The sequence below is a fragment of the Phyllobates terribilis genome, unplaced genomic scaffold (genome assembly GCF_046119375.1).
Source record: "Phyllobates terribilis strain yellow unplaced genomic scaffold, ASM4611937v1 Scaffold_3__8_contigs__length_932513732, whole genome shotgun sequence".
In the NCBI taxonomy this organism is placed as follows: Eukaryota; Metazoa; Chordata; class Amphibia; order Anura; family Dendrobatidae; genus Phyllobates; species Phyllobates terribilis.
In genome coordinates this window covers 479,389,532-479,461,620 of record NW_027362763.1, presented here as the reverse complement: position 1 = coordinate 479,461,620, position 72,089 = coordinate 479,389,532, and positions in this window count along the sequence as shown.

Sequence of the window (72,089 nt, the reverse complement as noted above, 5' to 3'; positions counted from 1 at the left end):
TTTCAATATCAAAGCCTGTTTGATGGCCTCATAAGCTCCATTCTTGTCTCAGATGAGAGCTGCAAGCACTCATCACCCTGGTGTTAAAGGGAATCTGTCAGCAGGTTTTTGCTATGAAATCTAAAGACCACATGTGGTAGGAGCTAAAACACAGATTTCAGTGATGCCTCTGTTATCATGCTCCAAAGTTTGCTGTTTGCTTACAATGATTGTTTTAGCATCATTTATCATTGCTGTGACTAGCTGGTCCTTTGAGCCCTGGTCCCACACGCCTCCTCCTGTGATAGGCAGCTCACTGTCTATGGACTTTGTACATGGAGAGCCTGGTGTGGGCAGGGTTAATTTTCTCAGCTCTGCTGCATTGCCAAATTTAAAAACTCTGATTGTGTCAGAATGGCTGCACCCAGCAATCTAATTGATACATCTGCTGACAGATTCCCTTTAAGTACCTAGCCCATTATTTACAGTGCAGCTGGTTGTGTCTGCTCGTCTTTTCAAATCCTTTTAGCAAAGTGTCCAGATCAACATCTTTTCCATAACAAGAAAGTTCTACAATTGAGGTTTAAAAGTCTTGGGTTCACTAGACTTGCTGCACTGTAGGAAAGAGTGCTGCATTTGGAGTAAAGCTAATTCCAGCTGGTAATCTCCACTCGGTTGGTATATCGTATTGCATCCTCTCGCTAAGCCTATCAATCTGCTCACACAGCCTAGGTCTGTCACTCTGCAAACAAGCTGCATTGATTGTGGATCAGGTAATTGTGGAACCAGATACATGGCTCCGGTTCCACATTCCATTGTTGCTTGGCATTATCCTTGACTTGAACCAACAAAGCTTTGTCTTGCCTCTTATACAAAGCTGCCATCTTAGCAGTTACTGGCCGAATAAGAAGAAAGGAAAACACGAATGAGGGGACAATTTTGCCGGTATATCTTAATAAATAAACTTAAGCACTGAGTTTGGCATTGTTGACTGGAGTACTCCTGGAAGGATTCTACTGGACACCAAGTGCAGGGGTTAATAAAATAATGCAGGCACCAAGCCTATTTTTACTATCCTAGCCACACCAAAAATGGTTCCAATGTATGCATAATTTGGATTATATTGCATTTCTGTGGTTTGCCACCATCAAAAAATATTGTGATTGCAGTCAAAGACGGAATTACTTTCCATGAACACAGATATATCGATGAGTAGTTTTGACACTGCATATAAAAAATATGGCATGGAAAATATTACATTTTCATTTATACTATATAAGGTCTGAATGAAAGAGATATTATCTGTCTTAGATGCAATTATCTCCCCTTGCATTTATTAGTACCTCTTTGCTAACAAGGATTTTACCACATTGTCCTTCTAGAAACTTTCAGCTTATCTCTAATTTAGTTTACTTACACAGAGCCAATGAACAAAAGTGGTGCTGTTTCTGTAGAAAAAAAGACCTTAATTGGGATCAGGGATTTATACCCTGCTGACAGCCATTTTATATACATTAAAAGGCCATCAAAAGGTTAAAATATAATAGAAAATACTTACCCTACTGCTCACTTCTCTGGCCCCGCTGCTCCTCACCATCACCCATTAGGTCTTTGTCGCATCGTCTGATCGTCACAATGAGCACTGAAATCCATGGACCTCTCACATTATGCCAGGTCTTCTAGCTCTGATGAGGTCCAAAATAATACGGCACCTGCGCGCACAAGATCACGGCACGTGTAGTGACATGATGATGTTGTGACATTTCACGTGCTTGTGCAGCAGCTGTGGCGTCCCTGAGGGTTCGACCGCCACAGGGATGCTGCACTTCTCTAATGGAGTGTGGTGTTCCTCCTCTGAGGTAAGACCAGTGTGATAGTCGTGACTAGTGTTGAGCGATACCTTCCGATATCAGGAAATATCGGATCTGATTGGATCGGGCCGATACCCAAAAAGTATCGGATATTGCCGATTCCGATACCGGAAACCAATGCAAGTCAATGGGACACAAATATCGGAATGAAAATAAACCATTTCTTTCCTTGTAGGTTAATTCTACATGAAGGAAAACAGCTAACAATAATGTAGAATGTATTGGGGGAGGTGGTTGCCAAAATCGATGGGAACAGTGCTCACAGTGAAACATGAAAAGCCGGCAATTCAGCAGCGGCATACACCAGTACCCGACAATTTAGAACAGAAAGAATAGAGCTTCACACATAGATTAGATAGATAGAAACATGTCAGTCACATATATAAGAAGTACAGTGATAGTGTTGCTTACTGTACTTGTCATTTAGTGTAAAGGATTTATTTAAAAAATAACAGTGTTTTCATGCACCGTCTCTTTAAAAAAGCCGGCCGGCAATTCAGCATCGGTACCCGACAATTTAGAACAGAAAGATAGAGCATCACACATAGATTAGATACATAGAAACATGTCAGTCACATATATAATAAGTACAGTGATAGTGTTGATTACTGTACTTGTCATTTAGTGTTAAAATAAAGGATTTATTAAAAAAAAAAATTGGCGTGAGGTTCCCCGTAATTTTAGTCTCTAGTGGAGGTTAAGCAGACGGCTGGGGCAGATGTTTGAAGCCTGGGAAGGGGGTAATACCCACGGAGCTTCCCAGGCTACTAATATCAGCTCCCAGCTGAATACCTAGCCTTTACTAGCTATTAAAATGGGGGACCCCCCAAAAAAATGACGTGGGGTCCCCCCTATTTTAATAGCTAGCAAAGCCCCACATCAATTTTTTTTAAATTATTTCATGAATTTCCTGAAATAATTTAAAAAAAATTGACGTGGGGCTTCGCACTATATTTGTGTCCAGCCAGGTACAACAGGCAGGAACGGGCTGCCCCCAACCACCAGCTGCTTATTTGTACCTGGTTGGACACAACAATATAGGGAAGCCCTTTTTTTCTTAATTATTTCATGAATTTCATGAAATAATTTAAAAAAAAAAATACGTGGGGCTTCGCCCTATTTTTGTGTCCAGCCAGGTACAACTAGGCAGCTGAGGGCTGGAATCTGCAGCGCAGGGAGTCCCAAGCTTTCTGCCCCCCCTGCTGCAAATTGCAGTCCGCAGCCACACCGGAAAATGGCGCGTTCATAGAAGCGCCATCTTCTGGCGCTGTACCCAACTCATCCAGGGCCCTGGTGCGGTGGCTCACTGGGTAATAAAGGGGTTAGGGCCAGCTTGGTATTATCAGCTGGCCCTAAGCCCGAAATTCATGGGGTCACGCCAATATTAGACATGACCGCCATGAATTTCTAGTAAAGTATTTAAAAAAAACACAACACCAAGAATAAAGTCCTTTAATTGAAATAAACACACAATTCTTTATTGTTCTAAATTAAACCATACTTACCATCACGCCCATTCCAGCTGAAGCCAACGATCTCCTGCAATAAAAGAAAAATAATAAACCAACATCATCCTTACCTTTCGATGGTTCCCAGGACAACTCCAGCTCTGCTACACCGAGATGACAGGCTGGATCGCAGCAGAAAGCTGCCATCCAGTCTGTCATGCCGCAGGCAGACACTGAGAAGCGCAGGCATGCTTGCGCTCCTCAGTGTCAGTCTGTGACGGCATCCAGATGAGCCGAGTCTCTCACGCTCACCGCATGCGCAGGAGAATTCTCCCACGCTGTCAGTGAAGTGCATGAGGTGAGCTGAGTTCATTGTCGGCTCATCTGGATGCCGTCACAGCCTGACACTGAGGAGCTCAAGCAAGCCTGTGCTTCTCAGTGTCTGCCTGCGGCATGACAGGCTGGATGGCAGCTTTCTGGCATGCCATCCAGCATGCCATTCTTCATAGACACTGCAGAGCACAGGCATTATGTGAACTTCCGATTCCGGTATTCGATATTGTAAAAGTATCGGAACTCAGTATCGGAACTCTGATACAGCGAATATCGGTCGATACCCGATATTTCAGTATCGGAATGCTCAACACTAGTCGTGACCCAACCTTTTGCATCCAACACAACATTTCTCCACCAGAGGGAGCTAGTATGCACTAGGTGCTGCTCCCCTGGTTACAGGGAGACTGGGGAACCAAGAGTTAGGGGAACCAGTTAGTGGGTGAGGGTGGAGGACCTACAAGTTAGTTACACTTTAAATTTGATATTTAATTTAGAGCCATCTTTGATCTTGGTTCTTCTTGACTGTACCCTGACTGGTGTCAGAACGTGATCTCCTACCCGGAAGGTGGATCCTGTGTGGGCCTGCAGGGGACAGAGACACGGCCCTAGTCCCAAGGCCTTGGGATGATGGGCAGGCGGGAGATAAGGAATATCTCAGCCCAGTCGAGGACCACAAGCAAGAAGTCCCGGAGCTCAAGAGTGTGGCTCCACAGCAAATGGATCCCAGGCAGGATGCAGACGGAGCGGAGTACACCACCTGTCCTCGCCAACCTGATATATTCAGAGGGACTCCGGCTGCAAATGGGGTACCGGCCCCCGACACCCGACCTTGGCACTCCATGTCCTGGTCGGGAAAGCCCGGTAGGCCCAGAGGATCCCACCGGGTATCGGACGGAGCAGAGCTACCACCCGTACCCTTGTCCTGAGAGGAGCTCAGAGGGAGTCCCGGCCTATTCTCACACACACGGACAGGAAAGGATTCGGTCTGTAGTTCAGGAACACTCTGCTGTAGGGTCCCGACTGAATGCTGGACTTACTCGGAGGTTGTCGGACCCCTGTCCCTGGTGAGTGCAGGACCCCGCGAGGAGCAGGGAATCGCCTTCCTTTGTCAACTAAGTGAGTAAAGCATTGGAAGTTCACCCCTATGGCCTCCGGACACTTATTTCTATGCCACACCGCGGGACGCTGTGTCCCTTCTCATCCACTACTACCCCCAACTTCCTGTCCCTCTGCCCTGAGGCCTTGCTCCGCCTGTGGGGAGTAGTAGGAACTCTGGCCGCACTAACACCATGCCTCAGCGGACTGCAGCGGCGCTGGTGACCCTTCACCAGGCACCACAGGTGGCGTAGTCGTTCATTAGCCACTCAACCCCGGATAAGCCCTCACCATCTCTTTTAACTGTGACGGCCCTGAGCACGGGTCGGGTCCCGCGCGACAGCTACATCCTACCTCTCCATCACAGGACCCGACACCGAGTCCCCCAACACCCAGGTTAAAACACGGGCTTTTTCGAGTAAGAGGCGTCACAGACCCTCCCGGCTTCATCAGAGCAGGGCCTTCCAGCCTATATTTATAAGGGATTTCCGTGCTCTGGACGGTGATAGTAGGATGCTCTGAGGACCGGACAGGCTGTTATGAGTATCAGAGGGGCCAAAGAGGTGAACGATAAGGTGAATATAAGGATTTTTTTCATTTTTTTACATCTTGTGTTTATTATGCTCTTGGGTATACAAAGACCCTAGAGCACAATATGGGATATCACATTCACAGAGAATAACTTCTCTGTTAATCAAATTTTCGGGAAAATCCTTGCTAACAGACAAATTAGAATTTTTCCTGATCCGTTTATACCTAATGTATTTCGCTAAAACAGCAAAAAAGGATTTCTACAAGCAAGGCGAGGATTTATTCAGCATTGGAGCATCTTTACATACCATTGATGTCATTAGTTTGGGGTATAAAATCCTGGTGACAGGTTCTCTCTAAATATCTTCACTACAGTCATGGCCAAAAGTATTGAGAATGAGACAAATAGTAATTTTTCCAAAGTTTACTGCTTCATTTTTTGTAATGGCAATTTGCATATACTCCTGAATGTCAAAGAGTGATCAGCTTAACAGCAATTACTGTACTTGCAAAGTCAATATTTGCCCAGAAAATGAACTTTAACCCCCAAAACACATTTCAACATCATTGCAGTCCTGCCTTAAAAGGAGCAGCTAACATCGTTTTAGTGATTGATCCATTAACACAGGTGTGGGTGTTGATGAGGACAGGGCTGGCAATCAATCAGTCATGATTAAGTAAGAATGACATCACTGGACACTTTAAAAGGAGGCTGGTTCTTGGTATCATTGTTTCTCTTCAGTTAACCATGGTTATCTCTAAAGAAACACGTGCAGCCATCATTGCACTGCACAAAAATGGCCTAACAGGGAAGAGTATCGCAGCTACAAAGATTGCACCTCAGTCAACAATCTTTCGCATCATCAAGAACTTCAAGGAGAGAGCTTCTATTGTTGTCAAAAAGGCTCCAGGGCGCCCAAGAAAGACCAGCAAGCGCCAGGACCGCATCTTAAACCTGTTTCAGCTGCGGGATCGGACTACCAGCAGTGCCGAGCTTGCTCAGGAATGGCAGCAGGCTGGTGTGAGTGCTTCTGCACGCACTGTGAGGTGGAGACTATTTGAGCAAGGGCTGGTTTCAAGGAGGGCAGCAAAGAAGCCACTTCTCTCCAGAAAAAACATCAGGGACCGACTGATATTCTGCAAAAGGTACAGGGAGTGGACTGCTGAGGACTGGGGCAAAGTTATTTTCTCTGATGAATCCCCTTTTCGATTGTTTGGGACATCTGGAAAACAGCTTATTCGGAGAAGAAGAGGTGAGCACTACCACCAGTCTTGTCTCATGCCAACTGTAAAGCATTCTGAAACCATTCATGTGTGGGGTTGCTTCTCAGCCAAGGGAATCGGCTCACTCACAGTCTTGCCTAAAAACACAGCCATGAATAAAGAATGGTACCAGAATGTCCTCCAAGAGCAATTTCTCCCAACCGTCCAAGAGCAGTTTGGCGCCCAACAATGCCTTTTCCAGCATGATGGAGCACCTTGCCATAAAGCAAAGGTAATAACTAAATGGCTCATGGAACAAAACATAGAGATTTTGGGCCCAGGGCCTGGAAACTCCCCAGATCTTAATCCCATTGAGAACTTGTGGTCAATCATCAAGAGACGGGTGGACAAACAAAAACCAACAAATTCTGGCAAAATGCAAGCATTGATTATGCAAGAATGGACTGCTATCAGTCAGGATTTGGTCCAAAAGTTGATTGAGAGCATGCCAGGGAGAATTACAGAGGTCTTGAAGAAGAAGGGGCAACACTGCAAATATTGACTTGCTGCATTAACTCATTCTAACTGTCAATATAACCTATTGGTACTCATAATATGATTGCAATTATATTTCTGTATGTGATATAAACATCAGACAAACACTAATAAAAACCAGAGACCAGCAGATCATGTGAAAATATAATTTTGGTGTCATTCTCAAAACTTTTGGCCATGACTGTACAGTGTCTACTGCTAAAATTCACAATGAAATATAATTATGTGACTTGCCCTGTCAATAATATATTTAGCTGTTTCTGTATAGCAACCAATATAACCTCCATTATATCTCCTACAGTGATTGTAATCCAGTTTTTTTATATCTCTGGAAAAGTCTGCTTTAAGGCAATGTAAAAAAAATTTTTTTCTTAATGACTTACTGAATACTTCTTTAGTGATATTTATAAACATTTAGCTTAGTTTGTCTCATTTATGTAGTGAAACAGCTTTAATCTGTCTTTAAACTAAAGAAAGAAAGTTTAACCCACTTCTCAGAAATGGTATCGCTAGTTTTTATGTGACATTGGCACAGCTTCCAATGAACTTCCTTTTGATCTGATTACAGCAGCTGTTAGTTTATAGCCATAGGTTTCATGCTGTGCCAAAAAGTGAGACATCAATGGCTCACCTTTACTGAATTATTACCTGTGGAGTACTGCAAATATTTGAAATGTCATTCCATTTGATAATGTCAGTGGGTTGCAAATTCCACTGTGGGAAACATGTTCTGCGCACGTAGTAGCATACATAACATCATCCGCTTATAGAAGGCTATGACAAAATTACAGATAAGAAGTTGTCACATTTTTTTGCATGAGGCTTGAACTTTCACTTGCAATCAAAATTATTGAACCCCAGTAGTAAATTAGGTTTAGTAGCAAAATTTATAAACTTTCTGCAGTTTGCAATCAACCAATCAAACAAGAACTGTCACGATTCTATCACTCAGTGTTCTAAGGACGCTGTGAGTGACAGCTCAACTGCCTGTTAGGATCAGGGCATGCTGGGCTATCAGTACTGTGAGTCACATCCCAGATACCCAATCATAGGCACGGGTATGCTGAGCTGTCAATATTGTGAGTGACAGCTCAGCCACCCAATCTGGCTGGGCCTGAGGGGTTTCCTTCAGATGTCATCCATTCAGGGTGACTACCTGGCCATTTAAATGGCTGGCAATGGTCAAATCATTGCCAGTAAAAGCCTTTCTTGGTGGTTTGCTCTGTGCTCTGTGTTCTGATTTTCTGATCTTTGTTGCCAGGCCTAGGATTTGCCTTTTTGACTACTCATTTGTTTTACCCCTTTAGCCTTTGACGTACTCTGACCTTAGTTGCCTGACCCTAGACTTTGTCTTATCCCTTTTGTCTTTGATGTACTTTCTTGGCATTTGACCTCAGACTCCTTGACTTCCCCAACTCAAGGCTTGTCCATGAGAAGTTACTCAACATCACAATAACATTTTAAATACTTCATTCTATTTAATATAACAAGTGGTTTCACAAAATTCCAAACAAAATGCCACTTTTATTGACTACTGTAGTCTTAGAGTAATTTAACTCCCTAATGCCAAGTGGTTTTAGTACTTAGCAGAGCACCCTTTGGTTGATATGACCTGCTGCAAATGTAATGCATGACCAAACACCAGCTTCTGGCAGCATTCCTAAGGAATCTTAGCCCTTTTCTCATGGTCAATGGCCTCCAGCTCACAAATATTTTTGGGTTATCAAGAGTGCTACAAAAAAACTAAAGGGGTTTAACACTACTCAGACAACCCCTTCTCAAACACTATATTCCCACATATCAAATAACAGCTATATTCACCTCTGGTGCGGGGTCCGTTCCTGCAATGTTGGTCGGTCCCTGCTATCCCAGGGCTTACAGGGGTACATTGTCTTAATCTCCTATTGATACCCCGATGGTCTGCTGAAGACTGCTGTGCCTGGCAGGATGGTACTTCCATGAAAGCATATTAGTAGAAAACAAGCCAGTTGCATGTTGGGCTAGTGTGAGTGAATTTATTCAAAATCCGAACTTACAACTTAAATTCAACATGAATATGGCACATTCTGATTTGTGATCGGAAAGGCGAGCATTTTTTCTTAAATTCGGGAACATCGGCAATGTTCGGCGAATAAATGCGGGAACGTTATTGCTGGGCAACTACAGCGTTTTGAACAGTTTGGCTAGCATAGTGCCTGTTTCTAATGAGCGGGGGACGTGTTAGATGAGTGGAGGGGCTGGGTAAAGCTCAGAAGAGGTCAGAGCAGCGTAACTTTAAATGAGGAAAGTGCGGATAGCCAATCAGATCGCAGGAAGCATCCACTCTGTCCAGACACAAGGTTTTCTGCCATTGGCTGCAGAAATCACATGTCCTCTCTATATAAAGAGCGCCCATGTTCTCTTAGCGCCATTTTATGCATGTCTCCGTTGCCAGACGCTCCTGCTCAGTGTACTCCTGTGTACTGAGAGATTTTAGCTAGATAGATGGGCGCTTGTGTGGAAGTCAGATATTGTAGATAAGTTATGTGCTGTGTACCTTTGAAATCGATGTTGCAGCACATTTTTTTTCCTTGTGCAATTACTGAGTAGAGATGAGCGTTGTTCTACTCGAACTGTTCGCCAATCTCAAATTCGAGCTGTTTTGGGCGGTGTTCGAGCCGTTCGGCGAACACGAACAATTTGAGAAAAATTCGGCTGTTCGAGGTTATGTTCGATAACTGTTCGTGCACCAAAATCATAACTGGATTTTTTCTCAGTAATGATGAAAATTAATGTTAATACGCAGTTTGAGTGTACAGCGGGGTGGGGGGAGGGGCAGGGGATGGATCTCTGCAGGAACAATGAAGATCTCCATTTTTTTTTCTCTTTCCCGCATTTGCAGTGGGGAGGTGCAATCTGTCAGCCTATCAGCAGCGCACACATGGAGCGAAGTGCTTTTTTTCACACAAGCAAGGGCATGTGTCATTGGCAGTGTATGTCACATGTCCTTGCCCTATAAGACCAAGCCATTTTCCCCGTCGCCACCATTTTCTCACTGCTGCAGCTGCGTGTTAGACGGCACCGCTGTTGCTGTGTGCGCTATACCTTGTTAATTTCAAGCCAATTTTCGCACAAATATACAGATAGCTTGGGAGTAGGGAATAGTTGTGATTGCAGTCCTTTTAAGGACTAGGTTACAGCATTTCCTACGACTTTTATCAGGGAGGTCTGTGCTCTTAAATAGATAGGTTGTGGGAGTAAAGACTAATTGTAATTGGAGTCCTTTTCAGGACTAGGTTACATCAGTTCCTATCAGTTTTTGCCAGGCAGGTCTGTGCCAGTGCTGTGCAAGTTTTTTTCACAGCATTTGGCTGAATCTAGCAAAGCTAATCCTTTTTGGCCTATTGCAGAGTGTGTTAGTCAGTGGAGTAGCCTATCTGTGCTGCAAGATATACCACCTGTGTATAGAATACCAATTTTTTTACTGCACCAAGTGAAGTAAAATCTTTTGGGCATAGCATCATTCTATTAGTCCATCTATACTGACCTCCATCAGGTTGCAAATTAAAACTAATTTTTATCTGCATCTACAGTACCTCTGAAAAAATATTTGGGCTTCTAGCTGTGTGTGGGACTTGTTGTATTAGTCCATCTATACTGACCTCCATCAGGTTGCAAACTGAATATATTTTTTCTGCATCTACCTCTGAAAAAATATTTGGGCTTCTAGCTGTGTGTGGGTCTTGTTCTATTAATCCATCTATACTGACCTCCATCAGGTTGCAAACTGAATATAATTTTTTTCTGCATCTAGCTCTGAAAAAATATTTGGCCTTCTAGCAGTGTGTCGGACTTTCTCTATTAGTCCATCTATACTGAACTCCATCAGGTTGCAAATTAAAAATAATTTTTATGTGCATCTACAGTACCTCTGAAAAAATATTTGGGCTTCTAGCTGTGTGTGGGACTTGTTGTATTAGTCCATCTATACTGACCTCCATCAGGTTGCAAACTGAATATATTTTTTTCTGCATCTACCTCTGAAAAAATATTTGGGCTTCTAGCTGTGTGTGGGTCTTGTTCTATTAATCCATCTATACTGACCTCCATCAGGTTGCAAACTGAATATAATTTTTTTCTGCATCTAGCTCTGAAAAAATATTTGGCCTTCTAGCAGTGTGTCGGACTTTCTCTATTAGTCCATCTATACTGACCTCCATCAGGTTGCAAATTAAAAATAATTTGTATCTGCATCTACAGTACCTCTGAAAAAATATTTGGGCTTCTAGCTGTGTGTGGGACTTGTTGTATTAGTCCATCTATACTGACTTCCATCAGGTTGCAAATTAAAAATAATTTTTATCTGCATCTACAGTACCTCTGAAAAAATATTTGGGCTTCTAGCTGTGTGTGGGACTTGTTGTATTAGTCCATCTATACTGACCTCCATCAGGTTGCAAACTGAATATATTTTTTTCTGCATCTACCTCTGAAAAAATATTTGGGCTTCTAGCTGTGTGTGGGACTTGTTGTATTAGTCCATCTATACTGACCTCCATCAGGTTGCAAATTAAAAATAATTTGTATCTGCATCTACAGTACCTCTGAAAAAATATTTGGGCTTCTAGCTGTGTGTGGGACTTGTTGTATTAGTCCATCTATACTGACCTCCATCAGGTTGCAAATTAAAACTAATTTTTATCTGCATCTACAGTACCTCTGAAAAAATATTTGGGCTTCTAGCTGTGTGTGGGACTTGTTGTATTAGTCCATCTATACTGACCTCCATCAGGTTGCAAACTGAATATATTTTTTTCTGCATCTACCTCTGAAAAAATATTGGGCTTCTAGCTGTGTGTGGGTCTTGTTCTATTAATCCATCTATACTGACCTCCATCAGGTTGCAAACTGAATATAATTTTTTTCTGCATCTAGCTCTGAAAAAATATTTGGCCTTCTAGCAGTGTGTCGGACTTTCTCTATTAGTCCATCTATACTGACCTCCATCAGGTTGCAAATTAAAAATAATTTTTATCTGCATCTACAGTACCTCTGAAAAAATATTTGGGCTTCTAGCTGTGTGTGGGACTTGTTGTATTAGTCCATCTATACTGACCTCCATCAGGTTGCAAATTAAAAATAATTTGTATCTGCATCTACAGTACCTCTGAAAAAATATTTGGGCTTCTAGCTGTGTGTGGGACTTGTTTTATTAGTCCATCTATACTGACCTCCATCAGGTTGCAAACTGAATATATTTTTTTCTGCATCTACCTCTGAAAAAATATTTGGGCTTCTAGCTGTGTGTGGGACTTGTTGTATTAGTCCATCTATACTGACCTCCATCAGGTTGCAAATTAAAAATAATTTGTATCTGCATCTACAGTACCTCTGAAAAAATATTTGGGCTTCTAGCTGTGTGTGGGACTTGTTGTATTAGTCCATCTATACTGACCTCCATCAGGTTGCAAATTAAAAATAATTTTTATCTGCATCTACAGTACCTCTGAAAAAATATTTGGGCTTCTAGCTGTGTGTGGGACTTGTTGTATTAGTCCATCTATACTGACCTCCATCAGGTTGCAAACTGAATATATTTTTTTCTGCATCTACCTCTGAAAAAATATTGGGCTTCTAGCTGTGTGAGGGTCTTGTTCTATTAATCCATCTATACTGACCTCCATCAGGTTGCAAACTGAATATAATTTTTTTCTGCATCTAGCTCTGAAAAAATATTTGGCCTTCTAGCAGTGTGTCGGACTTTCTCTATTAGTCCATCTATACTGACCTCCATCAGGTTGCAAACTGAATATATTTTTTTCTGCATCTAACCCAGCCAATAGTTTTGGCCTAATACCACAGTTTGGCCACTCAGCTCTGCTCGGTTACCATCCATTGTTTTTTTGTGCAAACAACTCCAGAGTTGTGAATTAGTTAACCACCAAAATGAGTGGAAAAAGGCCTGCTGCTGGTGGAAAGGGGAATAGGCGTGTTGGGAAGGGGAAAAAAGGTTGTGTCCGTGGGGTAGGTGTTAAAGCAACAGTAACATCTGCAGAAGAAAGACCATCTTCCAGCCAAACTAAAATGTCTACTTCTTTTAGCGGACAATGTGATAAGATCCCTTTCTTACGGCCACGCCAATCGCTACAAATTCCAGATGAGGCACAAAAACAGCAGGTGCTTCAACGGATATCAAGTGCTCCTTTAAGTTGGCTCTCCTCCACATCAACTTCAACATCACAAATACTCCAGTCCTCAAAGGTGTCACCCAAATCGCACTTGCTTCCTCACAGCTCCCAAATCTCCAGCTGCCCGTCTGATTATGAGGTAGAACAGATGGTTGAGTCTGCAGAGCTGTTTACTCATACTATAGCCTGGGAATCAGAGGTCGACTCCAGCGCTTCTGTGAATCCAGACGAGGAAATGATCTGCACTGATGCCCAGAATCTTTATGAGTCGGATCCAGGACCAGACGCAGAAGGTTCTGACCATAATGTAGACCCTCATTCCCAAACTGTAACTCCTGTTGGTGGAGACAATGAGGAAGACGATGATAAGACTCAAATACCTGATTGGAGCGACAACTTTAGTTTTTTGTCAGGGCAGGAACAGGTTGGCTCTGAGGACGACGGGTGTGATAACACACAGGGTGATGATGATGAGGTTGGAGATCCCACTTACTGTCAACCCACAGTCAGCCAAGAGATGAGGTCAGCAGAGGAGGTGGAGGAAGATGCTAGTGACGACGAGGTCAGGTTGCGCCTTCCTGGACAGAGACGTAGTACTGGAAGCACGTCAACAACTGCATCCTCAAACACAACTCTGCCTCTCACCACAAGTCGTGGTGGCTCTTCAGGTCGCATGGGTGCTAAGCCTTGCATAGCCTGGGCATTTTTTCAGATCGATAAAGATGACCCAACTCGTGTTATCTGTAACATTTGTCAGCAAAAGCTAAGTAGAGGCCAAAAAATACATAGTTTGAGTACTTCATGCATGAACCGGCACATGGACATGAAGCATAAGTTGCAGTGGGAAGCTCAGTGTGCTACATTGCGGCCTAGCCGGCCGGGCCAACCACCGTCTGCCATATCTTGTGCATCCGCGGCCTCTTCATCCTCTGTGACTGGGGGGACAGCAGTCACACCTGTTTTGGGGCGCAGACCTGCCACCTCTTTACCCGCAACAGCCAGCATGATTGGCAGGTCATCATTTTCTTTGGAGGTGGTAACAGCAGCTGGTGTTGAGCGCTGTCCGACATCGATAGCACCACCTTTGGATCAAGGCAACCTAACATGTCCGCCTGCATCTTCCTCACAGACCGGCAGTTTGCCGGGGACACCCTTATCAACCCCATCTAAGCACAATAGCCAGCCCTCGGTCCCTCAGATGTGGACAAGTAAAAGACCATTTCCTCCTAGCCATGAGAAAGCTAAGAGGTTGAATTTCACCATCTGCAAGCTCTTGGCTACAGAAATGCTGCCTTTCCGCCTGGTGGACACAGAGGATTTTCGAGACCTTATGTCCGTCGCAGTGCCCCAGTACCAGATGCCCAGTCGGCACTACTTCTCAAAGAAAGGTGTGCCTGCGCTCCACCAGCATGTCGCACACAACATCACCGCTTCTTTGAGAAACTCTGTGTGTGACAGGGTGCATTTCACCACAGACACTTGGACGAGTAGGCATGGACAGGGGCGTTACATGTCGCTGACTGGGCACTGGGTAACTATGGTGACAGCAGGACAAGGGGCTGCTGTCCAAGTCTTGCCGTCCCCACGAGTTGTGCGTCAATCCTTTTTATGTCAAAGTTCCTCCACTGCTTCTGCCTCCTCAACCTCCTCTCGGTCTTCCACCTGCACCCAAAGCCTGTCTGGTCATGCCACAAGCTTTCTAACTGCGCAGAAGGGATCCTGCACACCTCCTTACTATGCTGGCAGTAGGGCTCAACGTCATCAGGTGGTTTTTACATTGAAATGTCTGGGAAATGTGAGTCACACAGCTGAGGAGTTGTGGTCAGCTCTGGAGAACCAATTTCATGAATGGTTGTCTCCACTGGACCTGAAACCAGAGAAGGCCGTGTGCGACAATGCTGCAAACCTGGGTGCGGCCCTTCGCCGGGGCAATGTCACACACGTGCCTTGTATGGCTCACGTGTTGAACCTGGTTGTCCAGCAATTTTTAGCCCACTATCCCAGACTAGATGGCCTTCTGCAGAGGGCACGGTCGCTGTGTGCTCACTTCCGCCGTTCGCATCCCGCAGCTCAGCGACTTACATCTCTACAGAAGTCGTTGGACCTGCCACTTCACCGGCTAAAATGCGATGTGCCTACCCGGTGGAATTCAACTCTGCACATGTTGCAGCGACTGTGGCAGCACCGACAAGCCCTGGTGCAATACGTTCTGACGTATAGCCTGGGCCAACGAGATTCAGAGGTGGGGCAAATCACGCTGGAGGAGTGGTCTCAGATCAGGGACCTATGCACCCTTCTGCACAGTTTTGAAATGGCGACGAAGATGTTTAGTGCTGACGATGCCATTATCAGCATGACTATTCCGGTGATTTACATGCTGGAGCACATGTTAAACAGAATTCGGAGTCAGGTGGTGGCACAAGAGGAGGTGGAGGAAGTAGAGGAGGAGGAGTTGTATGCGGAAGGGCTAACATCTGCAAGGTCCAGACGGTCGGCAGCACCAAGGCGGCAGGCATGTGAGGGTGGGGGAGATGGTTTTACCAGGGCGCATGGTAGCAGCCAAACTAGTGAGGAAGGTGCAGGAGCCCAGGAAGAAGTGGAGGACGAACTGATGGAAGACTCATCAGATGAGGGAGACCTTGATCACATTTCTGTTGTGCGAGGTTGGGGGGAGAGGACAGAGGAAGGAAGCATGATTGTTACCTCGCCACCAACACAACAGGGACTTGGTGCTCCTGGATGCGCAACACACATGAGTGCCTTCTTGCTGCACTACCTGCAACATGACCCTCGAATTGTGAGAATTAGAAATAATCCTGACTACTGGGTTGCCACACTGTTAGATCCCCGGTACAAAAGTAAATTTGCAGAAATTATTCCTGCCATAGAAAGGGATGCACGCATGCAGGAGTATCAGCAGAGACTGTTGCAGAATCTTACATGTGCTTTTCCACAAAATACCAGTGGTGCACGTAGTGAATCTCACAGTTCCAACTTGCCAACCGTGGGACCGTCAAGTGTTCAGCACTCAAACCGCAACAGAACCACAGTATCTGCTGGTAACATCAATTTTGCGGAATCATTTCACCACTTTTTTAGCCCATCCTTTGCAAGGCCACAGGAGACAAGAAGTCTGACACATAGTCAACGCCTAGAGACGATGGTACAGGAGTATCTCCAAGTAAACATTGAAGCCACGACTTTGTCACTGGACCCATGCTCTTTTTGGGCTTCCAATCTGGATAAATGGCCGGAGCTAGCCACTTACGCCTTGGAGATCTTGTCATGCCCCGCAGCCAGCGTTCTGTCTGAACGTGTGTTCAGCGCTGCTGGTGGTGTGCTGACAGATAAGCGTCGCGGCTCTCCACTGATAATGTAGACAGACTCACGTTCATAAAGATGAACAAATCATGGATCCGAAACGACTTTTCTACCCCTGTGTCATCCTGGGGAGAGTAAAAGCTTGATGATTGGTTAAAATCACCCTACCAACCGTTTTAAGCTTTCAAATTACTAATCATGTTTATCTGTATCTTGACTGGAAAATAATTTGGGCTTTGTAGCAGTGTGCAGCACTGATCCTATTAGGCCATCTATAATAAGCTCCACCAGATTTAAAATTAAAAATAATTTTTAGCTGCATCTAGCCCGGAAAATAATTTTGGGGCTCCGAGATGCGCAAGACACATAAGTGCCTTCTTGCTGCACTACCTGCAGCATGACCCTCATATTGTCAGAATTCGAAGTAATCATGACTACTGGGTTGCCACACTCTTAGATCCCCCAAACTTTTCGATCAACCTTTTCATTTTAATAAAGACCAAAAAAATGGTCATTTTTGAAATTATAAGCATTAGCAGGTTGTTAGAAACTGAAATCAAACAGTTTTCAACTCAAAACTTTATTCTAGGTGATGTTACATTTTCACATAGGACCCCTTGTTCGAATGGAGCTTCTGAACTCTCTCTTCCATTGAATTTGTCAGGTTTTGGATGGTTTCTGCTTCAATTGTTTTGCATGAGGACAGAATACCCTCCCAGAGCTGTTGCTTAGATGTGAACTGCCTCCCGCCATCATAGACACTCCTTTTAATGATGCTCCAAAGGTTCTGAATGGGGTAGAGGTCAGGGGAGCATGGGGGTCACACCATAAGTTTGTCCCCTTTTATGCCCATATCAGCCAGAGATGCAGATGTTTTATGTGCAGCATGAGATGGTGCATTATCATGCAGAAAAATGATCTTGCTGTGAAATACACGGTTCTTCTTCTTGAACCATGGCAGGAAGTGCTGTTTGAGAAAATCCACATACATTATGGAGTTCATCTTTAGCGCCTTCAGGGATCCTAAAGGGGCCGACAATCTCTCTCCCCATGATTCCAGCCCAAAACATTACTCCACCTCCTCCTTGTTGGCGCTGTAGCCGTGTTTGCGTGGGGTGTCCATCAACCAGCCATCCTCCACTCCATCCATCTGGACCATCGAGCGCTGCACGGCACTCATCCGTGAACAAAACAGTTTTGAAATCAGTCTTCATGTAATGTTTGGCCCACTGGAGCCGTTTCTGCTTGTGTGAAGTGGATAGAGGAGGTCGACAGGATGGCGTATGCACAGCTGCAAACCTCTGAAGGACCCTGCATCTTGTTGTTCGGGGGACGTTGGAGGCACAAGCAGCTTCAAAAACTTGTCTGCTGCTATGACAAGGCTTTTTTGCCGCTGCTCTTTCAACCTGACGTAATTGCCTGTAGGAAAGAGTCCTCAATTTACCCTTATCAGCACGCACACGTGTGTACTGTGAATCAGCTACATACTTCTTGATTGCCAAGACACTTCATCCTGATCATCGCACAATGTTGATTGCAGTCATGCCTTGACCTAAACACTCCACAATTTGTTGCTTCTCAGCAGCCGACACATCCTTTTTCTTTCCCATTTTGGCAGAAAATGTAGGCTGCTGAATAATGTGAGAGAGCCTTCTTAAGTAGTCTTGCCTTTCATTGGACACACCTGCCAAACTAATTAGCACTGGTGTCTGCAATTGCTTACAGTGATATAAAGAGCCCTGACACACATCACCATCAATGAGTTTAACTGACAAACAAACAAATTCTTCCCTTATCACTCCTAAACACTTTTTGCATAATAATTTGGAACACAGTGTACATGTGCTTTTCCACAAAACACCAGTGGTTCACGTAGTGAATCTTACAGTTCTAACTTGCCAACCGTGGTCTGTATGGAGTTGTTCAATAAAGGACCCAAAATTAAGATAACATAGATGGGAGAGGTCTCTATGAATAGGAATTCCTAAGTATTTGATACCCTGTGAGGGCCAGGCAAAGGGAAAGTTGGACTGGATGGAATCCTATATGGATTTGGGGAGGGAGACATCGAGGGCCTCAGACTTCGCTGCATTGATTTTAAAATTTGACCATGTAACAAAGTGATCTATTTCAGCCATAACAGCATGGATGGATATATGTGATTGAGTGATATATACTAGGACATCATCAGCAAATAGAGAGCACTTGTACTCGGTGCCTCCCACCTCAATCCACCTAATATTGGGGTTATGGCGAATTGATGAGAGCAGGTGCTCCGTCACTAGGATGTATAAGAGAGGGGACAGAGAACATCCCTGCCTTGTCCCATTGGTGACTGTGAAAGGTGATGAAAATGTTCTGACGCGCCCCCTGGGCCTTGGGACACCCGGAGCCGGACCCTTTTTGGTGGATGCTGGTGGTTGTAGTCTCCGTGGCGGCAACCCGGTTCCGTGGCTCAGGGCGGTCAAACCAGTGGCGGAACTATTTATGTGGTTTTGATGTTTAAATGTCCGACTACGCCACCCGTGGATTGCGGTCAGAGTGAACCGCCGCTCCAGGGCAGACCGCTGAGGCTGGTGTTGTGGGTGCAGCAGAGCGTAGCATAACTCCCCACGGGAGGAGTATAGCCTCAGGGCAGTGTATGCGGAGGATGGGGGTGATGGTGCAGGGCAGCAGCAGTAATGACACGGAGTCAGTGATGCAGTCCAGGGCCTTTACTCACAGTTCTTATTATCCAGACCACGTCTGCAGGTAACGGCTGCCCACGTCGTACTGTGCTCACCAGGTGAGGGGCTCAGACAACTCCCAGATAACTTTGGAGCGCTTCACAGGACCCCCTTTGTGTGTCCTTTGTCTGGCCTTTCTTACCAACCCTTCTGTCCGGCTGCCTTGGGCCTCCTCTTGGTAAACTTGGCGCCAGTTTCCCTGACCCTATGTGGTGCCTTCCTAGCGGGTGTAGCGAGGGGCTGCGCCACATAAAATGTCACAGCCTCCTGTTTCTAGCTGAGGGTCGTTTCCTGCCTCCACTAGTTTCGGGGACCGGTCTCCCCCTTTGGCCTGACCCCTCCACGCAGGTGGATTCTGGCGTGCGGTGGCGACTCGCCCGTCCGCACCCCTGAGATCCCTTCGTTCCTCGTTCCTGGAGCCTTCTCCGCTCCTCTTCCTTCCTTCTCCCTCTTCCAGGCCTGGGCCTCTGTTACTAGGCCCGCCTCCGGAGCAGAGCTCATGCAGAGCCCCTGCTCCCTGCCACTTCTGCTCAGACTTCTCTGCACTGAACTAAGATGGTGCCCACCTTTTATACTCCCTTCTCAATGCACCCAGGAACTGCTTCCTCCCTGCTCCTGCACTACAGGGTTCCCCTTCCTCAGTGTTCCCTCCCCCCACTCCAGCCAGGGACAGGGACTGTCGTGCCCATCTCAGGGGCATATTGGTCGCCCTGCCCCACGGCAATGTGGTGTAATGCATGCAGGTGTCGGGTCCTGATCCACACTACATCCTTACCTGAGAGTGAGATATCACACCTCTGGGTGAGGTGCAATACCTCTGTAGCAACCGAGCCCTCAGGGTGCTACAGTTCCATTTATCTTCAGCCTAGGTGACGTATTGCGATACAGGGCCGTGATTTTGGCTATAAAAGGGTCCCCTAGACCCCTACCCCAAGCTTTTTAAGAGAATCATATATGGCGTGCCAGGAGACTCTATGGAATGCTTTCTCAGCATCCAACGAGAGTATCTAATTACAAATTTTTAACTGCATCTAGCCCAGGAAATACTTTGTGCCTAGTAGCAGGGTCTGCTAGTCAGCGGATTATCCCGGCTGTTAAGCAAGCTACACCACCTGTAGTTTGGACACTTCATTTTTTCAAAGGAAATGCTTCGGGACCACGGGATACTCAGTGAAGAGCATCAGGAGGCACCCCAAGGCATAGGGGCTGGGACTGGCAGTAGGATGCCTTGCGGTGGACAGCCGAGCTCGATCCTTATAAAAGCTTTTTAACTGCAGCAGCTTTAGTGGACGCTACTGGAGCTGGAATTACGCGGCTGCTGGCATGAGACTTGCCCTCCAATAGATCCTTGTAAATGGATTTAAAGTGTATTCATTCAAATTAGAGAAACAATTTAAATTAAAAAGCTTAGAGCTGCCTCCACCACAGGGGGGCTCGCTCGACCCACCAGCGGACAGGCACCAGTATTGGGAGAGGGGGGCTGGCCGTCAGGGTCCACCGCGGCTCTGGCACAAACCCGGCGACACGGAGTTGGCACGGGCAGGAACGGACTGGCCGTGTCGGCTTCTCACTTTTTGGATTTTAGAAGGGCATGACATGCCTATATCTGTGTCTCCCCCTCCTTTTACTCCTCCACCTCATTTCTTTTCGCATGACTATATGTACTTGTTACTTTTCCATGTGTTAGTTATGTCTTCTGAGCAGTTTGTCAGCTTCTGGACACCTTTGAAGGTGTTTTCTATGTGTTTCTATGTGTTTTTGTTTGCCTGCCATTGGTTTTAACGGTGTTCGAAGGTGTTCGACGAACAGTTCGACGAACAGTTCGGCGAACACACGGGTGTTCGACGAACCGAACTCGAACACTACGGGGGTGGCTCAACACTATTACTGAGCTTCTAACCAGCAGGGCCCATGCCATAGAAGAGTGTGGTGCACTGGTTGTATTGTGCTCCAAGTACAAGTATGCTTTAAATCTATTTTTTCACATGCTAATGTGATAAACCAAGCAAGAAAGCACTTGCAGTCAACCTTTTATTTTTGTGGGGTTGAAATTGAGCTGTATGCAGACTCTGCAGAGTGTCTCAGTGGAGAGCACGAAAAAACTTTTTTTTTCATTTTCTAATGTGATAGTGTCCACTTTGTCATTTTTTGGAAGGTGAAATTCAGCTGTATGCAGAGTAAAAACATATGATTTTTTCTCTTGCTAGCCCACCAAAGATTATTTTGTGTCGCAAACGTGATACTCTGCTCAAAGCCACCTACAATTTTAGAAAAAAGAGGGGTCGCTCACTGGTCTATTCGGGTGCTCTGAAGAAAAAAGTAATCTCAATTGCAAAAAGAACTTCGGCACTCCATACATGAAAATATAAGAAATATTGTATCTGGACTAATGTCACTTTGAAAAATGAAGGTTTTTTGCGCATAATTTGGCCAATTTATGTGTGCCCATCAACCACAACAAGGTCACCTTCGTATGATGGGAAACTACGCTACACTACCACTGGATATGCCACTCTTGGGCTGTAAGCCTGTATGGACAATATGTCTCTGCTTGGGCTTTTAACCTACAATGTATGGGCTGGTAGAGCTAGTTAAAACCACCTGTGACTGAATGGGAGGGACACATGGTCAGGAAAAAGGCTGTCAAACTTCTAATAGTGTGAACACGTACCTGCTGCAATGCTCCAGGAGCGGGATCCCAAAAATGATTAATAGAAAAAAGAGAGGGGTCGCTCACTGGTCTATTCGGGTGCTCTGAAGAAAAAAGTAATCTCAATTGCAAAAAGAACTTCGGCACTCCATACATGAAAATATAAGAAATATTGTATCTGGACTAATGTCACTTTGAAAAATGAAGGTTTTTTGCGCATAATTTGGCCAATTTATGTGTGCCCATCAACCACAACAAGGTCACCTTCGTATGATGGGAAACTACGCTACACTACCACTGGATATGCCACTCTTGGGCTGTAAGCCTGTATGGACAATAAGTCTCTGCTTGGGCTTTTAACCTACAATGTATGGGCTGGTAGAGCTAGTTAAAACCACCTGTGACTGAATGGGAGGGACACATGGTCAGGAAAAAGGCTGTCAAACTTCTAATAGTGTGAACACGTACCTGCTGCAATGCTCCAGGAGCGGGATCCCAAAAATGATTAATAGAAAAAAGAGAGGGGTCACTCACTGGTCTATTCGGGTGCTCTGAAGAAAAAAGTAATCTCAATTGCAAAAAGAACTTCGGCACTCCATACATGAAAATATAAGAAATATTGTATCTGGACTAATGTCACTTTGAAAAATGAAGGTTTTTTGCGCATAATTTGGCCAATTTATGTGTGCCCATCAACCACAACAAGGTCACCTTCGTATGATGGGAAACTACGCTACACTACCACTGGATATGCCACTCTTGGGCTGTAAGCCTGTATGGACAATAAGTCTCTGCTTGGGCTTTTAACCTACAATGTATGGGCTGGTAGAGCTAGTTAAAACCACCTGTGACTGAATGGGAGGGACACATGGTCAGGAAAAAGGCTGTCAAACTTCTAATAGTGTGAACACGTACCTGCTGCAATGCTCCAGGAGCGGGATCCCAAAAATGATTAATAGAAAAAAGAGAGGGGTCGCTCACTGGTCTATTCGGGTGCTCTGAAGAAAAAAGTAATCTCAATTGCAAAAAGAACTTCGGCACTCCATACATGAAAATATAAGAAATATTGTATCTGGACTAATGTCACTTTGAAAAATGAAGGTTTTTTGCGCATAATTTGGCCAATTTATGTGTGCCCATCAACCACAACAAGGTCACCTTCGTATGATGGGAAACTACGCTACACTACCACTGGATATGCCACTCTTGGGCTGTAAGCCTGTATGGACAATATGTCTCTGCTTGGGCTTTTAACCTACAATGTATGGGCTGGTAGAGCTAGTTAAAACCACCTGTGACTGAATGGGAGGGACACATGGTCAGGAAAAAGGCTGTCAAACTTCTAATAGTGTGAACACGTACCTGCTGCAATGCTCCAGGAGCGGGATCCCAAAAATGATTAATAGAAAAAAGAGAGGGGTCGCTCACTGGTCTATTCGGGTGCTCTGAAGAAAAAAGTAATCTCAATTGCAAAAAGAACTTCGGCACTCCATACATGAAAATATAAGAAATATTGTATCTGGACTAATGTCACTTTGAAAAATGAAGGTTTTGCAATTGAGATTACTTTTAACTAGCTCTACCAGCCCATACATTGTAGGTTAAAAGCCCAAGCAGAGACATATTGTCTATACAGGCTTACAGCCCAAGAGTGGCATATCCAGTGGTAGTGTAGCGTAGTTTCCCATCATACGAAGGTGACCTTGTTGTGGTTGATGGGCACACATAAATTGGCCAAATTATGCGCAAAAAACCTTCATTTTTCAAAGTGACATTAGTCCAGATACAATATTTCTTATATTTTCATGTATGGAGTGCCGAAGTTCTTTTTGCAATTGAGATTACTTTTTTCTTCAGAGCACCCGAATAGACCAGTGAGCGACCCCTCTCTTTTTTCTATTAATCATTTTTGGGATCCCGCTCCTGGAGCATTGCAGCAGGTACGTGTTCACACTATTAGAAGTTTGACAGCCTTTTTCCTGACCATGTGTCCCTCCCATTCAGTCACAGGTGGTTTTAACTAGCTCTACCAGCCCATACATTGTAGGTTAAAAGCCCAAGCAGAGACATATTGTCCATACAGGCTTACAGCCCAAGAGTGGCATATCCAGTGGTAGTGTAGCGTAGTTTCCCATCATACGAAGGTGACCTTGTTGTGGTTGATGGGCACACATAAATTGGCCAAATTATGCGCAAAAAACCTTCATTTTTCAAAGTGACATTAGTCCAGATACAATATTTCTTATATTTTCATGTATGGAGTGCCGAAGTTCTTTTTGCAATTGAGATTACTTTTTTCTTCAGAGCACCCGAATAGACCAGTGAGCGACCCCTCTCTTTTTTCTATTAATCATTTTTGGGATCCCGCTCCTGGAGCATTGCAGCAGGTACGTGTTCACACTATTAGAAGTTTGACAGCCTTTTTCCTGACCATGTGTCCCTCCCATTCAGTCACAGGTGGTTTTAACTAGCTCTACCAGCCCATACATTGTAGGTTAAAAGCCCAAGCAGAGACATATTGTCCATACAGGCTTACAGCCCAAGAGTGGCATATCCAGTGGTAGTGTAGCGTAGTTTCCCATCATACGAAGGTGACCTTGTTGTGGTTGATGGGCACACATAAATTGGCCAAATTATGCGCAAAAAACCTTCATTTTTCAAAGTGACATTAGTCCAGATACAATATTTCTTATATTTTCATGTATGGAGTGCCGAAGTTCTTTTTGCAATTGAGATTACTTTTTTCTTCAGAGCACCCGAATAGACCAGTGAGCGACCCCTCTCTTTTTTCTATTAATCATTTTTGGGATCCCGCTCCTGGAGCATTGCAGCAGGTACGTGTTCACACTATTAGAAGTTTGACAGCCTTTTTCCTGACCATGTGTCCCTCCCATTCAGTCACAGGTGGTTTTAACTAGCTCTACCAGCCCATACATTGTAGGTTAAAAGCCCAAGCAGAGACATATTGTCCATACAGGCTTACAGCCCAAGAGTGGCATATCCAGTGGTAGTGTAGCGTAGTTTCCCATCATACGAAGGTGACCTTGTTGTGGTTGATGGGCACACATAAATTGGCCAAATTATGCGCAAAAAACCTTCATTTTTCAAAGTGACATTAGTCCAGATACAATATTTCTTATATTTTCATGTATGGAGTGCCGAAGTTCTTTTTGCAATTGAGATTACTTTTTTCTTCAGAGCACCCGAATAGACCAGTGAGCGACCCCTCTCTTTTTTCTATTAATCATTTTTGGGATCCCGCTCCTGGAGCATTGCAGCAGGTACGTGTTCACACTATTAGAAGTTTGACAGCCTTTTTCCTGACCATGTGTCCCTCCCATTCAGTCACAGGTGGTTTTAACTAGCTCTACCAGCCCATACATTGTAGGTTAAAAGCCCAAGCAGAGACATATTGTCCATACAGGCTTACAGCCCAAGAGTGGCATATCCAGTGGTAGTGTAGCGTAGTTTCCCATCATACGAAGGTGACCTTGTTGTGGTTGATGGGCACACATAAATTGGCCAAATTATGCGCAAAAAACCTTCATTTTTCAAAGTGACATTAGTCCAGATACAATATTTCTTATATTTTCATGTATGGAGTGCCGAAGTTCTTTTTGCAATTGAGATTACTTTTTTCTTCAGAGCACCCGAATAGACCAGTGAGCGACCCCTCTCTTTTTTCTATTAATCATTTTTGGGATCCCGCTCCTGGAGCATTGCAGCAGGTACGTGTTCACACTATTAGAAGTTTGACAGCCTTTTTCCTGACCATGTGTCCCTCCCATTCAGTCACAGGTGGTTTTAACTAGCTCTACCAGCCCATACATTGTAGGTTAAAAGCCCAAGCAGAGACATATTGTCCATACAGGCTTACAGCCCAAGAGTGGCATATCCAGTGGTAGTGTAGCGTAGTTTCCCATCATACGAAGGTGACCTTGTTGTGGTTGATGGGCACACATAAATTGGCCAAATTATGCGCAAAAAACCTTCATTTTTCAAAGTGACATTAGTCCAGATACAATATTTCTTATATTTTCATGTATGGAGTGCCGAAGTTCTTTTTGCAATTGAGATTACTTTTTTCTTCAGAGCACCCGAATAGACCAGTGAGCGACCCCTCTCTTTTTTCTATTAATCATTTTTGGGATCCCGCTCCTGGAGCATTGCAGCAGGTACGTGTTCACACTATTAGAAGTTTGACAGCCTTTTTCCTGACCATGTGTCCCTCCCATTCAGTCACAGGTGGTTTTAACTAGCTCTACCAGCCCATACATTGTAGGTTAAAAGCCCAAGCAGAGACATATTGTCCATACAGGCTTACAGCCCAAGAGTGGCATATCCAGTGGTAGTGTAGCGTAGTTTCCCATCATACGAAGGTGACCTTGTTGTGGTTGATGGGCACACATAAATTGGCCAAATTATGCACAAAAAACCTTCATTTTTCAAAGTGACATTAGTCCAGATACAATATTTCTTATATTTTCATGTATGGAGTGCCGAAGTTCTACCTACAATTTTAGTGGCTTTGAAGTTCAGCTGTTTTCAGAGTAGGAAAAAAAAAAATTTCTCTTGCTAGGCAAAAAATAATTATTTGTGTGACAAATGTGATACACTCTGCTATAAGCCAGCTATTACATTAGTGATGGTGAACTTCAGCTGTTTTCAAAGTAAAAAAATGTATTTTTTCTGTTGCCAGTCAGAGTCCACCAAAGATTTTTTTGTGTCGCAAACGTGATACACTCTGCTAAAAGCCACCTACTGTTTTAGTGGCGTTGAAGTTCAGCTATTTTCAGAGTAAAAAAATAGAATTTTTTCTCTTGCTAGGCAGAGTTCAAAGAATATTTTTTTCTGTCGCAAACGTGCGACACTCTGCTATAAGTCACCTAGTCCTTTAGTGGCGGTGAAATTCAGCTGTATGCAGAGCTTATGCCGAGTAATAAATCTATTTTTTGCTGTTCCTAACGTGATACAGCAGGCTAGATCTGAGTTTGAAATAGTTTGGAGAGTATCTCCTTTGTTATACAGGCCTCATCCACAGTAAAAAAAATAATTAGTTCGGTTCCTAACGTTACACAGCAGGGACGTCTCAGTTTGAAATAGTTTGGAGAATATCTCGTATGTTACATCGGCCTCATCCACACTAAAATAATAGTTTCTTCTGTTAGTAACACTATACAGCAAGCCATATTTTACCTTGTCATTTAGTGCCGCTGAAATTTAGGTGTGTGCAGAGCTGTTTCAAAGGAAAAAATCTAATTTTGTTTTGCTAATAGCGTGCTCCTACCACAGTATCTGAGTCACATAAGTGGGAAAAAGAAAGGTCATGGTGGAAGAGGGAATAGGCTTGGTGTTCAAGTCATACGTGGGTTAGGTGATAATGTTAGTGAAAGCAGTAGTGAACCAACGCCGTCATGTCCTATCTGAAGACAACTGACAGCTTCTGTTACGCCTTGTTGATAAGGGCCAGAAAGAGCAGGTACTCCAGTGGATGGCAAGAGCTGCTTCAGGTGGCCTCTCCTCTTCTTCCTCCACCTCAACATCACACGCAGTACAGTCCACTGAGGTGACACCACAATTACCCTTGCTTCCCCCTGCGTCACAACTGTCCAACTGCCCAACTGACTGTAGGGAACTGCAGATGGGTGAGTCTGTAGAACTGTTCACCCATTCTATACCATGGGCATCTGAAGTGTACTCCAAACATTCACAGAGTCAAGAGGAGGAAAGCATCTGCACCGATGCCCAAAATTTTTTAGGTTGGATTAGGGGCAGAACGAAGTAGGTTCCGAGCAGATTCCTGACCCTTGTCACCAGACGTTAACCACTGGGGAGAAAGGTGATCCTGATGAGACTCAGATACCTGAAGCTCATGCAGACTGTACTGTGCTGTCAGGACAACAAGAGAAGAAGGGTCATTCTGGGGGCGAGAAAAGGGATAACACATTAGATGATGACGAAGTTGAAGATCCAACTTGATGTGAACCCAGAGTCATGCAGTCGAGTAGCTCATCTGAGGAGTTGGAGGAGGAGGAAGACGAGGAGGTTACGTTTCGCCCTACAGAGCAGATATGGAGTGATGCAAGCATGAGGAGCACTGCATCCTTAGCCACAACTGTGGCTGTGTCCAGCGTCGTTCATGGGCCCGTAGCTCACAAAGGCGGCATGGGTTGCCTAGCCTGGTCAATTTTTGTCACCGCAAAGGATGAGCCAACTCATGTTCTCTGCAAACTTTGGATCAGGATGAGGTGATATTACACAAACTGTGGGAAAGACTTAGTGCAACACAAAAGGAAGAGGGAGAGGGAGCCCAGCCTCTAGGGAAAGGGGGAAGTGGAGACCTCCTTGGTTGATCTAGCGTCACCCTGTCTACCCTAATGTCCCTATATTGGCTCTTCACCAATCGCTGCACGCGTGCCTCTCCCTGCCTTTCCCTGACATATGGCTAAGGCTAGGGAAGGGAGGAGATGAGCACTAGTCGATCTCCACTAAACACTTTAGACAACAGGGGTGGACAAACAGGGGAAAATTGCTTAGCTTTAGACGAACTCCAGACAAATGCGTACACGTCCTCAAGCTCCAGAGAGGACAAAGTACTGCTCTTGCTCAAGCCTTCACAAGTAGTAATGAATATCGCCGGCACCTCCCTCTGAAACACAGCAGGTATTTATACACCCAGGCAATGTGTTAATTAACCAGAGGAAGGTAGCCGCTGTATCCTAGAGACAGCCTCTAAGAAACCTGTAATGCCAAATGTAAAGATCTACCGGAAACCAACTGAAGGGCGACTGTCTGTCACTTCTGACACACCCATGACAGTACCTCCCTCTCTACGAGTGGCTTCTGGACACTTAGGACCGGTTTTCTTAGGATAAGAGTAGTGGAATGAGCGAACCAACCTGGGAGCGTTCACCTGTGACGCTGAAACCCACATCCTCTCCTCTGGACCAAAACCTTTCCAGTGCACCAAATATTGTAGAGAATGACGTTGGAGACGAGAATCTGCAATCCTCGAAATCTGGAAATCCAGATTACCATCAACCATTACTGGGGACGATGGTAGAGGTGAGAGCTCAAGAGATTCCACATACTTTTTGAGTAAGGACCTGTGGAACACGTTGTGGACCTTAAGGGCCTGAGGTTAATGATGGTGGTTATTTTATAGGGACCAATAAACCTAGGTCCCATCATCCAAGAAGGAACTTTCAATCTCATATTCCTCGCAGACAACAACACAAAGTCATTCACATTCAGGTCCGGACCTTGCAAGCGTTTTCTGTCAGCCATACGTTTATACCTGTCTCCCGTGATCTTTAAATTACTCAGAACACCCTGCCATACCGAGGAGAGCAACCTCGAAGCTCCTCCCCCACTAAAGGTACCAAGCTGTGGATGATAACCTTATGCACCAAAGAATGGTGACCTGCCAGTGGATTCTTGACGATGATTATTAATGGTAAATTCTGCCAGCGGTTAGTGGGATGCCCAATCCTCTTGATTTTTAGAGACGAAACACCTGAGGTAGGTCTCCAAATTCTGATTGACATGCTCGGTCTGACCATTCGACTGAGGGTGGAAGGCAGAGGTAAAGGACAGCTGCACCCCCAGTCGAGAACAGAATGCCCTCCAGAACTTGGAAACAAACTGGATCCCGCGATCTGACACCACATCGGATTGAACCCTGTGAAGCTTCACAATCTCATTTATGAACACCTGAGCAAGTGTCTTGGCATTTGGAAGTGCCGGCAATGCGACGGAGTGAACCATTTTACTGAATATACTACCACCAAAACCACTGTGTTGCCTGCAGAAACCAGTAGGTCAGTAATAAAATCCATGGACAAGTGTGTCCATGGTGTACTAGGGATAGGTAGCAGAAGAAGAGTACCAGACGGACGGGTGTGCAAAACCTTAGAATGCGTGCAAATACTTCAAGCAGCTAGGTGTTCAATCACATCCCGATGCAACCCCAGCCACCAAAAACGACGAGAGAGGAGTTCCGCGGTTGCCTTACCACCTGGATGCCCAGCAAGCACAGAGTTATGATGTTCCTTAATTACTTTGCGGTGCAGATTAGATGGTACAAATAACCTTCCTGAAGGGCAGGAGGCAGGGGCGTCCCACTGTGCCTCCAACACCTCCCCTCCAGTTCAGGATACAGTGCCAAAATGACTACCCCTTTCTGTAAAATCGGGGCAAGGTTCTCATGGTCACCACCACCAGGGAAGCTCCGGGACAAATCATCAGCCTTGATATTTTTGACCACTGGATGAAAAGTGACAAGAAAATTTAACCTAGTAAAAAACAGGGACCATCTGGCTTGCGTAGGGTTGAGACGGTTAGTTGACTGGAGATATGACAGGTTCTTATGATCAATAATAACAGTATTAAGATGGACAGCCCCCTACAACCAATGCCACCATTCCTCGAATGCCAATTTGACAGCGAAGAGTTCCCTATTACCCACGTCATAATTTCTCTCAGCCAAAGACAATTTTTTTTAGAAAAGAAGGCGCATGGATGCCATATACCAGAGCACGAACCCTGAGACAACACAGTCCCAACCTCGACATCTTACGCATCAACCTCCACAATAAAGGGTTGGGAAACATCAGTATAGGAGTATAGGAGCAGTGGCAAAATGATTCTTTAAGGAAGAAAAAGTCTGGAGGGAAGCATCTGACCATTTGGAAAAATCAGACCCCTTCTTAGTCATGTCAGTAGGGGGTTTCACTACAACAGGATAATTTTGGATGAATTTCCGGTAAAAATTAGTAAAGCCCAGAAAACGTTATAGAGACTTCAGGTTCTCGGGACGTTCCCAATCAAGGACTGCACGGATCTTCTCCGGGTCCATCCGAAAACCCGAAAATGACAACAAGTACCAAAAAAACTGCACCACCTGAACAGCGAAAACACATTTTGCCAGTTTGGCATAAAGTTTGTTATCCCTTAATATCTGTGGCACCTGCTTAACATGCCCCAGATGAGTCTCAAAATCAGGTGAGTAAACCAAAATATCCTCCAGATAGACCACCACAAACTTCCCCACCAAATAATTGAAAATATAATTTATGAAGTGCTGGAATACCGCATTGGTCAAACCAAAAGGCATAACCAGAGTCTCGAAATGTCCCTCCGGGGTATTGAATGCTCTCTTCCATTCGTCCCCTTCTCTGATTCTAACCAGGTTGTACGCTCCCCTTAAATTCAACTTGGAGAATACCTTAGCTCCTATAACCTGGCTGAACAAATCAGGAAACCGAGGAAGAGGGTATTAATCACTGGTAATTTGATTTAATTCCCGGAAATCTAAACAGGTACGTAGACCAACATCTTTTTTCTTCACAAAGAAGAACCCTGCTGCCACGGGCGAAGATGAAGGTCTGATATGTCTCTTCTCCAGACTTTCCGCAATGAAATTCTTGCCTGTCTTGTCTTGTCTCTCTCCCTGAGAGAAATGGCTTGTCTCTCAGGACGAGAAAGATTATACAGTCTGGATTTTGGTAGTTTAGCTCCTGGGGTCAGGATAATAGGACAGTCATAAGCATGATGAGGAGGCAAATCCTGATACCCCTTTTCAGAAAAAAAACATCCTCAAAACCAGACAGAAAAGCAGGTAATATTTCCATAGAGACAGTAGCAAGGGGAATATCTAAACAGTTCTCATGGCAGTAATCTCCCCATTCAATAATCTCCCCGGTTTGCCAATCCACCAACGGATTATATTTAACAAGCCAAGGAATACCCAAAACAATGGGTATGGGAAGATTGTCCATGACATAGTAAGGTATTCTTTCTCAATGATCTGACCCCACCCTCAGTTTTACATTATGTACAATCTGAGTAAATGCTTTGAGTGCAAGTGGTGCCAAGTCAATGGCGAAGATGGAAATAGGTTCAGCTAAAGCACAGCAATTAAGACCATGAGTTTTCACAAACTCAACATCAACCATGCTGACTCCGGCTAAACTGTCAAAAACACGGAAATTTTCTCAGTTTTGCTCTCTAGAACCACCTCTGCTGAGAAGACAAAGTGGGAACTGCAGGCTAGTAACAAATGCACCCCTTGTTTATCCAACTCCAGACTACCAACAGTTAATCGAGACTTCTTTTGTTTAGAACATACGCCTTTTTTCCTGTGAATCTCCGGGGAGATGTATGATATAGAGACACTCCCTAACTGCAGGGCTTCCTCCACGTCCCTCAGTACTGGCCCAATCCCAGGCCGTTCCCCGGGCAGATGTACACAACCCCGACAAGAAGCCCCGGAGAAGGTGATCTCACCTGTCTATCCTGAAGGCGTCTATCAAGATGTATGGCTAATGACATGGCAGCCTCCAAGGACTGAGGGGTTTCATATACTGCCAAGGCATCTTTCAAGCTTTCAGTAAGCCCCTCACAAAATTGACTTCTAAGGGCTGAGTCATTCCATTTGGAATCCATTGCCCATCTACGGAATTCTGAACTGTACATCTCCACTGACCGATTCCCCTGCTGACGGTGACGTAGTCTAAACTCAGCCAAGGCGACTTGGTCAGGGTCATCATAGATGAGGGCCAGAGCCCCGAAAAACCCCTCCACAGACTGGAGACAAACAGAATCCTGCGGTAAAGAAAACGCTCATGACTCATTTCCGGAGGAGTAAGGACAACGTTTAAAATACAGTTTGCAGGCCTCCTTGAATACAAAAAACTTGTCCCTACCTCCTGAAAACCTGTCCGGGAGGGCAACCTTGGGTTCAGGCTGGGCAGGCCTACCTGCAGAGACCCCCACATTAGCGACCAGTAGCCACTGATGTTGCTGCTGAACCTCACAGCGGAGGTCATTCACTTCCAGGGACAGCGGAACTGCTCTGCGATCTCTACAACAGTGCCCATACCAAGTGAGAAAGGAAAGAAAAAAAATTTCCATGCCCAAAAACACAAAGAAGGAAAAAAAAAGCTTCAGTCTTTTCCGTTTTTTTTTTCCTTTTCAAAATGTGCTTGGCCGGCGATGATGTCACGCAAGGTGTGAGAAAGTCTCAGTACAACACAAAGGGAAGAGGGAAAGGGAGCACAGACTCTAAGGAAAGGGGGGACTTGGAGACCTCCTATGTTGATCTAGCGTCACCCTGTCTCCCCTAACGTCCCTGTATTGGTTCTTCACCAATTGCCGCACACATGCCTCTCCCTGTCTTTCCCTGGCGTATGGCTAAGGCTAGGGAAGGGAGGAGATGAGCACTAGTCGATCTCCACTAAACACTATAGACAACAGGGGTGGACAAATAGGGGAAAATTGCTTAGCTTTAGATGAACTCCAGACAAATTCGCACACGTGTTCAAGCTCCAGAGAGGACGACGTACTGCTCTTGCTAAAGCCTTCACAAGTAGTAATGAATATCGTCGGCACCTCCCTCTGAAACACAGCAAGTATTTACATACCCAGGCAGGGTGTTAATTAGCCAGAGGAAGGTAGCCGCTGGGTCCTAAAGATGGCCCCTAAGAAGATGTCTGTAATACCAAACGTAGAGATCTTCTGCAACCAACTGCAGGGCGACTGTCACTTCTGACACACTTGTGACAGGTGATGGGCAAGCAACAGTCAGAAGATGAAGAGGATAATCATCCCCTCTCTGTTGAACGTGGTTGGCAGGAGGGTACGGAGTAGTGTTGAGCCACCCCCGTAGTGTTCGGGTTCGGTTCGGTTCGTCGAACACCGGGATGTTCGAGGAACTGTTCGTCGAACTGTTCGTCGAACACCTTAGAACACCGTCGAACACCGTTAAAACCAATGGCAGGCAAACAAAAACACATAGAAACACATAGAAAACACCTGCAAAGGTGTCCAAAAGCTGACAAACTGCTCAGAAGACACTCTCTTTAAAAAAGCCGGCCGGCAAATTCAGCAGCGGCATACACCGGTACCCGACAATTTAGACAAGAAGGAATAGAGCATCACACATAGATTAGATAGATAGAAACATGTCAGTCACACATATAAGAAGCACAGTGACAGTGTTGGTTACTGCACTTGTCATTTAGTGTAAAGGATTTATTAAAAAAAATATTAGTGTTTTCATGCACCGTCTCTTTAAAAAAGCCGGCCGGCAATTCAACATCTGTACCCGACAATTTAGAACAGAAAGAATAGAGCTTCACACATAGATTAGATAGATAGAAACATGTCAGTCACATATATAATAAGTACAGTGATAGTGTTGCTTACTGTACTTGTCATTTAGTGTAAAGGATTTATTTAAAAAAATAATAGTGTTTTCATGCACCGTCTCTTTAAAAAAGCCGGCCGGCAATTCAGCAGCGGTACCCGACAATTTAGAACAGAAAGATAGAGCATCACACATAGATTAGATAGATAGAAACATGTCAGTCACATATATATGAAGTACAGTGATAGTGTTGGTTACTGTACTTGTCATTTAGTATTAAAATAAAGGATTTATTATTAAAAAAATTGGCGTGGGGTTCCCCTTAATTTTAGGCTCTAGCGGAGGTTAAGCAGACGGCTGGGGCAGATGTTTGAAGCCTGGGAAGGGGGTAATACCCACGGAGCTTCCCAGGCTACTAATATCAGCCCCCAGTTGAATACATAGCCTTTACTAGCTATTAAAATGGGGGACCCCCCCAAAAAAATGACGTGGGGTCCCCCCTAATTTAATAGCTAGCAAAGGCTAGGCAGACAGCTGGGGGCTGATATTAATAGCCCAGGAAGGGAGTCATGAATATTGGCCCCCTCCCAGGCTAGAAACACCAGCCGTCAGCCGCCCCAGAAATGGCGCATTCATAGGATGCGCCAATTCTGGCACTTAGCCTCGCTCTTCCACGCTGCCCTGGTGCGGTGGCAGGGGGTAATAGGGTTGGGGTTGATGTCAGCTTATAATGCCAGCTGACATCAAGCCCAGGTTAGTAATGGAGAGGCGTCTATAAGACACCCCCATTACTAACCCCATAGTCAAAGTTAAAAAAAACACAAACACCCAGAATAAAGTCCTTTAATTGAAATAAAGACACAATCCTTTATTGTTCTAAATTAAACCATACTTACCATCACGCCCATTCCAGCTGAAGCCAACGATCTCCTGCAATAAAAGAAAAATAATAAAGCAACCTCATCCTTACCTTTCCATGGTTCCCACGACAGCTTCAGCTCTGCTACATCGAGATGACAGGCTGGACCACAGCAGAACGCTGCCATCCAGCCTGTCATCCCGCAGACACTGAGAAGCGCAGGCTTGCTTGCGCTGCTCAGCGTCTCTCTGTGACGACATCCAGATGAGCCGAGTTCATGTCCAATGAACTCGGCTCACCTCATGCACGTCACTGACAGCGTGGGAAAATTCTCACGCTGAAGCGCTGATTGCAGGAGAATTTTCCCACGCTGTCAGTGACGTGCAGGAGGTGAGCTGAGTTCATTGGACATGAGCTCACCTCATGCACATCACTGACAGCGTGGGAGAATTCTCCTGCACTCAGCACTTCAGCGTGAGAATTTTCCCACGCTGTCAGTGACGTGCATGAGGTGAGCCGAGTTCATTGGACATGACCTCGGCTCATCTGGATGCCGTCACAGCGAGACAGTGAGGAGCGCAAGCATGCCTGCGCTTCTCAGTGTCTGCGGGATGACAGACTGGATGGCAGCGTTCTGCTGCGGTCCAGCCAGTCATCTCGATGTAGCAGAGCTGAAGCTGTCGTGGGAACCATGGAAAGGTAAGGATGAGGTTGGTTTATTATTTTTCTTTTAATGCAGGAGATCGTTGGCTTCAGCTGGAATGGGTGTGATGGTAAGTATGGTTTAATTTAGAACAATAAAGAATTGTGTCTTTATTTCAATTAAAGGACTTTATTCTGGGTGTTGTGTTTTTTTTAAATACTTTACTAGAAATTCATGGCGGTCATGTCTAATACTGGCGTGACCCCATGAATTTTGGGCTTGGGGCCAGCTGATAATACCAAGCTGGCCCTAACCCCTTTATTACCCAGTGAGCCACCGCACCAGGGCCCTGGATGAGTTGGGTACAGCGCCAGAAGATGGCGCTTCTATGAACGCGCCATTTTCCGGGGTGGCTGCGGACTGCAATTTGTAGCGGGGGGGGGCCCAGAAAGCTTGGGCCTCCCTGCGCTGCAGATTCCAGCCCCCAGCTGCCTAGTTGTACCTGGCTGGACACAAAAATAGGGCGAAGCCCCACGTACTTTTTTTTTAATTATTTCATGAAATTCATGAAATAATTAAGAAAAAAAGACCTTCCCTATATTGTTGTGTCCGGCCAGGTACAAATAGGCAGCTGGTGGTTGGGGGCAGCCCGTTCCTGCCTGCTGTACCTGGCTGGACACAAATATAGTGCGAAGCCCCACTTCAATTTTTTTTAATTATTTCATGAAATTCATGAAATAATTAAGAAAAAAAGGGCTTCCCTATATTGTTGTGTCTGGCCAGGTACAAATAGGCAGCTGGTGGATGGGGGCAGCCCGTTCCTGCCTGCTGTACCTGGCTGGACACAAATATAGTGCGAAGCCCCACTTCAATTTTTTTAAATTATTTCAGGAAATTCATGAAATAATTTTAAAAAAATTGACGTGGGGCTTCGCACTATATTTGTGTCCAGCCAGGTACAGCAGGCAGGAACGGGCTGCCCCCAACCACCAGCTGCCTATTTGTACCTGGCCGGACACAACAATATAGGGAAGCCCTTTTTTTCTTAATTATTTCATGAAATAATTTAAAGAAAATTGACGTGGGGCTTCGCCCTGTTTTTGTGTCCAGCCAGGTACAACTAGGCAGCTGGGGGCTGGAATCCGCAGCGCAGGGAGGCCCAAGCTTTCTGGGCCACCCCCGCTGCAAATTGCAGTCCGCAGCCACCCCGGAAAATGGCGCGTTCATAGAAGCGCCATCTTCTGGCGCTGTACCCAACTCATCCAGGGCCCTGATGCGGTGGCTCACTGGGTAATAAAGGGGTTAGGGCCAGCTTGGCATTATCAGCTGGCCCTAAGCCCGAAATTCATGGGGTCACGCCAATATTAGACATGACCACCATGAATTTCTAGTAAAGTATTTAAAAAAAACACAACACCCAGAAAAAAGTCCTTTAATTGAAATAAACACACAATTCTTTATTGTTCTAAATTAAACCATACTTACCATCACGCCCATTCCAGCTGAAGCCAACGATCTCCTGAAATAAAAGAAAAATAATAAAGCAACATCATCCTTACCTTTCCATGGTTCCCATGACAGCTTCAGCTCTGCTACATCGAGATGACAGGCTGGACCGCAGCAGAACGCTGCCATCCAGCCTGTCATCCCGCAGACACTGAGAAGCGCAGGCTTGCTTGTGCTCCACAGTGTCTCTCTGTGAGGGCATCCAGATGAGCCGAGTTAATGTCCAATGAACTCGGCTCACCTCATGCACGTCACTGACAGCGTGGGAAAATTCTCCTGCACTCAGCGCTTCAGCGTGGGAGAATTCTCACACTGAAGCGCTGAGTGCAGGAGAATTCTCCCACGCTGTCAGTGACGTGCAGGAGGTGAGCTGAGTTCATTGGACATGAGCTCACCTTATGCACGTCACTGACAGCGTGGGAAAATTCTCCTGCACTCAGCGCTTCAGCGTGGGAGAATTCTCACGCTGAAGCGCTGAGTGCAGGAGAATTCTCCCATGCTGTCAGTGACGTGCAGGAGGTGAGCTGAGTTCATTGGACATGAGCTCACCTTATGCACGTCACTGACAGCGTGGGAGAATTCTCCTGCACTCACCGCTTCAGCGTGAGAATTTTCCCACGCTGTCAGTGACGTGCATGAGGTGAGCCGAGTTCATTGGACATGAACTCGGCTCATCTGGATGTCGTCACAGAGAGACGCTGAGCAGCGCAAGCAAGCCTGCGCTTCTCAGTGTCTGCGGGATGAGAGGCTGGATGGCAGCGTTCTGCTGCGGTCCAGCCTGTCATCTCGATGTAGCAGAGCTGAAGCTGTCGTGGGAACCATGGAAAGGTAAGGATGAGGTTGCTTTATTATTTTTCTTTTATTGCAGGAGATCGTTGGCTTCAGCTGGAATGGGCGTGACGGTAAGTATGGTTTAATTTAGAACAATAAAGGATTGTGTCTTTATTTCAATTAAAGGACTTTATTCTGGGTGTTTGTGTTTTTTTTAACTTTGACTATGGGGTTAGTAATGGGGGTGTCTTATAGACGCCTCTCCATTACTAACCTGGGCTTGATGTCAGCTGGCATTATAAGCTGACATCAACCCCAACCCTATTACCCCCTGCCACCGCACCAGGGCAGCGTGGAAGAGCGAGGCTAAGTGCCAGAATTGGCGCATCCTATGAATGCGCCATTTCTGGGGCGGCTGACGGCTGGTGTTTCTAGCCTGGGAGGGGGCCAATATTCATGGCTCCCTTCCTGGGCTATTAATATCAGCCCCCAGCTGTCTGCCTAGCCTTTGCTAGCTATTAAATTAGGGGGGACCCCACGTCATTTTTTTGGGGGGGTCCCCCATTTTAATAGCTAGTAAAGGCTATGTATTCAGCTGGGGGCTGATATTAGTAGCCTGGGAAGCTCCGTGGGTATTACCCCCTTCCCAGGCTTCAAACATCTGCCCCAGCCGTCTGCTTAACCTCCGCTAGAGCCTAAAATTAAGGGGAACCCCACGCCAATTTTTTTAATAATAAATCCTTTATTTTAATACTAAATGACAAGTACAGTAACCAACACTATCACTGTACTTCATATATATGTGACTGACATGTTTCTATCTATCTAATCTATGTGTGAAGCTCTATTCTGTCTGTTCTAAATTGTCGGGTACAGATGCTGAATTGCCGGCCGGCTTTTTTAAAGAGACGGTGCATGAAAACACTATTATTTTTTTTGATAAATCCTTTACGCTAAATGACAAGTACAGTAAGCAGCACTTTCACTGTACTTCGTATATATGTGGCTGACATGTTTATATCTATCTAATCTATGTGTGAAGCTCTATTCTTTCGGTTCTAAATTGTCGGGTACAGGTGTATGCCGCTGCTGAATTGCCGGCTTTTCATGTTTCACTGTTGGCACTGTTCCCATCGATTTGGGCAATCACTGTAATGCCACAACCACCATGGCTGTGGCATTACAGTCAGTGGCAGACAATCCCTGCATGATTGGTGCTCTAAATAGCGCCAGACATGCAGGACACGCTTTTGGTGCACGAACAGTTATCGAACATAACCTCGAACAGCCGAATTTTTTGCAAATCGTTCGGGTTCGTCGAACAACTCGAACACCGCCCAAAACAGCTCGAATTTGAGATTGGCGAACAGTTCTAGTCGAACACCGCTCATCTCTAGTACGGAGGAAACAAGCATCAGTGTTACACAGCAAACAATACAGCCTGGCTTTGGACCTCCTGGAAGAGCCCGACATATGACTGCCTTCTTGATGCACTATCTGCAACATGATCCCCGTATAGTTAGGATTCAAAATAATACTGACTACTGGGTTGCCACTCTTAGATCCATGTTATAAGAGTAAATTTTGCCAGATGCATCCCGTCCTGGAAAGGGACCCGCTAATGTTGGAGTATCGAAACAAGCTTTTAAGCAACCTTAATAGAGCTTCTCCCCAAGATAGGAGGGAGGCACACAGTGTGCATCGCAGCTGTAGTCTTTCAACCTCCGGCATGTCAGTTTGTCAACGCCAAAACATTACCAGCAGCATCAGAGTAAGTGGCAGAAGCAATTTCAAGTACATGTCTGACACGTGGTGAGCGACTGGAGAGGATGGTGGAGAAGTATCTAGAGCTCAATATGAATACCATCAGGGAGGATTTGAACCCTTTTACATTTTGGTCTTCAAAAATGGATGAATGGCCTGAGCTCGCCTGTCACACCTTGGAGGTTTTATCATGCCCAGCAGCCAGTGTTCTCTCAGAACGTGTGTTCAGCGCTGCTGGTGGTGTCCTGATGGATAAGCGCAGCCAGCTGTCCCATGAGGCTGTCCCATGAAAGTTTAGACCACCTAACTTTTATCAAGATGAACAAGTCATGGATCTCCAAAGACTTTTGCACCCCAATCACAAACTGTACAGACTATGTGATGTTGTAGTTTTTATTGTGCTGCATTGATCTTGTGGAATTGGAGTCTGTGATATGGCTGGTGTGCCTGTTCTTGCTGCTGCTGCTGCTGCAGGTTTTAGGCCATAATTTTTTTGAAATGTGGAGAATCCAGATTGGGTCTCTCCATCTATTGGGTTGGCTGCAGTAGAAGATGTGTTATTCCTAATTCTACAATTTCTACTGTACTGAAATTGATGCCACTTTGCTGGTGTTAGGCCCTAATTTAGAGAAATATGAACACTCCAGGTTAGGTCTCCTTCTCCTTGGTTGGCTGTAGTGGAAGATGTGTGGGTCCTAATACTACAATTTCTACTATACTGAAATTGATTCCACTTTGCTGGCGTCTGTCACTAATTTTTGGAAATGTGGGGAATCCTGATTGGGTCTCCATCTACTGGGTTGGCTGTAGTAGAAGAGGTGTCAGTTCTCATTATACTACTTATACTCTAGTTCAATTGATGCCACTTTGGTGATTTTTGTCCCAAATGTTTTCAAATGTGAACACTCCTGATTGAGTCTTCATCTATCGGGTTGGCTGTAGGGGAAGAAGTGTCGGTCCAAGTTATACTATTTCTACTGTAGTGAAATTGATGCCACTTTGGTGGTGTTAGGCCCTAATTTAGGGAAATGTGAACACTCCTGATTAGGTCTCTATTTGCTGGGTAGGCTGCAGTGGAAGAGGTTTTTATTTCCTTTACAATAGTTAAACTTTAGTGAAATTAATTTTTAGTGCAGATATTCTTCTCCACACAGGGGTAAGCAGACATGATAAACTCAAAATTGGTATATAAAGCAGGCTACATCTCAGCTTAAAATTGTTTGGGGCTGATATTGTTCTCCATACAGGGGGGAAAAAAAATGTTGGGTCCGAGCAGCTTCCTGACCCTCGACTGTACTGTGCTGTCAGGGGAAGAAGAGGAGGAGGGTGACTCTGAGGGCGAGAAATGGGAAAACACATTGGATGATGATGAGGTTGTACATCCAACTTGGTGTGAACCCAGAGGCTTGGAGCTGAGTAGTTGATCTGAGGAGGTTACGTTGTGTCCTATGGCGCAGACATGGAGTGATGCAAGCACGAGGAGCACTGCACTCTTACCTATAACCGTGGCAGTCACAAGCAGCGGTTGCGGGTCTGCAGCTCGCAGGGGTGGCAAGGGTTGCCTAGCATGAACCATTTTTGAGACCACAAAGGATGAGCCAGCTCACGTTATCTGCAAACTTTGCAATAAAAACTCAGTAGAGGGAAAAATTGCAATAATTTGTCTACTACATGAACCGTCACATGCGCACACAACATGCGTTATGCTGGAAATCTCACTGCGCTAAATTGCGGACCAGCGGACCTCAACAACCATCAGCTGCCACATCAATCACAACCGCTGCTTCTTCCTCCTCCTATGTTACTGTGCCAAGTATTGTCACGCAGGTCTCCCACCATAGATCCTCTGGTTCTTTACCCGCTCCAGTCAGGCTGAGTGAGAGCCCGTCAGCTGTAACATAAGCGAACATACCTGCTGTGTCTGTTTCACCAAGCACAACACATGTTTCTCAATCCACCGTAACATCTGTACCTGCACCTCCTTCACGGTCCACCAGTTTGTCCATTTCACCGTACTCCACCCTCTCTCAGCAGTGCAGCCAGTCCTCGGTCCCCTAGTAGTGGTCACGTAAAAGATTGTTTCATCCTACACATGACAAAGCTAAGAGGTTGAACTCTACCATCTCCAATCTGTTGGCCTCAGAAATGATGGTGTCAGGCCCTTATTTTTGTTAACTGTGAACACTCCTGTATGGCTGCTTTTTTACTGAGGAAGAAACCAGAGAACCTGGGGGAAACCCCCGCAAACACTGGGAGAACATACAAACTACTTGCAGATGTTGTCCTCTATCATCATCAAGGAGTTAGCTCGTTGTCTAGGAGACCAACCACCACTGATGTCTACCTTGTGAACATTGTGTTAAAGCTTGCATGGTGTCACGAGTTTACCGTGACAGATAGAAGCCAGAAGACTGCAGCGTCTGATTCCTCCCACTCCTTCACTCATTAGAAGCCTTTCGCCTTCATATTAATTGGTGCAGGAGTTAATCTGCTCAGTTGTGAGCTCCTGGAAGGATACCGTGATTTAGGCTCCCAGCAGATTTTTCCTGTGCATCTCTCCTACTGTGTTAACGCTGTACCCCAACACATCAGACTGTCGCCTACCGTGGAAGCTTTGAAAAGGAAGCTGAAGATCCACTTCTTCTGAAAAGCGTACAATCTGCGGTAACCCTCGCTCCAGCATACCGCTGCATGACCTACTGTATCCTCACCAATCCCTTGTAGATTGTTTGTGTTCACTCGCAGGCAGGGTCCTTTCGCCTCTTGTTTCAGTCGGTGACCCCTTTTCACATGTAAAGCGCCATGGAAAAAATGTTCCTGTAATAGTAACAATAATTATAGTATTTGTACTCTGGGTCAATTGATGACACTTTCCTGGTGTCTACCCCTAATTGGATGTATTTTGGTAGCTTTTGGGCCCGTTTGAAGGTGTTGTATATACTTTTTTTTGTCGTCCCCCCCATTGAATCCTATGGTGTTTGGAAATGTTCGTCGAATATTCGAGGAATAAATTTGGCGAATGTTTAATTTTTCTGCGAACATTTCAGAACAGAACATTGAAATGTTCGCTCATCTCTAGTTAAGAGTGTGGCCTCACTTTATTTGAGCTGGAAATTACATTTATATAGTTTCCCATTTTGCTGGGTACTTGTGTTTGGGACCTGGTCCTGGCCGGCCCTTGTTCACATTGATATCACTTTGACGCATGATAAGGTTTTAATACTAGAGGTTAGGACAATCCCGAATTTGAGCACACCTTGACTTTGGTGGCTTTTATGCTTTTCTTGATCAAAAAAGGTGTTTACTAAGTAAGTAACCTATTTATTTATACGCACTAATGCTTTTACTTATTTACTTACAGCAGGGTATATGTTCATTTTGTTTCTATCTTAGGTTTTGTCAAGTTAACATATAATAACGAGTAGAGATGAGCGTTGTTCTACTCGAACTGTTCGCCAATCTCAAATTCGAGCTGTTTTGGGCGGTGTTCGAGCCGTTCGGCGAACACGAACAATTTGATAAAAATTCGGCTGTTCGAGGTTATGTTCGATAACTGTTCGTGCACCAAAATCATAACTGGATTTTTTCTCAGTAATGATGAAAATTAATGTTAATACGCAGTTTGAGTGTACAGCGGGGTGGGGGGAGGGGCAGGGGATGGATCTCTGCAGGAACAATGAAGATCTCCATTTTTTTTTCTCTTTCCCGCATTTGCAGTGGGGAGGTGCAATCTGTCAGCCTATCAGCAGCGCACACACGGAGCGAAGTGCTTTTTTTCACACAAGCAAGGGCATGTGTCATTGGCAGTGTATGTCACATGTCCTTGCCCTATAAGACCAAGCCATTTTCCCCGTCGCCACCATTTTCTCACTGCTGCAGCTGCGTGTTAGACGGCACCGCTGTTGCTGTGTGTGACGCACCCCTGGGCCTTCGTCGCGCGGCATCGCGCGCACGGGAGCTTACCCGGAGCCGGATCTGTTGAGGGTTGTAGTCTCGTGGCGGTGACCCGGTCCGTGCCCAGGGAGTCAAACTGAGCAGCGATGTATTAGCGGTAGATGTTGGACGACTACGCCACCCGTTGAATGCAGCGAAGGAGCTGCCGCTGCAGGGCAGACCACTGAGGCCGGTGGTAGGATTGTGCAGCGTGATAGTATCACCCCCAACGGGAGGGGTATGGCCTCAGGGCAGCCGACGTGGATGATGGGGGTAGCAGGAATCACTCAGAGACGATGCAGTGTAATTCAGGGTCTTTACTGGTGATAAAGATAGACCCTCCCGGAGTACTGGCTAGCGATCGGGGCCTGGTCAGTCCTTGAGCAGATGGGATCTCCCCTGGCCAGGCGGAGTTGTAGGCCTCCCAAACTGACTGTACTCTTCTGGCTACCTTGCTAGAGGCGGGTATAAGTAGCCCACGTCCCTGAGTGTACCGTGTGGTGCTCACCCGTATGGCCGGTGACTCGGGGCCTTCTAGTGGCGTCCGCTCCACGACGGCGGTGCTGGTCCCACGCGTGTGACCGTGCCTTCGGGTTTCTTGGCCAGAGGACCTGAAATCCCCTGCCGGGCGGTTTCTGCTGCTGGGTAAAGATTAGTCCCCACAGCCTCGGACTCCGGGTCCGGTGATAGCTTCTCAGTCAGGGCGAGCTCTGCAGCTGCCAGCCCCTGACTCCTTATAGCACTGCTCCCACAGAGCTCCTGATGTTCTTTTCCTAGATCTGCTTCTCTTCTCTGTCTCTACTTCTTCTCTACTCCCTAACCCTGCCTCAGCCCTAGGTTTATATAGGGGAAGTTCTTCCCCTCCCAGGACTGGGCAGGAGGTGTGGCATGCATAGGATCCCTGACCAAGAGACCTCCCACCTGCTCTCAGACATAACATTGCTGTTACTGTGGAAACCAGACCCCTGGGGTGCCACATTCCCCCCTAGAGAAATTTAGTACTCCGGGACTAAACATAACAAGGTATAAACAATAATAATACAAAAAGAAAAACACAATAAGATGGTTACGGCGTGTCCGCAACCGGGTGCAGTTTTGAAGAAAAGCAAGGTGTCCATTTCACCAAAACAGGGAGACGTAACCAGGTAGGGGTCTGTCCTGCCCCGAGTCCTTAACAGTCTTTAGTCCATTCCTGGGTTACCCTCCAACCAATTGTACAAGGATTCCCGGTAAATCCACCAAGGACTCCTGAAAATAACTAGAAACACATAATTATTTACAAGTAACAGACAGGTGACCACAACTAAAACAATTTAAACACTTCAAATCCTCCAACGTGGGGGTAACTGGCCTCTAGTGGCCCTAGTGGACCTACGGAGTTGACTGTCTGGCCCTGAACTACAGGGTGTAGGAGCTGTCAAGGGTAAACTGGGCAGCTGTCTACGGGCTCTTTGGCTCACTAGGGGTACGGCAGGCTCACTATGAGCAGAGGGTTGATCCTCCTGTTCTGCTTGTGTGGAGTCTGCTGCCTCCTGGACCGGCTGCTCTTCCAGCTCTACCTGTTGCTCCGTAGGTGCTTGGGATGCTGGTTGGAGGAACGTGAGGACGGGTACCACAAATGCACCATTGACTTGAGTCCAGGATCGAGGGAAGTCTCCGAGCACAGTACTAACCATATCTTCCCTTTCCTCTACGGGTCGAGGGTCTTCTTGCTCTCCTTCTGGGTTCCGTAGCTGTTCAGGACACTTCTTCAGGTGATCCCGGGATACAATGGCTGTGGTTTCCCCTCCGTCTTTACTGATGGTACAAACCTTTGGGTTGTCGTGGCTTGAGGGCAGTACGGTGTACGGGTCCTTCTCCCACTGGTCGTCCAACTTGTGGAGCCGTCTCTTCCTCTTCAAGACCTGCTCTCCGGGTACCAGGGGAATAGCGGGAGCATACTGGTTGTAATTTTTCTCTTGTCTTTCCCTAGCGAGACAGAGACTTCGCTCCACGCTCTCCTGTACTTTCCGGTACTGCTGCTGCCTCTCTGTGTCCCAGTCTGCTTCCGGTGAAGTGTCCTCGGGTGTCAGGACTCCCATCTCCAGGTCAACAGGTAGCTTACCAGGCCTTGCCCTCATTAGGTAAGCCGGGGTACAGTTGGTGGAACCTACAGGGATGTAGTTATATAGGTCCACCAGGTCGGGCAGCTTCTCAGGCCACAGACTGCGTTCTTCCAGGGGCAACGTTTTCAGAAGATCCATTACCACCTGGTTCATTTTCTCACAAAGTCCATTAGTTTGCGGATGATAGGGTGTCGTCCTTATCTTCCGGCAGCCATACAGATTGCAGAATTCCTGGAAGACCTCCGCTTCAAAGGCAGGTCCCTGGTCCGTCAGCACTTGGTCCGGGTACCCGTGTGGACGGCAGAAGTGCTGCTGGAAGGCTCTAGCTGCTGTTTGAGCTGTTAAGTCCTTAACGGGGACGACAACCAAGAACCGGGAGTAATGATCCACAATGGTTAACGCGTAGACGTAGCCACTTCTGCTTGGGGTCAGTTTTACATGATCCAAGGCTACCAGTTCCAACGGCTGCTTGGTGACGATGGACTGAAGGGGGGTCTTCTGGCTGGCACGGTCCTTCCTTCTTAGGTTGCACGGGCCACAGTCTCTGCACCACCTCTCGATGGTTCCCCTCATGCCTACCCAGTGGAACCGCCCGCGCAGCAGGAACTCCAGCTTCTTCCATCCGAAGTGTCCAGCCCCGTCGTGGTATGCCTCCATCACCATGGCTGCGTCTCTTCGTGGCACCACTACTTGCCAGATTAGTTCATGCGTCCGGGAGTTAACCATTCTGCGGCACAACTTCCCCTTGTAAAGGAACAGTCGACTCTTCTCAGCCCACAGTTGTTTGGCTTCCTCCGGAGCGTCTGGGTCAAGGCGAGCCTCTGGCCGAGTCAGCATCTCCTTCACCAGTCGGACGGCAGGGTCACTATCTTGTGTTTCCTCCCAGTTGTAGTGAGGCAAGGGGTTAAACGTAGCGGCTTGCTTACTCCTTACCCGATGGGAATACTGGATAGTCCCATGACGGTGGAACGCGGGGAGTTCGACTTCTTCCAATCCCTCTGGATCTTCTCCTACGTCCGGTAGGTTTGGCATCCTGGACAGGGCGTCCGCGTTGGTATTGGAGCGTCCTGCCCGGTATTTGATTGTGAACTCGTAGTTGGACAGACGGGCCATCCATCTCTGCTCTAGGGCACCGAGTCTTGCCGTGTCCAGGTGTGTCAACGGGTTGTTATCCGTGTACACGGTGAACCGGGAAGAAGCGAGGTAGTGCTTAAAGCGTTGGGTGACTGCTCACACCACTGCCAGTAACTCTAGCTTAAATGAGCTGTAATTCTCAGGGTTTCTTTCGGTGGGTCGCAGTTTTCGACTGGCGTAAGCGATTACTCGTTCTTTCCCCTGCTGGATCTGGGACAGTACGGCTCCTAGCCCGATGTTACTTGCGTCGGTGTAGAGGATAAAGGGCTGGCTGTAATCAGGGTACGCCAGGATTTCATCCCCCGTGAGGGCCATCTTCAGCTGGCGGAAGGACTCTTCTTCTTGCTTCTCCCATTTGAAGGGCGGCTTCTGGTTCTTGGCCTTCCGGGACTGGCCTATCAGGAGGTCCTGCATAGGAGCTGCCTTTTTGGTGAAACCGGGGATGAATCTGCGGTAATAGCCTACCAACCCGAGGAACTGCCGCACTTCCTTTATACTGGAGGGACTTGGCCATTCCTTAATTGCGGTGATCTTATCAGGGTCGGGAGCCACTCCGTCAGCGCTCACCACGTGTCCCAGGTACTGCACCTTTGGTTTTAGGAGGTGACACTTGGAGGGTTTTACCTTTAGGCCGTAGTTTGCCAGAGCTTCGAACACTTCCGCCAGGTGTTTCAGGTGGTCCTCATAAGTCTTGGAATATACGATGACATCGTCCAGGTACAACAGGACCGTCTCGAAGTTTCTGTGGCCCAGACAGCACTCCATTAATCGTTGAAAGGTTCCTGGTGCGTTACAGAGTCCGAACGGCATGCAGGTAAACTCGCTAAGTCCCATCGGGGTGGTGAATGCGGTCTTCTCCCGGTCCGCCTCTGCTACAGGAACCTGCCAGTACCCGCTAGTGAGATCCAAGGTAGAGAAGAAGTTAGCAGATCTTAAAGCAGCCAAAGACTCCTCTATCCTTGGTAAGGGGTACGCATCCTTGTGTGTGATACGGTTGATTTTCCGGTAATCTACACACATCCTCATGGTGTTGTCTTTCTTTTTGACTAAGACTAGTGGAGCTGCCCAGGGGCTAAAGCTATCCCTGATCACCCCAGCCTCCTTCATGTCCCTAAGCATCCCCTTGGCGTGTTGGTAGTGTGCAGGGGGTACGGGTCGATACCTCTCTTTTATGGGAAGATGGTCTCCCGTGGGGATGTGGTGTTCTACCCCCTTGACTCGCCCGAAGTCTAACGGGTGTTTACTAAACACTCTCTCGTACTCTTGAACCACCCGATAGACTCCCTGTCTCTGGTGTGAGGGAGTGGAGTCAGTACCCAAATGTAGTTGCTGACACCAGTCCTCCATTGTTTCCTTAGAGCCGTTACTTTCCTCCGGGGAAGATGGAGGCAAGGGTTCTACGGACTGTATGGAATTTTGATTGATGGTATACAATTTGGCTAGCGTGGCATACCGGGGCAGGTACACTTCCCTCTTCCCGATATTTATTATGCGAACGGGCACCCTCCCATGGCGTACATTGACCACCCCCCGTGCTGTCAAAATGGTGGGCCTACTGTCTGAGTAAACTGGTTCTACCATTGCCTGGTAATCTCTACCTCTCAGACCAATAGCTGCCCGGCACCAAATCATCATTTCACTTTTTGGGGGCATGGCAATAGGAAAAGGGTCACACATTCTTACGCTACCAATCTCACCACCGGAGAGTTCTATCTGTTGCCGTCGCATCAGTGCCCGGATCTCTTTCTGGAGCACTCGCTGCTGGCCGGAGCTGGCGTTCTTGGCAACCTGCTGTAGAAGGAAGATCACCTCTGCAAGACAATTTTCAATTACATTAGTTCCTAGAGTTATCTTTGGGTGACTCTCGTGCTTGTCAATGTCTACAATGATCAGTCCCTGTGCCGCCAATTCAACTCTACCAATTTTAATGGTCACCTCTTTAAATCCAATCTGTGGCACGGGCTGACCATTGCTGGCGATGATACTCAAGTCGTCGTCAGGGTAGCGGGTGATATCCGAGTCATTCCAGTACTGCTTGAAGAGCACGTACGGGATAGTGGTAACCTGTGACCCGGTGTCCAGTAGGGCACTCATGGGGATGCCATCCAGTACCACAGGCAAGACTGGACGTCCTCCCACATATTTGTCGCGCCAGTTCGATGGGCCTGATGATCTTTTTCCTGGGGTTTGGCCCTCTACCCCAGGTTGTGCCAGTTTAAAGGACAGTACCTTGCCATATGTCCGGGTTGATTGCAGTGGCGGCAGATGGGTTGGCCGTCCTCGTTGTATCGGTCGCTGGGTCTTCCTCTGGCCGGTGGGGTCCTCCTTGGTCGACGCCACGGGATGTCCTCCGGTCCGGATGCCAGCTGGATCTTCCCTGGAGTGGAAACCTGTAAAGACTGCACAGTTCGGGTTAGCGCAGCAACGCTTTTAGCTAGCTCTTGGACCTGATGGTGCAGGTCTGGAGCCGGGTCATTGTTCAAAGCCTGCGCATCAGCCCCCACAGGCCCTGCCGACAAGGGCGCCGCCTCCTGGTGGTAAGTGATAGCTGGGCGCCTGTGGGTCACAACGCCACCCGGTGCCGGTTCTCGGAGCACCCGGATGGCTCTGTCCTTGAACTGTGCAAAGTCCAGATGAGGATACTGTAAGGCTATGGCCCGCAACTGGGTTCGGTGGACATTGCAATATAGTCCCTCTATAAATTGTTCGGTCAACAGCCTGTCCTCGTTTCCCACGCTGTCGGGGTCGGTCTGCTTAATGGCTCTCAGGGCCTCTTGTAGGTTTAGTACATAGTCCCTTATACTCTCATGTGCTCGCTGCTTGCACCCATAGAATTTAAGCTTAATCTCGGCTGAGGTGCGGGTATCAAAAGTGTCCCTCAGCCGGGTTAGTATCCCTGCGACAGTCCTCCTCCCAGGTGGCCAGGACTTTACCTCCCTTTGGGCTGCCCTGGTTAGTTGGGCCACCAGGATGCTCACTTTTTGCTCTTCTGTGAGGGGGTACACCTGGAAGAAGCTATCCAGCTTTTCTCTAAAGTCATTCAGGGTATGTGACTCCCCTGAGTATTGGGGTAGCCAGGCTGCTCCCGGGATATAGGGCATGGTGAAAGGCATGACTGCAGCAGCGCTGGCGCTGGCGGGGGTTGAGGCAGTGAAGCTCTCCTCCGTGTCCGACATCTTCCTCCCCCCCAGTGGACCGTGGCCTACCTTGCGATGATCCTCTTCCGTAGGCCGCGGCTCCGCAGTGGATCGTCAGGGTTGAGGACCTTCCGTCGCGCTCCTGTGACGTCGGCGTCTGCTGGGCTCCTTCCAGGACCTTACGCAACGTCCGGACGTGAGGCGGGGCTTCAGTTCTCGCGCGCCTTCGGAGTCCACACCCCTCTTCTTCCCGCGCGGCGTCTTCAAGATGGCGTCCAACGGCGGGAAAACTCCACGGATGGCGGGAAGAAGGCAGAAGATGGCGCCGGATGGCGGGAAAACTTGGCGGATGGCGGGAAGAAGGCAAAAGATGGCGCCGGATGGCGGGAAACTTCACCACTGGTAAGTATGAACAGTCTTTTTCAGGCACGCAGTACCCGGTGGTTGCGGGCACGAGATCCTGCCGACTACGCCAAAAGTTGACGCACCCCTGGGCCTTCGTCGCGCGGCATCGCGCGCACGGGAGCTTACCCGGAGCCGGATCTGTTGAGGGTTGTAGTCTCGTGGCGGTGACCCGGTCCGTGCCCAGGGAGTCAAACTGAGCGGCGATGTATTAGCGGTAGATGTTGGACGACTATGCCACCCGTTGAATGCAGCGAAGGAGCTGCCGCTGCAGGGCAGACCACTGAGGCCGGTGGTAGGATTGTGCAGCGTGATAGTATCACCCCCAACGGGAGGGGTATGGCCTCAGGGCAGCCGACGTGGATGATGGGGGTAGCAGGAATCACTCAGAGACGATGCGGTGTAATTCAGGGTCTTTACTGGTGATAAAGATAGACCCTCCCGGAGTACTGGCTAGCGATCGGGGCCTGGTCAGTCCTTGAGCAGATGGGATCTCCCCTGGCCAGGCGGAGTTGTAGGCCTCCCAAACTGACTGTACTCTTCTGGCTACCTTGCTAGAGGCGGGTATAAGTAGCCCACGTCCCTGAGTGTACCGTGTGGTGCTCACCCGTATGGCCGGTGACTCGGGGCCTTCTAGTGGCGTCCGCTCCACGACGGCGGTGCTGGTCCCACGCGTGTGACCGTGCCTTCGGGTTTCTTGGCCAGAGGACCTGAAATCCCCTGCCGGGCGGTTTCTGCTGCTGGGTAAAGATTAGTCCCCACAGCCTCGGACTCCGGGTCCGGTGATAGCTTCTCAGTCAGGGCGAGCTCTGCAGCTGCCAGCCCCTGACTCCTTATAGCACTGCTCCCACAGAGCTCCTGATGTTCTTTTCCTAGATCTGCTTCTCTTCTCTGTCTCTACTTCTTCTCTACTCCCTAACCCTGCCTCAGCCCTAGGTTTATATAGGGGAAGTTCTTCCCCTCCCAGTACTGGGCAGGAGGTGTGGCATGCATAGGATCCCTGACCAAGAGACCGCCCACCTGCTCTCAGACATAACATTGCTGTTACTGTGGAAACCAGACCCCTGGGGTGCCACATGTGAGCTATACCTTGTTAATTTCAAGCCAATTTTCGCACAAATATACAGATAGCTTGGGAGTAGGGAATAGTTGTGATTGCAGTCCTTTTAAGGACTAGGTTACAGCATTTCCTACGACTTTTATCAGGGAGGTCTGTGCTCTTAAATAGATAGGTTGTGGGAGTAAAGACTAATTGTAATTGGAGTCCTTTTCAGGACTAGGTTACATCAGTTCCTATCAGTTTTTGCCAGGCAGGTCTGTGCCAGTGCTGTGCAAGTTTTTTTCACAGCATTTGGCTGAATCTAGCAAAGCTAATCCTTTTTGGCCTATTGCAGAGTGTGTTAGTCAGTGGAGTAGCCTATCTGTGTTGCAAGATATACCACCTGTGTATAGAATACCAATTTTTTTACTGCACCTAGTGAAGTAAAATCTTTTGGGCATAGCATCATTCTATTAGTCCATCTATACTGACCTCCATCAGGTTGCAAATTAAAAATAATTTTTATCTGCATCTACAGTACCTCTGAAAAAATATTTGGGCTTCTAGCTGTGTGTGGGACTTGTTGTATTAGTCCATCTATACTGACCTCCATCAGGTTGCAAACTGAATATATTTTTTTCTGCATCTACCTCTGAAAAAATATTTGGGCTTCTAGCTGTGTGTGGGACTTGTTGTATTAGTCCATCTATACTGACCTCCATCAGGTTGCAAACTGAATATATTTTTTTCTGCATCTACCTCTGAAAAAATATTGGGCTTCTAGCTGTGTGTGGGACTTGTTGTATTAGTCCATCTATACTGACCTCCATCAGGTTGCAAACTGAATATATTTTTTTCTGCATCTACCTCTGAAAAAATATTGGGCTTCTAGCTGTGTGTGGGTCTTGTTCTATTAATCCATCTATACTGACCTCCATCAGGTTGCAAACTGAATATAATTTTTTTCTGCATCTAGCTCTGAAAAAATATTTGGCCTTCTAGCAGTGTGTCGGACTTTCTCTATTAGTCCATCTATACTGACCTCCACCAGGTTGCAAATTAAAACTAATTTTTATCTGCATCTACAGTACCTCTGAAAAAATATTTGGGCTTCTAGCTGTGTGTGGGACTTGTTGTATTAGTCCATCTATACTGACCTCCATCAGGTTGCAAACTGAATATATTTTTTTCTGCATCTACCTCTGAAAAAATATTGGGCTTCTAGCTGTGTGTGGGACTTGTTGTATTAGTCCATCTATACTGACCTCCATCAGGTTGCAAACTGAATATATTTTTTCCTGCATCTACCTCTGAAAAAATATTGGGCTTCTAGCTGTGTGTGGGACTTGTTGTATTAGTCCATCTATACTGACCTCCATCAGGTTGCAAACTGAATATATTTTTTTCTGCATCTACCTCTGAAAAAATATTGGGCTTCTAGCTGTGTGTGGGACTTGTTGTATTAGTCCATCTATACTGACCTCCATCAGGTTGCAAACTGAATATATTTTTTTCTGCATCTACCTCTGAAAAAATATTGGGCTTCTAGCTGTGTGTGGGACTTGTTGTATTAGTCCATCTATACTGACCTCCATCAGGTTGCAAACTGAATATATTTTTTTCTGCATCTACCTCTGAATAAATATTGGGCTTCTAGCTGTGTGTGGGACTTTCTCTATTAGTCCATCTATACTGACCTCCATCAGGTTGCAAATTAAAACTAATTTTTATCTGCATCTACAGTACCTCTGAAAAAATATTTGGGCTTCTAGCTGTGTGTGGGACTTGTTGTATTAGTCCATCTATACTGACCTCCATCAGGTTGCAAACTGAATATATTTTTTTCTGCATCTACCTCTGAAAAAATATTGGGCTTCTAGCTGTGTGTGGGACTTGTCGTATTAGTCCATCTATACTGACCTCCATCAGGTTGCAAACTGAATATATTTTTTTCTGCATCTACCTCTGAAAAAATATTGGGCTTCTAGCTGTGTGTGGGACTTGTTGTATTAGTCTATCTATACTGACCTCCATCAGGTTGCAAACTGAATATATTTTTTTCTGCATCTACCTCTGAAAAAATATTGGGCTTCTAGCTGTGTGTGGGACTTGTTGTATTAGTCCATCTATACTGACCTCCATCAGGTTGCAAACTGAATATATTTTTTTCTGCATCTACCTCTGAAAAAATATTGGGCTTCTAGCTGTGTGTGGGACTTGTTGTATTAGTCCATCTATACTGACCTCCATCAGGTTGCAAACTGAATATATTTTTTTCTGCATCTACCTCTGAAAAAATATTGGGCTTCTAGCTGTGTGTAGGTCTTGTTCTATTAATCCATCTATACTGACCTCCATCAGGTTGCAAACTGAATATAATTTTTTTCTGCATCTAGCTCTGAAAAAATATTTGGACTTCTAGCAGTGTGTCGGACTTTCTCTATTAGTCCATCTATACTGACCTCCATCAGGTTGCAAATTAAAACTAATTTTTATCTGCATCTACAGTACCTCTGAAAAAATATTTGGGCTTCTAGCTGTGTGTGGGACTTGTTGTATTAGTCCATCTATACTGACCTCCATCAGGTTGCAAACTGAATATATTTTTTTCTGCATCTACCTCTGAAAAAATATTGGGCTTCTAGCTGTGTGTGGGACTTGTTGTATTAGTCCATCTATACTGACCTCCATCAGGTTGCAAACTGAATATATTTTTTTCTGCATCTACCTCTGAAAAAATATTGGGCTTCTAGCTGTGTGTGGGACTTGTTGTATTAGTCCATCTATGCTGACCTCCATCAGGTTGCAAACTGAATATATTTTTTTCTGCATCTAACCCAGCCAATAGTTTTGGCCTAATACCACAGTTTGGCCACTCAGCTCTGCTCGGTTACCATCCATTGTTTTTTTGTGCAAACAACTCCAGAGTTGTGAATTAGTTAACCACCAAAATAAGTGGAAAAAGGCCTGCTGCTGGTGGAAAGGGGAATAGGCGTGTTGGGAAGGGGAAAAAAGGTTGTGTCCGTGGGGTAGGTGTTAAAGCAACAGTAACATCTGCAGAAGAAAGACCATCTTCCAGCCAAAGTAAAATGTCTACTTCTTTTAGCGGACAATGTGATAAGATCCCTTTCTTACGGCCACGCCAATCGCTACAAATTCCAGATGAGGCACAAAAACAGCAGGTGCTTCAACGGATATCAAGTGCTCCTTTAAGTGGGCTCTCCTCCACATCAACTTCAACATCACAAATACTCCAGTCCTCAAAGGTGTCACCCAAATCGCACTTGCTTCCTCACAGCTCCCAAATCTCCAGCTGCCCGTCTGAGTATGAGGTAGAACAGATGGTTGAGTCTGAAGAGCTGTTTACTCATACTATAGCCTGGGAATCAGAGGTCGACTCCAGCGCTTCTGTGAATCCAGACGAGGAAATGATCTGCACTGATGCCCAGAATCTTTATGAGTCGGATCCAGGACCAGACGCAGAAGGTTCTGACCATAATGTAGACCCTCATTCCCAAACTGTAACTCCTGTTGGTGGAGACAATGAGGAAGACGATGATAAGACTCAAATACCTGATTGGAGCGACAACTTTAGTTTTTTGTCAGGGCAGGAACAGGTTGGCTCTGAGGACGACGGGTGTGAAAACACACAGGGTGATGATGATGAGGTTGGAGATCCCACTTACTGTCAACCCACAGTCAGCCAAGAGATGAGGTCAGCAGAGGAGGTGGAGGAAGATGCTAGTGACGACGAGGTCAGGTTGCGCCTTCCTGGACAGAGACGTAGTACTGGAAGCACGTCAACAACTGCATCCTCAAACACAACTCTGCCTCTCACCACAAGTCGTGGTGGCTCTTCAGGTCGCATGGGTGCTAAGCGTTGCATAGCCTGGGCATTTTTTCAGATCGATACAGATGACCCAACTCGTGTTATCTGTAACATTTGTCAGCAAAAGCTAAGTAGAGGCCAAAAAATACATAGTTTGAGTACTTCATGCATGAACCGGCACATGGACATGAAGCATAAGTTGCAGTGGGAAGCTCAGTGTGCTACAATGTTGCCGGTGCATTTCACCACAGACACTTGGACGAGTAGGCATGGACAGGGGCGTTACATGTCGCTGACTGGGCACTGGGTAACTATGGTGACAGCAGGACAAGGGGCTGCTGTCCAAGTCTTGCCGTCCCCACGAGTTGTGCGTCATTCCTCTTTATGTCAAAGTTCCTCCACTGCTTCTGCCTCCTCAACCTCCTCTCGGTCTTCCACCTGCACCCAAAGCCTGTCTGGTCATGCCACAAGCTTTCTAACTGCGCAGAAGGGATCCTACACACCTCCTTACTATGCTGGCAGTAGGGCTCAACGTCATCAGGCGGTTTTTACATTGAAATGTCTGGGAAATGTGAGTCACACAGCTGAGGAGTTGTGGTCAGCTCTGGAGAACCAATTTCATGAATGGTTGTCTCCACTGGACCTGAAACCAGGGAAGGCCGTGTGCGACAATGCTGCAAACCTGGGTGCGGCCCTTCGCCGGGGCAATGTCACACACGTGCCTTGTATGGCTCACGTGTTGAACCTGGTTGTCCAGCAATTTTTAGCCCACTATCCCAGACTAGATGGCCTTCTGCAGAGGGCACGGTCGCTGTGTGCTCACTTCCGCCGTTCGCATCCCGCAGCTCAGCGACTTACATCTCTACAGAAGTCGTTGGGCCTGCCACTTCACCGGCTAAAATGCGATGTGCCTACCCGGTGGAATTCAACTCTGCACATGTTGCAGCGACTGTGGCAGCACCGACAAGCCCTGGTGCAATACGTTCTGACGTATAGCCTGGGCCAACGAGATTCAGAGGTGGGGCAAATCACGCTGGAGGAGTGGTCTCAGATCAGGGACCTATGCACCCTTCTGCACAGTTTTGAAATGATGACGAAGATGTTTAGTGCTGACGATGCCATTATCAGCATGACTATGCCGGTGATTTACATGCTGGAGCACATGTTAAACAGAATTCGGAGTCAGGTGGTGGCACAAGAGGAGGTGGAGGAAGTAGAGGAGGAGGAGTTGTATGCGGAAGGGCTAACATCTGCAAGGTCCAGACGGTCGGCAGCACCAAGGCGGCAGGCATGTGAGGGTGGGGGAGATGGTTTTACCAGGGCGCATGGTAGCAGCCAAACTAGTGAGGAAGGTGCAGGAGCCCAGGAAGAAGTGGAGGACGAACTGATGGAAGACTCATCAGATGAGGGAGACCTTGATCACATTTCTGTTGTGCGAGGTTGGGGGGAGAGGACAGAGGAAGGAAGCATGATTGTTACCTCGCCACCAACACAACAGGGACTTGGTGCTCCTGGATGCGCAACACACATGAGTGCCTTCTTGCTGCACTACCTGCAACATGACCCTCGAATTATGAGAATTAGAAATAATCCTGACTACTGGGTTGCCACACTGTTAGATCCCCGGTACAAAAGTAAATTTGCAGAAATTATTCCTGCCATAGAAAGGGATGCACGCATGCAGAAGTATCAGCAGAGACTGTTGCAGAATCTTACATGTGCTTTTCCACAAAATACTAGTGGTGCACGTAGTGAATCTCACAGTTCCAACTTGCCAACCGTGGGACCGTCAAGTGTTCAGCACTCAAACCGTAACAGAACCACAGTATCTGGTGGTAACATCAATTTTGCGGAATCATTTCACCACTTTTTTAGCCCATCCTTTGCAAGGCCACAGGAGACAAGAAGTCTGACACATAGTCAACGCCTAGAGACGATGGTACAGGAGTATCTCCAAGTAAACATTGAAGCCACGACTGTGTCACGGGACCCTTGCTCTTTTTGGGCTTCCAATCTGGATAAATGGCCGGAGCTAGCCACTTACGCCTTGTAGATCTTGTCATGCCCCGCAGCCAGCGTTCTGTCTGAACGTGTGTTCAGCGCTGCTGGTGGTGTGCTGACAGATAAGCGCACGCGGCTCTCCACTGATAATGTAGACAGACTCACGTTCATAAAGATGAACAAATCATGGATCCGAAACGACTTTTCTACCCCTGTGTCATCCTGGGGAGAGTAAAAGCTTGATGATTGTTTAAAATCACCCTACCAACCGTTTTAAGCTTTCAAATTACTAATCATGTTTATCTGTATCTTGACTGGAAAATAATTTGGGCTTTGTAGCAGTGTGCAGCACTGATCCTATTAGGCCATCTATAATAAGCTCCACCAGATTTAAAATTAAAAATAATTTTTAGCTGCATCTAGCCCGGAAAATAATTTTGGGGCTCCGAGATGCGCAAGACACATAAGTGCCTTCCTGCTGCACTACCTGCAGCATGACCCTCATATTGTCAGAATTCGAAGTAATCATGACTACTGGGTTGCCACACTCTTAGATCCCCCAAACTTTTCGATCAACCTTTTCATTTTAATAAAGACCAAAAAAATGGTCATTTTTGAAATTATAAGCATTAGCAGGTTGTTAGAAACTGAAATCAAACAGTTTTCAACTCAAAACTTTATTCTAGGTGATGTTACATTTTCACATAGGACCCCTTGTTCGAAAGGAGCTTCTGAACTCTCTCGTCCATTGAATTTGTCAGGTTTTGGATGGTTTCTGCTTCAATTGTTTTGCATGAGGACAGAATACCCTCCCAGAGCTGTTGCTTAGATGTGAACTGCCTCCCGCCATCATAGACACTCCTTTTAATGATGATCCAAAGGTTCTGAATGGGGTAGAGGTCAGGGGAGCATGGGGGTCACACCATAAGTTTGTCCCCTTTTATGCCCATATCAGCCAGAGATGCAGATGTTTTATGTGCAGCATGAGATGGTGCTTTATCATGCAGAAAAATGATCTTGCTGTGAAATACACGGTTCTTCTTCTTGAACCATGGCAGGAAGTGCTGTTTGAGAAAATCCACATACATTATGGAGTTCATCTTTAGCGCCTTCAGGGATCCTAAAGGGGCCGACAATCTCTCTCCCCATGATTCCAGCCCAAAACATTACTCCACCTCCTCCTTGTTGGCGCTGTAGCCGTGTTTGCGTGGGGTGTCCATCAACCAGCCATCCTCCACTCCATCCATCTGGACCATCGAGCGCTGCACGGCACTCATCCGTGAACAAAACAGTTTTGAAATCAGTCTTCATGTAATGTTTGGCCCACTGGAGCCGTTTCTGCTTGTGTGAAGTGGATAGAGGAGGTCGACAGGATGGCGTATGCACAGCTGCAAACCTCTGAAGGACCCTGCATCTTGTTGTTCGGGGGACGTTGGAGGCACAAGCAGCTTCAAAAACTTGTCTGCTGCTATGACAAGGCTTTTTTGCCGCTGCTCTTTCAACCTGAAGTAATTGCCTGTAGGAAAGAGTCCTCAATTTGCCCTTATCAGCACGCACACGTGTGTACTGTGAATCAGCTACATACTTCTTGATTGCCAAGACACTTCATCCTGATCATCGCACAATGTTGATTGTAGTCATGCCTTGACCTAAACACTCCACAATTTGTTGCTTCTCAGCAGCCGACACATCCTTTTTCTTTCCCATTTTGGCAGAAAATGTAGGCTGCTGAATAATGTGAGAGAGCCTTCTTAAGTAGTCTTGCCTTTCATTAGACACACCTGCCAAACTAATTAGCACAGGTGTCTGCAATTGCTTACAGTGATATAAAGAGCCCTGACACACATCACCATCAATGAGTTTAACTGACAAACAAACAAATTCTTCCCTTATCACTCCTAAACACTTTTTGCATAATAATTTGGAACACAGTGTACATGTGCTTTTCCACAAAACACCAGTGGTTCACGTAGTGAGTCTTACAGTTCTAACTTGCCAACCGTGGTCTGTATGGAGTTGTTCAATAAAGGGCCCAAAATTAAGATAACATAGATGGGAGAGGTCTCTATGAATAGGAATTCCTAAGTATTTGATACCCTGTGAGGGCCAGGCAAAGGGAAAGTTGGACTGGATGGAATCCTATATGGATTTGGGGAGGGAGACATCGAGGGCCTCAGACTTCGCTGCATTGATTTTAAAATTTGACCATGTAACAAAGTGATCTATTTCAGCCATAACAGCATGGATGGATATATGTGATTGAGTGATATATACTAGGACATCATCAGCAAATAGAGAGCACTTGTACTCGGTGCCTCCCACCTCAATCCACCTAATATTGGGGTTATGGCGAATTGATGAGAGCAGGTGCTCCGTCACTAGGATGTATAAGAGAGGGGACAGAGAACATCCCTGCCTTGTCCCATTGGTGATTGTGAAAGGTGATGAAAATGTTCTGACGCGCCCCCTGGGCCTTGGGACACCCGGAGCCGGACCCTTTTTGGTGGATGCTGGTGGTTGTAGTCTCCGTGGCGGCAACCCGGTTCCGTGGCTCAGGGCGGTCAAACCAGTGGCGGAACTATTTATGTGGTTTTGATGTTTAAATGTCCGACTACGCCACCCGTGGATTGCGGTCAGAGTGAACCGCCGCTCCAGGGGAGACCGCTGAGGCTGGTGTTGTGGGTGCAGCAGAGCGTAGCATAACTCCCCACGGGAGGAGTATAGCCTCAGGGCAGTGTATGCGGAGGATGGGGGTGATGGTGCAGGGCAGCAGCAGTAATGACACGGAGTCAGTGATGCAGTCCAGGGCCTTTACTCACAGTTCTTATTATCCAGACCACGTCTGCAGGTAACGGCTGCCCACGTCGTACTGTGCTCACCAGGTGAGGGGCTCAGACAACTCCCAGATAACTTTGGAGTGCTTCACAGGACCCCCTTTGTGTGTCCTTTGTCTGGCCTTTCTTACCAACCCTTCTGTCCGGCTGCCTCGGGCCTCCTCTTGGTAAACTTGGCGCCAGTTTCCCTGACCCTATGTGGTGCCTTCCTAGCGGGTGTAGCGAGGGGCTGCGCCACATAAAATGTCACAGCCTCCTGTTTCTAGCTGAGGGTCGTTTCCTGCCTCCACTAGTTTCGGGGACCGGTCTCCCCCTTTGGCCTGACCCCTCCACGCAGGTGGATTCTGGCGTGCGGTGGCGACTCGCCCGTCCGCACCCCTGAGATCCCTTCGTTCCTCGTTCCTGGAGCCTTCTCCGCTCCTCTTCCTTCCTTCTCCCTCTTCCAGGCCTGGGCCTCTGTTACTAGGCCCGCCTCCGGAGCAGAGCTCATGCAGAGCCCCTGCTCCCTGCCACTTCTGCTCAGACTTCTCTGCACTGAACTAAGATGGTGCCCACCTTTTATACTCCCTTCTCAATGCACCCAGGAACTGCTTCCTCCCTGCTCCTGCACTACAGGGTTCCCCTTCCTCAGTGTTCCCTCCCCCCACTCCAGCCAGGGACAGGGACTGTCGTGCCCATCTCAGGGGCATATTGGTCGCCCTGCCCCACGGCAATGTGGTGTAATGCATGCAGGTGTCGGGTCCTGATCCACACTACATCCTTACCTGAGAGTGAGATATCACACCTCTGGGTGAGGTGCAATACCTCTGTAGCAACCGAGCCCTCAGGGTGCTACAGTTCCATTTATCTTCAGCCTAGGTGACGTATTGCGATACAGGGCCGTGATTTTGGCTATAAAAGGGTCCCCTAGACCCCTACCCCAAGCTTTTTAAGAGAATCATATATGGCGTGCCAGGAGACTCTATGGAATGCTTTCTCAGCATCCAACGAGAGTATCTAATTACAAATTTTTAACTGCATCTAGCCCAGGAAATACTTTGTGCCTAGTAGCAGGGTCTGCTAGTCAGCGGATTATCCCGGCTGTTAAGCAAGCTACACCACCTGTAGTTTGGACACTTAATTTTTTCAAAGGAAATGCTTCGGGACCACGGGATACTCAGTGAAGAGCATCAGGAGGCACCCCAAGGCATAGGGGCTGGGACTGGCGGTAGGATGCCTTGCGGTGGACAGCCGAGCTCGATCCTTATAAAAGCTTTTTAACTGCAGCAGCTTTAGTGGACGCTACTGGAGCTGGAATTACGCGGCTGCTGGCATGAGACTTGCCCTCCAATAGATCCTTGTAAATGGATTTAAAGTGTATTCATTCAAATTAGAGAGACAATTTAAATTAAAAAGCTTAGAGCTGCCTCCACCACAGGGGGGCTCGCTCGACCCACCAGCGGACAGGCACCAGTATTGGGAGAGGGGGGCTGGCCATCAGGGTTCACCGCGGCTCTGGCACAAACCCGGCGACACGGAGGTGGCACGGGCAGGAGCGGACTGGCCGTGTCGGCTTCTCACTTTTTGGATTTTAGAAGGGCATGACATGCCTATATCTGTGTCTCCCCCTCCTTTTACTTCTCCACCTCTTTTATTTTCGCATGACTATATGTACTTGTCACTTTTCCATGTGTTAGTTATGTCTTCTGAGCAGTTTGTCAGCTTTTGGACACCTTTGAAGGTGTTTTCTATGTGTTTCTATGTGTTTTTGTTTGCCTGCCATTGGTTTTAACGGTGTTCGAAGGTGTTCGACGAACAGTTCGACGAACAGTTCGGCGAACACACAGGTGTTCGACGAACCGAACCGAACTCGAACACTACGGGGGTGGCTCAACACTAATAACGAGTTATTTTTGGAACAGTGGTCTCCTTTACTGAACTGTGGAACCTATGGTCCAGGCCAGCCCACACTGCCGGCTACATGCAGCCTGCACGGGCGTAATGCCCTCACAGCATCAACACCAACACCCAGCCAGGACCTACAATTTAATATAACACGCCGAGGTGTTGTGGAAGAAGACTAGTGCCTCACGTGCGGCTACTGCCCCACGCCGTGCTACACACTCATATCATATACACTAATTTTCACCAAATGTGCTCCAAATGTTTGAAATGAGAAAGAAAGAAGCATGTGCTGAAAAAGCATGGTGGTGGCTCAGTGATTCACTAGAGCTGCTTTTTTTTCCCTGTATCTGATTCCTGCAATGTGTAGGGCAAGATGGATTTCATCAAGTATCAGATGATCCTAGGGGAAAACATTGTGCCTTCTGTGAAGAAACTGAAGCTTGGGCATCTTTGGTCTTTCTAACAGAACAATGATCCCAAGAATACCTCACCAAGAGATGGATTCAGAAGAACTGGAAGATTTTGGATTTTCTGTCGCAGTCATCTGATTTGCACCCCATAGAAAAATCTTAGATGTGATCTGAAGAAAAAGGTGGTTGTAACACGCATTACCAAGCATGTTAGTGAACTAGAGGCCATTGCCCATGAAGAATGGGCTAAATTTCCTCAGGAACACTGCCAGGCCCTGGTGTCTTACTATGCATCATGTTTGTGGTAGGTCATATCAACCAAACGGTGCTCAACTAAGTGCTTAAGAATGATCCTTCTCATGAGGAAGTTGAATAATTCTGAGACTGCAATATTCATTAAAAATTGCAGTTTGTGTTAAATTTGGAGAAATCACTAGCTAAATTAGTTGGGTTTTTCAGCTATTTAATTGCTCTTGTTTGATTGGTTTAACAGAAAGTTTGTTAATTTTGCCATGATTCATTAATTTGCAATGAAGAATGAATAATTTTGATTGCAACCATAGAAGGCAAAACAATTGTAGTTTATTTAAAAATTTATTCCATATACTGCAGACAGTTAGCCTAGAAACAATAAAGTTAACATTCAGAAAACAATACTGTTTATCTTAAAAATAATCAACTGCTTGAAAAACAAAAATAACTAAATGCTGTGTAGTTTTACTTATTACAGTTAAAATAAATGTGAAAGTCCTAACTATACTTTTATTTTCTTCAATAAACTACCATAACAAGTGAAGAAGGGAAACTTTTATAGAAAAATGCCTTTATCCCTACTTATACGTCACTTTTTTCCACTGTACCCCAAATCCTGAATTGATCATCTATCTAAATCTAATCAAATCTATCTTCAGATCTGTTTTCAAAGAGGGATCACATAACAGCTACTGCCAATTGAAGTCTATGGAGGGGGGAGCTGAAAGACTGAAGCACAGAAACCTAAAGAGATGCTGCTGCAGCTTCTAGTTCCTAAAGAATTCAGAGGAGAAAACTGAAAAACAAAAACGCTGGATACAAGTTATAAGATGTCCATAAATTCTGTTAAGTGCATTGATGTAATGCTTTGATGACCACCTACTTTGGGGCATGTAATATAGTTTTACTCAAAATTGCGTAAAAATTTGTGAATATTTTGTCCTTTTTGTGCTACTTTTGGCCAGTTCCGCCAACTTTTAAAAAAGTGGAGAGAGTTAGTCTGGGATGTGGCATGGCCAACAACATCTGACCAATTAATGACAATTTATGCCACGAAAATGGTGTAAATTATACCAGAAATGTGCTCCAATTCCAGACTGGAGTAACAATTCTGGCAGTGGATCACATCATCTGAAAGATATACCAAATTCATTAAGAACCGCACACTTCTTAATGAATAAAACACATCTTAAATCAGAGCACAATTCATTGAGACTGGCATACAAAAAATCAGTCTTGATGAATCGAGCCCTAAGTGTATATTAAAAATCCAAAGTAAAAATATTCTGCAGCTCCTGCAAGTGTATGGAGCCTATGAACTTTTGCCAGCAAGTACTTACCTCCCCTTTGCCTGCTTGTCTTAAGAGTGCTATATTCCTTGGCAGTGCATCAATCAAAATGAAAGACAATGTAAGAATCAAGAAACATTCACAGTGAAGTTAAAGATTTGTTTTGTGCTTGCAGGCATTTTTACTATTTTACTTCTGCCCGCTGTTTTTTATTTGGTTGTGTTTATTTCAGCAGATGCAAGTAAAGATTTTGTGCAACAAGTATTTTACATTGTAAAGTCAATGCAGCAATCAGGTACAATCCAATAATTGGAGATAACAAATGTATCCAAAACCATGAATTGTTCATTTAACTACAGAGCCATACAACATTACTTTCATTAAAGGTGTATTCTCATGTTAGTAAATTGATTTAGTCAGATAGCATGATAATATGTTTCCAATTGATTTACCTTTTCCATCTACTGTGATTCTTCTAATATGAAAGCTTTTATCTTACGGCTTGTTTCCAAGGAGCTTGTTTGCAGCCAAATCAACCAACAGAGCCTGGCTGAGTATGCCAAGTAGCTACCTTCCAGGAGAGGAGTTAACTCCTAACAACCCAGTCATCTCTCTTTAGCAGATTGATTTCTATACAGCAGTCAACTGCTCAACTCCCTTCCCCTGCCTCTCAACTCCTAACATGCTGCTGCTATAAATCCTGCTAAATCATCAAGAGACCTACTATGAAAGCTGCAGATTGTGGGTCATTAGCAACTTTCAGAGCAGGTCTCCTAATCATTGCTCTCACTGTCATGAGCTGAGTGTTTGTACAAATTCCCTGATATCACTATGTGTAAATATTGTGATAACAATGAACACTTCAAAACAAACCACTGATAGCTAAATGTAGCAAAAAACCTAAAGAGATGAACTGGAATATAAGTTGGTGTGCATGCAGAGTGTAAGCACATGTTCACACTGGCCACTAAACAGACAAAACCCAAGATAAAAACATAATGAGCAAATATCCTGCAGTAAATAAATAAACAGCAATAGTGCATGAAAATAATATAGAGTGCTTAGTTAATATAATTTTGATTAAAAGAATGTAAAAGCCATCCCACCATGTCACGGTGACCCTATCCAGGATGTTCCCAACCTCTAATATTAAAACCTTACCATTTGTCAATTGATGTGCATGTGGACAAGGGTTGAGAAGGACTGAGATCCGGCTAGTGGACACACAGCCATTGGGAACCACATGAATGTAATATCCAGCTCAAAGAAAAGGCAGTCCACACCTTTATATGCACTGGATGCAAACAAACTGAAGCAAAAAATCTAAAGAGATGAACTGGAATATAAGTTGGTGTGCATGCAGCATGTAATGTGGTATGATGGCTTTTATATTTTTTTTAATACTCTTTTGATATATAACAAAAAAAATCCTATTATTTAGTGTAACACATTTATAGTTATCTGCCATGGAGCTCAATATTTCTTTTATTGATTTCACTAAAAGGAAATAGTTATAAATCAATTAAGTTTCTACTAAATTGTAATTGCCATAAGAAGCTTGAAGAAAGGTCAGTGATCCAACACTTTATTCTATCATATTTATGGGTCAGAAAATAATTTTTCTTGTTTTCCTAAATTGAGGACAATTTGCTATTATCAAATAGATAATTATTTGCCAAAATACTTTTTCTAGGATTGTGGTTTTAAAGCATGGTATAGCAATGTTTCTTAACTTTTTATGTTAAAGCTAGGGTTAAACTAATAATGTTGTATGTTATAATAATAGATTAATGGTGGAAATAAGCCTGAATTCATAAGTTTTATAAAATAGCACAAGGGGAGCACAATTCCTCCTAGTAATTTTGACGCTTGTAAATGTTACTTCTCACGGACAAGCCGTGAAGCATGGGAGTAAAGAGGTCCGGGGCCAAATACCAAGAGGCTAGTCATAAACAGAGGAGCAAGACAAACAAGTAAACAGTAAAAGCAACCTGATATTGTTGTATTCTTGTCATCTTATCACATATACGGTGTGGTGACAGCATAAAACAGTGTAGATAAAATTAAAGACAATTCCTGATTTGCTGTTTATTTGAGCATTCTGTTTCCAAAAAATAAGTATAAAAGCTATTAAAAATGGTACATACCCTCAAATGGCACCAATAAAAACTTCAACGCATCCCACGATGTAGCGCCGGCGTCCCTGCCCTCTGCTAGGCAGGGACGCTGTTCCCCTCACCCCTCTGCTCCGAGCCCGGCATCCTCCTCCCGCTCTGCTGGCAGCGCGCGCTCCTTCCCGGCCACTGTGCTTAGGGCGCGCGCGCGCTCCCTCCCTCTTAAAGGGGCCGCGCGCGCCGTCCTAAGGAGTCCCCGGCCAATGGCCGGAGGACTTCACCATATATAAGGCACCTCCTCCAAAATGGAGGTGCCCGAGCAATGTTGTTGCACTGTTCACTACTCTGCTTCAGCCCTCAGGTCCCGTTGCCAGTTACCTGCCAGTTACCTGCCAGAAACCTGCCAGTTTGCTGTCTGTTTCCTGCCTGACATTCCTCCTACCTGCTTGCTAGCCTGAGGTCCGACGGTCTGCCTTCCTACTCCTGTCAGTCTGTCTATGGACCAGCTTGCCCGCTCACCTGGGAGCGCACATCTGCTACCTGCCTGCTAGCCTACCTGGAGGCTCCGCCGTCACGTGCTGTGACCACCTGCCATTCCAGAGACTCCTGCCCGCTCACCTGGGAGCGCTCATCTGCTGCCTGTCTGTTGGCCTACCTGGAGGCTCCGCCGTCACATGCTGTGACCACCCGTTTATCCAGAGACTCTCGCTTGCTCACCTGGCAGTACACATCTACCATCTGCCTGCTAGCCTACCTGGAGGCTCAGCCATCACAGGTCGTACCTACCCTTTACCCAGAGACTGCCCCGGTCACTTGCCGTGACCTCCTGCCCGTTCATCCAGAGACTGCCCCGGTCACTTGCCGTGACCTCCTGCCCGTTCATCCAGAGACTGCCCCGGTCACTTGCCGTGACCTCCAGCCCTTTCACTCAGAGACTGTCCCGGTCACCTGCTGTGACTGCCTGCCCGTCTTCCCTGGTCGCCACCCGCTCCCTTACAAGGACCGCCCCCTTGTATAGTAGCTCAGAGGTTCCGCCTCCCAGACCCGTTACACATGATATGCAAGCCCCATCTTAGATTTGTCATACGTTAATGGAAAAATGTATGGAATTGCTTGCATTTCAAGTTTATTCTTGGATGAGCAGATTCGCTTCAACCTGAGGACTTGCCCAACTGGACAGCCTTAACAGTAGCAGCATTGTGGGTAGAAGAGGCATGTAGCAAAGAATTTACAGATGTAGACTTTCTGAAAACATCCGTTTGCAAATAGTGATTATTGTTCTCCTCAATTTTGATGTTCAAAAAAATCAATCTTTTTAACATCAAACTTGTAAGTTAGTCTAATATTTTTAAGTTAATTCATGTTAAGTTGACCCATGAAACATTCAAGCTGCTCTACTGTGCCCTGCCAGAAAATGAGATCACCTATATACCTCAGCCAGCACTGGACATGGTCAGTGGCCCGCATGCCCTCATCGCCGAAAATGTGCCTCTCCCAGTGGCCCAGGAAAAGGCTAAAGTATGAAGGCGCTTATCTTTGCAACAAATTTAATGTTTCATTTTCACATGGCCCAATGGAAAAGAAATTGGAGAAACATCTGCGGGATAAAAATGCTCATTACACCACTAATTGAATTCCCTGAGGGTGTAGTTTCCAAAATTGGATCATTGTGGGGGTTTTCTGCAGTTCTTGCACCTCAGATGCTCTGCGAGTGGCAACCGGTAACTGTTACTGACAAATTTGTGCTCAGAAGTCAAATAGCAATTCTACCCTTTCAAGGACTGCTGTGTACCCAAATAGTATATACCACATATTGAGTGTTGCCACATTTGAGAGAAATTGCTTTATACATGTAATGCTCCATTTCCTACTGTTATTCCTTTGAAACATAAAAGAAAATAATATTTCAATGGATGAAATGTAAGTATTCGTTTCCATGATCTTGTATTGAAACATTTTATGAAACATCTGAAGTTTCTGAAATCGTGTCACTTCAGGGGTTTTTCTGTTGTTCTGACATTTCGATGGCTCTGCAAGTCTTACAGACACAAATACAATTGAGTTCAAGAAGGAAGCAATGGTCATCAGTGTGTTTAATACCAGCAGCAGAGGAAGATGCCGGGTGGCCGCAGGCACTCAGCGATGACAATTTGTTTTCCACAGTGCGCCCTATCAGGGAGGCAGGAGGTAGCTTCCTAAGTGGATGCCTTTCCTGCTTCCCCCTTGTCCCATCCCTGTATGCATATATACACACATTTAGCTAAAAAAATATAGATGGCGTGCTTCTTAATTATTCATGATTTTCAAGATGGTAGCTATTATTGTATAAGAATCTTTTATGTTTCACTATAGTGAATGTGTTATATATATTTGAACTCGCCCCTACGATCTCTACATTTGTCATTAGGCTATGCAGCATTTTCTTTGCAGACTACACTTGGCAACACGAGCAATACAGTGATTGCTGAAACTTGTGGTACAGTCCAGGTACGGGGCTTGCAGGTTAATACCTTAACATTGTTGATCTAATTAGCTTCTAGTTCAATATTGTATTTTTTTTTCTTCCTACCACCCAGAGACCAATGGTCAGATCGAAGAAGGTAATCAACACTTGAGCAGTATCTTTGGTGTTATGTCTCTGATCATCAGTCTGACTGGGTGGAACATCTTCAATTGGCTATGTTTGCTATAATTAATAATTTACAAAAGTCTGTCAGGAATTTGCCTTTCTTCTGTAATCGGGGGTATCAACTTTGTTTCAGTTCTTTCTCAGCTTCCAAGATGAAATCTCCAGAGGCCAATAAGTCCATAAATAGTTGAAAGCTTATCAGGTCAGTAGTCCGGCACAGTTTGAGATAGGCACAGAGAATACAAACCCTCTCTGCTAAAAAGAGACTTGGGTGTATGCTAATCCTTTTGTGTTGAGGAAAAAGTGTGATTAGTCACTAAAAACATCGAACTGAAGGTTCCCGTTATTAAGCTGGTGACAAAATTTATTGGTCCATATGAAGTAATTGAGATCATTAAAAGGAATAGTTCCGCAGGTTTTGCTACATAATCTGAAGACAGCATAATGTAGCAGCTGAGACACTGATTTCAGGAATGTGTCATTTATTAGGCTGTGTACAATTGTTTCCATACAATGAAGGTTTTATCACCAGGAGATGATCACTGTTGGAACCACAGAGCACATGAGGCCTGGTCCAACCACGCCACCTCCTATGAAAAGCAGTTCACTGTCGATAGACAATGTACACAGAAATCTGTGGTGTAAGAAGGGTTAGCTTTCTGAGCTCTGCCACATGCTACATCTAAAACCTCTGATTGTGTCACTGCTGCACCCAGTAAGTGATACATCACTGGAATTAGGGTCTATTTTCCTACACTATGCTGCTCTCAGGTGAGGTAGCAAAAGCCTGGTGACAGATTCCATTTAACTTTGTAGACTTCCACCTGAAACTTTCCATATCCTTTTGGATACCTAATGTGTTCCACAAATCCCTGCTTGACATTTTACTCTGTTACAAATCCTCCTCCTGCCGTGATAATCAGAGGCAGTCAGTAGTATGAAGTACAAAAAAATTGTACATTCCTGGGGAGTAAAAGGGTCCTTAAAGTATCTTGTAGGCTGGAAAGGTTATGGGCCAAAGAAGAGTTCTTTGGTTTCTGCTAGTAACATCAATGCCAACAACCTGATAATGAAATGTCATCAGTCATTGATGGAATGCCCACCTACAGTGCATGATTAGAAAACACATATTTATTCTGGACACAATATAATTAACAAGTAGCCATTTCCCTTGTCAATAGTCTGATACTGACAGCAATAATTGCACAGTGTCATTTTTCAGTCCCACTATACTGTGGTTACTGTGATAATAGTGATGGTGTGCTCTTGCAGTAACATTTGTGAGTGCGGTTTTTAACTGCATGCAGTTGCTGCATTGTATTTGAAGGGAAATACACGAATAACATAATACTAACAACTAGTGTTGAGCGAGCACTAAAATGCTCGGGTGCACGAAGCTCGGGCCGAGCTCACCGTGATACTAGGGTGCTCAACCCGAGCAACGAGCCCAATGTTAGTCTAAGGGAGACCCGAGCATTTTTGCGGCGGCATGCCCGGCAGTCTGTAGAAAGCCTAAAAAGTGCCCAAAACGATAGTGACAGTGCTCAAATGTCATGGGGACAAAATGGGGATCGCCCCAGGAAGCATTTCTGACCCCCAGGTCACTGCTGTCAACAACGTGGTCAGAGGTATTAAGCCACTTTTACGGGCTCACAATAAAACGTTCAAAAGCGAAATTGAAACGGTTTTCCTGTGAAATATGTTAAGAAACATTCTTTCCAGGGTAAAGACTTGTGTATAAGGTAAAATAAATAACCAAAAACAAAATTACTCCTCCACACCTTGGGCTATGTTCACAAGTAGCATTTTTTATGCGTTTTTGCACTTTTGTATTGCTTTCAACCGTGACAAATGCATTCACCGGGAAATGTCATTTTAACATTTTACAGCCTTATCTGGCCATGTGCTGTGTGACACATGCATACAATGCTGAAAAGACATGGGAGCAGCATGGGGAAGACCCCTGGAAGCATCTCTGACACCCAGTTCACAGCCTAAAAGTGTGCCCATCAGAAGTGATCCTTGCCGCATGAGAAGATGCAGACTTGCAACTATCCCCGTGCAAGTCCTTCTCCCAGGGCAGTGTTCAATTGTACGTCCCCCTTTCCTTGCAATTCAAGCGCAAATATGCAGCTAACCACCCACCCACAGGCTGCAATACTATACTGCTAGCTTGCATTTGAAATGGGGGAGGCCGAAGCTGGCCACTACCTCATGGCTGTTTCGGCAGCGAGGTCTCCATACTCAGTTCCCAGCCGCCACTATTTGTCCCGGGAAACTTCCCCACACTTTTCTTAGCCTGGCCTGCTTTAGGGCAGCATTGGACAAGCCCACCAGACAACCAGACTCCTCCGGTGGGCCCTGGCTTCTCCATCAGGGGAGTTGAGTGTGCCAAGGTGAGGAGCATGATCATGATGATAGAAGTTAGCATTAGTGTTGAGCCACCCCCGTAGTGTTCGAGTTCGGTTCGGTTCGTCGAACATCCGTGTGTTCGCCGAACTGTTCGTCGAACTGTCGAACACCTTCGAACACCGTTAAAACCAATGGCAGGCAAACAAAAACACATAGAAACACATAGAAAACACCTTCAAAGGTGTCCAAAAGCTGACAAACTGCTCAGAAGACACAACTAACACATGGAAAAGTGACAAGTACATATAGTCATGCGAAAAGAAAAGAGGTGGAGGAGTAAAAGGAGGGGGAGACACAAATATAGGCATGTCATGCCCTTCTAAAATCCAAAAAGTGAGAAGCCGACACGTTCAGTCCGCTCCTGCCCGTGCCACCTCCGTGTCGCCGGGTTTGTGCCAGAGCCGCGGTGAACCCTGACGGCCAGCCCCCCTCTCCCAATACTGGTGCCTGTCCGCTGGTGGGTCGAGCGAGCCCCCCTGTGGTGGAGGCAGCTCTAAGCTTCTTAATTTAAATTGTCTCTCTAATTTTAATGAATACACTTTAAATCCATTTACAAGGATCTATTGGAGGGCAAGTCTCATGCCAGCAGCCGCGTAATTCCAGCTCCAGTAGCGTCCACTAAAGCTGTTGCAGTTAAAAAGCTTTTATAAGGATCGAGCTCGGCTGTCCACCGCAAGGCATCCTACCGCCAGTCCCAGCCCCTATGCCTTGGGGTGCCTCCTGATGCTCTTCACTGAGTATCCCGTGGTCCCGAAGCATTTCCTTTGAAAAAATTAAGTGTCCAAACTACAGGTGGTGTAGCTTGCTTAACAGCCGGGATAATCCGCTGACTAGCAGACACTGCTACTAGGCACAAAGTATTTCCTGGGCTAGATGCAGTTAAAAATTTGTAACTAGATACTCTGGTTGGATGCTGAGAAAGCATTCCATAGAGTTTCCTGGCACGCCATATATGATTCTCTTAAAAAGCTTGGGGTAGGAGTATAGGGGACCCTTTTATAGCCAAAATCACGGCCCTGTATCACAATACGTCACCTAGGCTGAAGATAAATGGAACTGTAGCACCCTGAGGGCTCGGTTGCTACAGAGGTATTGCACCTCACCCAGAGGTG